The sequence below is a fragment of the Podarcis cretensis genome, assembly GCF_951804945.1.
Source record: "Podarcis cretensis genome assembly, chromosome: 7".
NCBI lineage: Eukaryota > Metazoa > Chordata > Lepidosauria > Squamata > Lacertidae > Podarcis > Podarcis cretensis.
Window position 1 is genome coordinate 14,538,930 of NC_137176.1, and position 72,089 is coordinate 14,611,018.

At 43.8% G+C, this 72,089-nt stretch overlaps 1 long non-coding RNA gene across 7 annotated transcripts; it reads right to left on the reverse strand.

Annotated features, from left to right (window-relative positions):
• Positions 1 to 10,483: 10,483 nt before the first annotated feature.
• Positions 10,484 to 57,827, reverse strand: LOC307220952. 7 transcript variants are annotated; one of them, XR_013841197.1, is made up of 4 exons: positions 57,377 to 57,827; positions 24,568 to 24,637; positions 15,336 to 15,565; positions 10,484 to 10,763 (listed from the first exon to the last, which is right to left on the reverse strand). It is a non-coding gene; the product is annotated as an uncharacterized lncRNA (long non-coding RNA). The 7 variants fall into 7 exon arrangements; XR_013841198.1 differs by having other exon boundaries at positions 24,568 to 24,655; XR_013841199.1 differs by lacking the exon at positions 24,568 to 24,637 and adding an exon at positions 46,886 to 47,049.
• Positions 57,828 to 72,089: the final 14,262 nt, after the last annotated feature.

Sequence of the window (72,089 nt, forward strand, 5' to 3'; positions counted from 1 at the left end):
CAACCCTCAGTGTTGGGGCTGTTTCCTTATCAACTTTGTATAGTTAAATTGCAGAGGTATTCAAACAGTTCTGCTGGCGGCAGATGGGGGCTCTGTTGTTTGCCATATATTATACCGCAAACTTTCCTTTTAAAAGCATCGCTCCCACATCAGCACACCACTGTGATATCGTCTAATCTGCTCTGTAGTGCTACAAGGCAAAGTTGGTTCCCATGCTACCTTTCTTTCTTTTGTTTTCAGCATTTTGTATTACTAAACCACAGAGCCTAGGACTTGCCGATCATAAGGTCGGCGGTTCGAATCCCCATGACGGGGTGAGCTCCCGTTGCTCAGTCCCAGCTCCTGCCAACCTAGCAGTTCGAAAGCACATCAAAGTGCAAGCAGATAAATAGGTACCACTCCGGCTGGAAGGTAAACGGCGTTTCTGTGCACTGCTCTGGTTCGCCACATGACCCAGAAGATGTACACTGGCTCCCTCAGCCAATAAAGCGAGATGAGCGCCGCAACCCCAGAGTCAGTCATGACTTGACCTAATGGTCAGGGGTCTCTTTACCTTTTAAGAGGAATGAAACAAGGTGAGAATGGCCACTTAGCTTGCAGCCGTTGGTGCTGGCTCCCTGGGGCACCTGAGCACCCACAAAATTTCCCACGACAGGACTGGTCGTTGAAAAATTTCAGCGCCAGGGCCATGCACGTTGCATGGCACCCATGGCCCCAGGAACCCACAGTCAGGGCCAAGCTGACACTCCTGCTTGCAGCTCTGGGCAGGTGGTGGTTGTGGCCTGGTGTGGGCTCTGGCACACATCTGGTTTTGATGCGGTGAGGACGCCACTTCCTCTTCCACTGGCCATACTGACTGCTGGCATTCCCCTGTGACTGTAGCCAGCTTGGGGACATGACCTGAGGAGCAGACCAGAGGGAAGACTTCACACACACACCCCCAGCTTTCCTCTATGTATATTATATCACGGGGCAATGCTCTGCAAAGATATGCATATTAGGCAGAATCACATTACAGTGATACCTCGGGTTAAGAACTTAATTCGTTCTGGAGGTCCGTTCTTAACCTGAAACTGTTCTTAACCTGAGGTACCACTTTAGCTAATGGGGCCTCCTGTTGCCGCTGCTCCGCTGCTGCGCGATTTCTGTTCTCATCCTGAAGCAAAGTTCTTAACCCAAAGTAATATTTCTGGTTTAGCGGAGTCTATAACCTGAAGCATCTGTAACCTGAAGCATCTGTAACCCAAGATACCACTGTACAAACATGTGTATATTAGGTTAATTTTTCACAAGGACTTTTTTCAATAAGAAAATGTGCAAAAAGTGTTGAGAACCGAATTTAAGGTTGGAAAAATGTTTAAACCAAGAGGACCCAAAATTGACAGTTTCGCCCGTCTCTGTCTTCTTTAGATTGCCCACCAAAAAGATGATGGTGCCTCAGGAAGAAAATAAAACTGAAAGTGTCCCCAGGGTAAAAATAGATGAAGTGAGACCCCAAAACTTTTACACCTCACTCTGCCTAAAGCCATTTCCGACTTGGGAGGAGAGGGGGTTGCGGGCAAAAACCCTCCTCCCACTCACGCGGGGGCGGGACGTTGCCCCCGCGTGAAGAGGGAATCCCCGGGCGTGCCTTCTGCCCCACCCGACAATCGGCGGGCTGGGGAGGCGTGGCTTAGCCCATTTAAGGCCAGGCACGCCCGGGGACCGCCCTCTTTTGCCTTCCTCGGCCGAACGGTTTTCCCATCCCGCCCACCCTTTAGGTTAGGTAGCCATGACCTTGCTGTGGACTTCGGTTGGTCGCCGCAAGGGGCCTGGTAGGAATTTTTCCAAGTTGGCGCACTTCGAGCCTTTTGGTTTTTTCGCCTACCTCGTAGCAATCGTCACACCTTCCACAGTATTGGTGGTTAGGCATTGGCAGGGGTCTATTGTTATGCAAATGAATGGGGGGAAGGAAGTACCATCACCTTCCCCAATGGAAAGGGTAGTCCGGTAGAGGACTCCGGGGGGCGTTGCCTTATCTGAAGCCTACAGGCCCCCGGCACGCCCCCGAGCGGTGACACCCGTGGGATCCTAGTTGGCGTACTTCAACAGGACTCCCACGGCTTGTGGACAACCCTTCCCGGTTTCCATGCCGGGTAGTCGTTAGGAGCCAATGCCTAAGGCCAATACCTTCAAATTCTGTAGTCAATAAAGTTGTGGCCTTTTTATGCCCATTAACCTTACATAATGTGTCCTGTGTCTTTATTTCTCTTGGAGGAGGGGAATTGCCACGCAATGGTACTTCTCCTACCTGAGCAGTTATCTGTCCACAAGGGCTGACATAGATGCCAAAATCCAACATCGCTTGAGCTCTGTGAGCGCAGCTTTCTCCCGATTGAAGTGCAGAGTGTTTGAGGACTGGGCCATTCGCAGGGAAACCAAAATGCTTGTTTACAAAGCTATTGTACTACCAACCTTACTGTATGCTTGTGAAAAATGGACCACTTATAAATGCCATCTCCAACTCCTTGAAAAATTCCAACAACAGCGTCTCCGAAATTTTTTACACATCACTTGGGAAGACAGGAGAACTGATGCCAGTGTACTAGAAGAAACAAAGATCTCCAGTGTTGAAGCAATGGTTCTTCAGCATCAACTTTGTTGGACTGGTCATGTTGTGCGGATGCCTGATTATCGTCTTCCAATGAAACTACTCTTTTCCTAGCTTAAAAATGGAAAGTGTAATGCTGGTGGTCAACAAAAGAGGCTTTCTGCCTGGAAGACATATGAAAGACAATATTAGAAATGTTGTGGATATTTTGGAAAAGTTAGAAGCAAGAAAGAGTTGTAAAGCAATGTTAATGTTTATTGATGCTGAGAAAGCCTTTGACAATGTTTCTTGGAGTTTTATGTTACATAACTTAGAGAGTATGGGGATAGGTCATGATTTTATAAACGGTATTATAGCGATCTATCAAGAACAAAAAGCTAAAATTATTGTAAATAATGTGGTTTCAGAGGAAATCAGAATCGAGAAGGGAACCAGGCAAGGGTGTTCACTGTCCCCTCTGCAGTTTATTTCGGTTCTGGAGGTCTTGCTAAGTATGATTAGAAAAGACGAACAAGTTAAAGGTATTACAGTAGGTTCGAAACAATACAAATTAAAAGCCTTTGCTGATGATTTAGTTCTGACATTACAAGATCCAGACTCCAGTGCAGTTAAAGAACTGGAGCTAATACATGAGTTTGGTCAGGTAAGGTAAAGGTAAAGGTGCCCCTGCCCGTACGGGCCAGTCTTGACAGACTCTGGGGTTGTGCGCCCATCTCACTTAAGAGGCCAAGGGCCAGCGCTGTCCGGAGACACTTCCGGGTCACGTGGCCAGCGTGACATCGCTGCTCTGGCCAGAGCCAGAGCCGCACACGGAAACGCCGTTTACCTTCCCGCTGGTAAGCGGTCCCTATTTATCTACTTGCACCCGGAGGTGCTTTCAAACTGCTAGGTTGGCAGGCGCTGGGACCGAGCAGCGGGAGCGCACCCCGCCGCAGGGATTCGAACCGCCGACCTTTCGATCGGCAAGTCCTAGGCGCTGAGGCTTTAACCCACAGCGCCACCTGCAGGTAGCAGGATTTAAATTAAACAAGAGCAAGACCAAAGTAATAGGGGAAAATCTGGATAATGAAGAAAGGAAAATATTACAAGAAAAAACGGGCCTAGATTTTGTGGAAAAAATTAAATACTTGGGGGTGAACCTGTCTGGGAAAAATTTGAATTTGTATAAGGATAACTATGAGAAAATATGGAATGAAATTAAAAGAGATTTAGAGGTGTGGTCTAACTTAAAATTGTCATTAATGGGCCGGATTGCTGTGATTAAGATGAATGTGCTGCCAAAGATGCTTTTTTTGTTTCAAGCCCTCCCAATTATAGACAATGTAAAATGTTTTAAAGAATGGCAAAAAGCTCTTTCTAGATTTATCTGGCAGGGGAGGAAACCCTAGGACTGCTGTGCTCTGCTGCCCAGGAGGACTCTCCTGCGTGGGTGTCTGAGGGCCCTGCTCCTTCCTGCCACTCACCATCTGGCCTGGGGCGGGGCCTGAAGCCTCACAGGGACTGCTGCGCTCTGCTGCCCAGGAGGACTCTCCTGTATGTGAGTGTCTGAGGGCCCTGCTCCTTCCTGCCACTCACCATCTGGCCCGGGGCGGGGCCTGAAGCCTCATAAGGACTGCTGCACTCCGCTGCCCAGGAGGACTCTCCTGTATGTGAGTGTCTGAGGGCCCTGCTCCTTCCTGCCACTCACCATCTGGCCTGGGGTGGGGCCTGAAGCCTCACATGGACTGCTGCACTCCGCTGCCCAGGAGGACTCTCCTGTGTGAGTGTCTGAGGGCCCTGCTCCTTCCTGCCACTCACCATCTGGCCTGGGGCGGGGCCTGAAGCCTCATAAGGACTGCTGGACTCTGCTGCCCAGGAGGACTCTCCTGTGTGGGTGTCTGAGGGCCCTGCTCCTTCTTGCCACTCACCATCTGGCCTGGGGCGGGGCCTGAAGCCTCATAAGGACTGCTGGACTCTGCTGCCCAGGAGGACTCTCCTGTATGTGAGTGTCTGAGGGCCCTGCTCCTTCCTGCCACTCACCATCTGGCCTGGGGCGGGGCCTGAAGCCTCACAGGGACTGCTGCGCTCTGCTGCCCAGGAGGACTCTCCTGTATGTGAGTGTCTGAGGGCCCTGCTCCTTCCTGCCACTCACCATCTGGCCTGGGGCGGGGCCTGACGGGCCTCACTAGGACACTTGCTGTTACTGCTGGAGGGGTGCAGAGTGCTTTTAAAATGTTTTTAAAAAATTTATTTTGAATTTTTTGTATGTGGGGTGGGGTGGGGTGGGGTGGATGTTTATTGGGCCTGGGAATTTGTTTGATTTTATGTTTTTGTAATTTTTATAATTTTTATTGTTTTTTGTTTGTATTGTTTTATTTGTGTTGTTGCTTTTTTGTTGTTGTTTTTTAAAGGGGTTATTTTGTTCTTAAGGGGAGGGGTCAGGGCTGCCGGGGAGTGGGCCCCAGCCCACAAAATGGCTGGGGCATGTTCCACAGGGGGGGATGCACTGGGACAACCGATCTCAGTGATCTCGGGTAGGAGGAGGAGTTACGCTAAGACCAGACCATGTCATTACAGAGGAGGCAGGTTTAGTCGTTGTCTGAGGACTATCCCTGCCTCCGGGTCTGGTCCTGACCGGATGAATACTAGAATCAGCAAGGGATACCCACATGACCTGAAAGTGTTGCTGTGCAATGCCAGGTCAATGATTCATAAGACCACTGCCATCCATGACTTGATCATGGATGGAGGACTTGACCTGGCATGTGTAACAGAGACTTGGTTGGATGAAGCAGATGGGCCTGTCCTTGCCGCTGCTTGTCCACCAGGTTTCTCTTACGCACAGCAACCCAGGTCATGTGGGCGGGGAGGGGGGGTTGCAGTGATTTTTAGGAAGTCATTAGTTTGCACCAGGCGTCCTATTGGGAAGACCCAGTTTTCTGAGTGCATGTTCTGGAAGTTGGGCAATAGGGGCAGTACAGGATTCCTTTTGGTGTACCGACCTCCCCGCTGCACCAAGGATTCCCTGCCCGAGCTGCTTCAGGTCGTGGCGGATGTTCTCCTGGAGACACCTAGCTTGGTCGTCCTAGGGGATTTTAACATCCATGCCGACACGACCTTACAAGGGGCCGCTCGGGACTTCGTGGAAAGCATGGCCTCCATGGGGCTGTCCCTGAATAAGTCTGGCCCAACCCATAGCCGCGGACATGCCTTGGACCTGGTGTTTACCTCTACGGATGTTGGTGATCTGACACTAAGTAAAAGTGAAACGAAAGAAGTGCCATGGTCAGATCACTTCCTGGTGCAACTGGACTTCTCTGCGACCCATCCCCTCTGCAGGGAGGTGGGACCGATTCGGATGGTCCGCCCCCGCCACTTAATGGATCCAAATGGTTTCCAGAGAGTGGTAGGGGATGCTTTATCCCATGTTGATGGCCTTTCAGCCGATTCCCTGGTGGCCCGCTGGAATGCGGAATTAACCAGGGCTATTGACTGTTTGGCTCCGAAGCGCCCTCTCCGATTGCATGGAGCCCGGAGAGCCCCATGGTTTTCCACGGATCTGAGGGCAATGAAACAATCGTTGAGACGGCTAGAGCGCCGGTGGCGGATAACCCATTCTGAATCTGACTGGACACAGGTTAGAGCTCAACGTCGAGCCTACCAAGTGGCGATAGCGACGGCGAAGAAGACTTTCTTCACCGCCTCTATTGCATCTGCAGAAAACAGCAGCAGGAGACTCTTTCAGGTGGTTCACAATTTAGCGGAACCACCTGTAACATCGGGGCCCAGTACGGGCCACATGTTCTCCTGCAATGATTTTGCAAAGTTTTTTGCAGATAAAATCGCTCAGATTCGGGAAGAAGTAGACTCCACCGTGGGAGCAGGGCCGGGGCGGGAGAGTGCTAGAGTCCTGTCTGGTCAAGTTGTGTGGGATCAATTCCAAGCTGTTACCTCCGAGGATGTGGACAGGCTGCTCGGACGAGTGAAGTCAACCACCTGTCTCCTGGATCCTTGCCCATCCTGGCTTATAAAAGCTAGCCGGGAAGGACTGGGCGATGGGCTTCGTGGGGTGGTGAATGCTTCCCTCCGTGAGGGAGCCTTCCCAGACCCGCTGAAAGAGGCGGTTATTAAACCGCTTCTTAAAAAACCATCTCTAGATGCGGCCACGATGGCCAATTATCGCCCAGTCTCAAACCTTCCATTCTTGGGCAAGGTGATTGAGCGAGTGGTTGCTGAACAACTCCAGGCACGCCTGGAAGAAGCGGACCATTTGGATCCCTTCCAGTCGGGATTCAGGCCTCATCATGGGACTGAAACTGCCTTGGTCGCACTGGTTGATGACCTCCGGCGGGCTAGGGACAAAGGTGAGAGCTGTTTCCTAGTTCTGCTGGATCTCTCAGCGGCGTTTGATACCATCGACCATGACATCCTTCTGGACCGTCTTGAGGGGCTGGGAGCTGGGGGCACTGTCATACAGTGGTTCCGCTCCTTCCTCCTGGGCCGTGTTCAGAAAGTGGTGGTGGGGGATGAGTGTTCAGACCCCTGGGCTCTCACTTGTGGGGTGCCTCAGGGTTCTGTCCTCTCCCCCATGCTTTTCAACATCTACATGCAGCCGCTGGGAGGGATCATCAGGAGGTTTGGGCTGGGTGTTCATCAGTATGCAGATGATACCCAGCTCTACCTCTCTTTTAAATCAGAACCAGTGAAGGCGGTGAAGGTCCTGTGTGAGTGCCTGGAGGCGGTTGGAGGATGGATGGCGGCTAACAGATTGAGGTTGAATCCTGACAAGACAGAAGTACTGTTTTTGGGGGACAGGAGGCGGGCAGGTGTGGAGGATTCCCTGGTCCTGAATGGGGTAACTGTGCCCCTGAAGGACCAGGTGCGCAGCCTGGGAGTCATTTTGGACCCACAGCTGTCCATGGAGGCACAGGTCAAATCTGTATCCAGGGCAGCTGTTTACCAGCTCCATCTGGTACGTAGGCTGAGACCCTATCTGCCTGCAGACTGTCTCGCCAGAGTGGTACATGCTCTGGTTATCTCCCGCTTGGACTACTGCAATGCGCTCTACGTGGGGCTACCTTTGAAGGTGACCCGGAAACTACAACTAATCCAGAATGCGGCAGCTAGACTGGTGACTGGGAGCAGCCGCCGAGACCATATAACACCGGTCTTGAAAGACCTACATTGGCTCCCAGTACGTTTCCGAGCACAATTCAAAGTGTTGGTGCTGACCTTTAAAGCCCTAAATGGCCTCGGTCCAGTATATCTGAAGGAGCGTCTCCTCCCCCATCGGTCTGCCCGGACACTGAGGTCCAGCTCCGAGGGCCTTCTGGCGGTTCCCTCCCTGCGAGAAGCAAAGCTACAGGGAACCAGGCAGAGGGCCTTCTCGGTGGTGGCGCCCGCCCTGTGGAATGCCCTCCCATCGGATGTCAAGGCGATGGACAACTACCTGACATTCAGAAAACATCTGAAGGCAGCCCTGTTCAGGGAAGTTTTTAATATGTGATATTTTAGTGTATTTTTCATCTCTGTTGGAAGCCGCCCAGAGTGGCTGGGGAAACCCAGCCAGATGGGCGGGGTACAAATAATAAATTATTATTATTATTATTATTATAACCCAGAATTAAATACAAATTACTTACGGATTCTACAGAAAGAGGGGGATTCTCTCTGCCAGATTTAAAAATCTATTTTGAAGCTGCTGCATTTTGTTGGATTAAAGAATGGATGAAATTAGAAGATACAGATTTACTAGATTTGGAAGGATTTGATAATGTGTTTGGTTGGCATGCATTTTTGTGGTATGATAAAGTAAAAGCCCATAAAGCATTTAAAAATCATATAATTAGGAAATCGTTGTATAATGTTTGGATAAAATACAAAGACCTTTTAGAAAGAAAGACACCCAGATGGCTTTCACCAATGGAGGCAAAGGCCCAGAAAAAATTAAATATGGATACCAAATGGTTGAGATATTATGACTTATTAATAGAAGAGGAAGGTTATAAATTAAAACCATTTGAGCAAATTAAAGATAAATTAAATTGGTTACATTACCACCAGGTTAACGAACTGTATAAACTGGATAAGAAAAATGGTTTTGCCTGGGAAAAATCCAAGTTGGAGATGGAGTTGTTAGATACTGAAGGTAAAAACTTATCTAAAATGTACAAGCTTTTGCTGGAGTGGCATACGAAAGATGAACAAGTTAAATCGGTGATGACAGATTGGGCAAGAGATTTAGGACATAATATAATGTTTGAGGACTGGGAAAGATTGTGGAAGAAAGGGGTGAAGTTCACCGCATGTACTTTGTTAAAGGAAAATATTATGAAGATGATGTATAGATGGTATTTGACTCCTGTAAAATTAGCAAAGATGTATCATAACTGTGATAATACATGTTGGAAATGCAAAGAAAAGGAAGGAACATTCTTTCATATGTGGTGGACCTGCCCCAAGGTGAAAGACTTCTGGGAAAAGATTTATAATGAATTGAAAAAAATGATGAAATATACATTTCAAAGAAACCAGAGGCCTTTCTTCTTGGAATAATAGGTTTGGATTTGCCCAAGAAAGATGTTAATCTATTTTTGTATGCCACAACTGCGGCTCATATTCTGTTAGCTAAAAAGTGGAAAACTCAAGAATTACCAACATTAGAAGAATGGCAGATGAAGATGATGGATTTTATGGAGCTAGCCGATCTAACCGGAAGAGTCTGCGACCAGAAGGAGGAGGAACACCATGAAGAATGGAAGAAATTTAATGATTATTTAGCTAAATTCGTTAAGCTAAAATAACTGGAAATAGCGTCCAGATACTCAATGGGCTTAGGATTGTACAGTGGTGCCCTGCAAGACGAACGCCTCGCAAGATGGAAAACCCGCTAGACGAAAGGGTTTTCCATTTTGGAGGCGATTCGCAAAACGAATTTCCCTATGGGCTTGCTTCGCAAGACGAAAATGTCTTGCGAGTTCCTGCAGGGTTTTTTCCCTCCCCCCCCTTTTCCTAAGCCCTAAGCCGCTTATCAGCTGATCCGCTGATAAGCCGCTTATCAGCTGATCCGCTAAAAGCCGCTAACCGCTAATAGCGCTAATCCGCTAAGCTGTCAATGGGCTTGCTTCGCAAGACGAAAAAACCGCTATACGAAGAGCCTCACGGAACGGATTAATTTCGTCTTGCGAGGCACCACTGTATCTATAAATTGGATGGTTGTTAACTGACAAAATAATATGTTTAATACAAGAAGGAAAAGATTTAAAGATGTTAACATTTAATTTAAAGGGTATTAAAATTGGGTTTTGGAAAACCGTTATAAGGATATGCAGTGAAATTCAACTAAGGGGAAACGAGGAAGACATTTTACAAAGTAAATAACTGTTATTTTCAATAAGGTTAGGATTTATGTTTGTTATGTTTTGTTTGTTTTATGTTTTTGTTTGTCGTTGATATTGTAAAAACTAATAAATTTTTTGCAAAAAAACAAAAACAAAAGAGGTTTAAAGACTCTCTGAAGGCAAATCTTAAAAAAGGTAGTATAAACACCAACAACTGGGAAACACTGGGCTGCGAGCAGTCCAATTGGAGAACAGCCTTTACCAAAGGTGTCATGGGCTTTGAAGACACTCAAACTCAGGAGAAACAGGAGAAACATGCTAAGAGGAAGGCACACTTGGTAAATCCACACCGTAATCAACTCCCGCCCAGAAACCTATGTCCCCACTGTGGAAGCCCGTGTGCATCCAGAATTGGCCTCCACAGTCACTTACGGACTCACTGTTATAACCGTGAGTATGGAAGACAATCTTACTTGGCTATGAGTGATCGCCAAAGAAGAAGACCGTCAGCCATGAATACATATTGTTGTTAAAGACAGAGACCTCAACAAAGTAGCATGCTGTCGTTAAAATGTGGGTGTTATTTCCAGTTTTATTTCCATGACAAATGGGAGTTGAGATACCTCCCACACCAAAAACATCCTTCTTCACACTAGTGTTATCATGAAAGATTCAGGAACATTCAGAAGTTTCTTTTCTCAGAGATAGCAGGATTCTTTATTCTTTTTGCACTGCAGAATAGAAAACGGTTGCGTTCTCCACAACTTTGGCGTCTCTAAACAGGAGGAGCTGCCATAGTAGTCTCCTTGCATCTTCATGGTGGACAGAAATAACCCTTGGATCTTCCAAGACATCTTGGGAACATTAAAGAGAATCCATTCATCGTAGCATAAATTATACAATATATGTGAAATTATGCAATCATCTCTTCATACATAGCCACACCGTCTCCCGAGGCCTATAAACAAGCCTGAGTTGCACACCATCCAGAATCTATTCTCATGGAACTTGGAACAGAGAGAGCTGCAAGCATTGATTTCTAAAAAGCCGTCAGGCTCTATCTATGTCTTAGCATCCTTCCTGGTTTATTTTCCCACTACGAGTAATGCAATTAGATTTGGCAGCACCCATCCAATATCTGTGCGACATTAATAATATACAGTCTCTACAGGAAAACAAAGCAATGAAATATCACTTGTGTAGCCATTCAGCATCTCTTCCCTCCCACACACAACCATATATAGTGAAAGAATTTCAGATTGCTTCATATCATCTTTAGCATCCTTATCACTCACTGCCAATACATAGATGGGAGGTACTTAGTAAGTTATAGCCATACCAAACTGTGTCTCTCAAACCAATGGTCAGAGCTTTCTGTTAAGGACCACTTCTAAGGTCTTGCCCATACATGGATTTCATTTGAGGTTTGTTCTGTGACAAAGATCACCCACCCACCCTCCTTTTAGTTCATTTCTATGTTTTTGACCTTGCTATGGACCTGTGGTTGGTCGCCTTGGTTGTCCAAGGGGCCTGGTAGGAATTTTTATCCAACTGGCAAATTGGCACTGGCCACTTGGTTTTTCACCTACCTCGTAGCAAATCGTCACAACTTTTTGGTATTGGCGGTTAGGCATTGGAATATGTTTGTGTATTGGAGGGCAGGGTGTGGCCATCGCCTAACCTCCACTTTTGGGTATTCTGTTAAAGGAATCTGGCGGTCGTGGATCCTGTCCGACGCCCTTGCTAGTGGCTAGGGCCATGGCACGACCCCCAGTGACAACAGAGGGAGCTTCCAGTTGTATTTGCATCAACGAACTCCTCTTACTGGTGGTTAACCCTTGATAGACTCACTTCCCCCTGAGGGGGTGGAGTCACGCTCTGTTATTTTATCCAGTGCCTAAGCCAATATCACTCACATGCTGTAATCAATAAAGTTGTGGCCTTTTTTAGCCCATTAACCTAATATACTGCGTCCTTGTGCCTTTCTTATCCTCAAGCGGGCGGCGGGTCCTTGACTCACAACTCAATGACCCGAATGAGTTTTATTCTGATCTCTGGGTAGAGCTAGGCAAACCCTTTCACATCTGATTTGTTAGTGTGGTAAACCTGAATAATATCCAGACTAACAAATCAGATGTCGACTGTTATTTGTTCATATATATATATTTATTAAATTTTCTGTTTTACAATTTAAAATACTCATTTTATATCCTTAAGATATCAATGACTTTCCTTCTCTTTCCATGGTTCATTTTACATATCTAACATCCCTGCATATTTTACAAAAACTATACCACTCAGTATACCATTATTGTATCCATCACAACTTATTTGCACTGTTGAATTTATCTTAATGCTGCCAACTTTTTCAGCTGTACACAATTATTTCCCTTATATTCAATAAACATTTTCCAATCTTCTCTAAACGTATGTTCTTCTTGTTCTCTTATTCTATATGGTAAGTCTGCAAATTGTGCATATTCTATCAACTTAAGTTGCCAATCTTCTTTGGTTGGGACCTCACTAGTTTTCCATTTTGGGGCTAACAAAACACGGGCTGCAGTTGTAGTGTATATAAATAGCTTTTTTTTTGACACCTGGGAATTTCAGACTTAATTATCCCCAGCAAAAAGGACTCTGTTTTGAGGGGGAAAGAACTTTCCACTGTTATTTGTAACTGGAGTGGTCCACACACTTAGGTCACATCCACACCAGATACTTTCAACCTGCATTTAAAGCGCATGGATTTCCCCCCAAAGAATTCTGGGAACTGTAGGTTCCCCCTCACCAAGGTGCAATTTGCAGCACTCTTAATGTACTACAGTTCCCAAGATTCCATGTGCTTTAAATGTGCATTGAGTGTGATTTCAATGTGTGGGTGTGACCACAGTGAATCCCAAATTTGAGCCATTATTGCTGCCACCACTCCACCCTAGCTCTAATTTGGCATGCACACATGAGGGCCTTTGCAGAACAGGAAATTTTCATCAGATGCTGGAAAGAGTTATATGCCTATCAAGATGATAAATTCTTCTTGGACTACTGCAATGCACTCTACAAGGGGCTACCTTTGAAGATGACCCCAAAACTACAATTAATCCAGAATGCGGCAGCTAGACTGGTGACTGGGAGTGGCCGTCGAGACCATATAACGCCGGTCTTGAAAGACCTACATTGGCTCCCAGTACATTTCCGAGCACAATTCAAAGTGCTGGTGCTGACCTTTAAAGCCCTAAACAGCCTCTGCCCAGTATACCTGAAGGAGCGTCTCCACCCCCATCATTCAACCCGGACACTGAGGTCCAGCTTCAGGGGCCTTCTGGCTGTTCCCTCACTAAGAGAAATGAGGTTATAGGGCCTTCTCAGGAGTGGCACCCACACTGTGGAATGCCCTCCCATCAGATGTCAAGGAAATAAACAACTATCTAGCTTTTAGAAGACATCCAAAGGCAGCTCTGTTTAGGGAAGCTTTTAATGTCTGATGTTTTATTATCACATTATTATTATTATTATTATCATCATCATTAATTCTGTTGGGAGCCGCCCAGAGTGGCTGGGGAAACCCAGCCAGATGGGTGGGGTATAAATAATATATTAATAATAATAATAATAATCTGCAATCTTTTGGCATTGAGGTTACCGGAGAGAGTAGCTACTTGACTCCCAACCATCAAGGGCAAGTTGTTTTGCTATGTATGCTGGTGGCTTCTTGGGTGTTCAGGACATCAGCCCAAGGAAATGTGATCAACTCATCTCCAGACTCTTCCATTTGCTCACTAGAATTAGCCCCCAGGAGCTGTTTCAGTATCAGCTGATCCCAGCTACAGGCAGCATGGTTAAAGCCATCCTAGCCCTTAGCCAGCTCTCATTAATAACAACTTTCGAAGCTTCATAATAGAGCCTATTGTATAAGAAATAATTTATGTCACCACAGGTCTGTAGGCCACAAACCAAATCTGATTCTGGCTCACAACTAGCCCGGCTCATTAAAAGTAATGTGGTGAAAATTACAAATGTGTTGTTTCTCAAAGAATTGAATGGGGGGGGGGGCGTATTGTTCTCTTTGCAGCATCAACCTAAGAACTTTGGCTCCTGTTCATGTTTAACAGCAGACAATATTTAATTGCAAATAACATAAAATCTCACAGGACACAGGAACATAAGATACTGCCTTAAACCAGGATAGACTATGGGCTGTATTCAGTGGAGCAATAAATTACTGGCTCCATTGGCATAAGGATTTATCCATGTGAAACAGAATGCTCTCCCTCTCTGGACCAGAAAGAAAACTTCTGAGGAAGAACACAGTGAACAAGAAGTCTGGTCTGGATTGTTGTTTTCAAGAGGACACCTTAAGAGGGAAATAAGATGTTCATTGTGGAATAATAATTATAATAATTTATTATTTATACCTTGCCCATCTGGCTGAGTTTCCCCAGCCACTCTGGGCAGCTCCCAATCAAGTATTAAAAACAATGCAGCGTTAAATGTTGAAAACTTCCCCGAACAGGGCTGCCTTCAGATGTCTTTTAAAGATAGGATAGTTACTTATTTCCTTCACATCTGCTGGGAGGGCATTCCACAGGGCGGGCGCAACTACCGAGAAGGCCCTCTGTCTGGCTCCCTGTAACCTCACTACCTCGCAATGAGGGAACCAACAGAAGGCCCTCGGCGCTGGATCTCAGTGTCCGGGCTGAACGATGGGGGCGGAGAGGCTCCTTCAAGTATACAGGACCGAGGCCGTTTAGGGCTTTAAAGGTCAGCACCAACACTTTGAATTGTGCTCGGAAACGTATTGGGAGCCAATGCAGATATTTCAGAACCAGTGTTATGTGGTCCCGACGGCCACTCCCAGTCACCAGTCTAGCTCCCGCATTCTGGATTAATTGCAGTTTCTGGGTCACCTTCAAAGGTAGCCCCATGTAGAGCGCATTGCAGTAGTCCAAGCGGGAGATAACTAGAGCATGCACCACTCTGGTGAGGCAGTCTGCGGGGAGGTAGGGTCTTAGCCTACGTACCAGGTGGAGCTGGTAAACAGCTGCCCTGGACACAGAATTAACCTGCGCCTCCATGGACAGCTGTGAGTCCTAAATGACTTCCAGTCTGCACACCTGGTCCTTCAAGGGGCACAGTTACCCCATTCAGGACCATGGAATCCCCCACACCCGGCCGCCCCCTGTCCCCCCAAAACAGTACTTCTGTCTTGTCAGGATTCAACCTCAATCTGTTAGCCGCCATCCATCCTCCAATAAATTAATACTGTATTATAAAAGGGATGAATGGTTAGCAAAAGATCACTATCTGCAGCAAGGCATGGGCAATTTATGGACAGCTCTTGGAAAGGCAGCTTGTTCCAACAGCCCCCCCAGATCAGAACTGAACCCTATATATATTGCGCGAGGCCTGGAGACTGCCTCAAACCTCACCTCATTAGTGAAGAACAGATTTCTTAAAGTGGTTGACCTTTGGCTTGAGGTCTAGCGCTCTATATTCTCTCGAGGGCTTCAACTGACCAATTGGATGGTGTAGCCTACTGGTTCAGAAATCCCTGCTGGTTGCTGGAGCTTCTGTATTGCAGTATTTTGTTTGCTCATCTGCAGATGGGCTTTCTGGCCCTCATATGTTTTCTAGGTCCGTGTCTGTGCCACGATAGCACCTAGCAGGAATAAGTGAAATTACCAAATCCTCAGGATGAAATAAAAGTGTGAGTCACACCCAAAGAAAGAACGACAACTTTGGTTCAATGTAATATTAGCTATTAAAGGGACGCGGGTGGCGCTGTGGGTAAAACCTCAGTGCCTAGGACTTGCTGATCGTATGGTCGGCAGTTCGAATCCCTGCGGCGGGGTGAGCTCCCGTCGTTCGGTCCCAGCTCCTGCCCACCTAGCAGTTCGAAAGCACTCTTAAGTGCAAGTAGATAAATAGGTACTGCTTTATAGCGGGAAGGTAAATGGCGTTTCCGTGCGCTGTGCTGGTGCTGGTTTGCCAGAGCAGCTTCGTCACGCTGGCCACGTGACCCGGAAGTGTCCTTGGACAGCGCTGGCTCCTGGCCTCTTAAGCGAGATGAGCACGCAATCCCAGAGTTGGACACGACTGGCCAGTACGGGCAGGGGTACCTTTACCTTTACCTTTTAATATTAGCTATTAGCATTGTATTAAAATCTGCAAGCTGCCTGGATATATTGCTATACTTGGCCTGCTGATGTCCAGAATGTACAAACCTGAATGATAAATCTTGAGGTTTGGGTTTTTTTTTCCCCAGCAGAAACACACATACCTAAAAACGTATTAATCTAATTACCGCTTTGCATTAGAGAGACTTTAATGTGCTTGGAATAAACTTGAGGAGGTTTGAGGTTAATGGGGCAGATTTTATGAGTTTTTAATATTCTGTTCATGCTGATTTCATTCATTCATTCTTGTTAGTTTCAACAGAATTGCTGTGCAATGTCTTAAGGGCTCCACAGATTCAGTGTTCAGTCCATGTATCCTTAGATACTGGGAAATGAATAAGCCGTCTCCCTTTAGTCAGAGGAATGTGCTTCTGCTGCCTCTATTTTGGCTTGTCCTGCCTAGCAGAAGTTTCAGATCTCTCAAACTAGTCTTTGAGATGCCCCTCAGACAGAACTCAGCATATACTTGTGAATAAACAATTCTCTTCCATCATCATCCCCAATAATATCAAAGCCCGGATCATTCCTGGAGTTATGATTGAAGGCAGGCTCTTGCTTTTCCTAAGAAAGTTACCGGTACATAGACTCCTGGTTTTACATACATCAGTCTATGTAACTTTCGTAGGAAAAGCAAGTTTCTGCCTTCAATCGTAACTCATACAAATGTGGTGGTGTATTAGCAGGGGTGCAAATTACAAATGGTTTCATTTTCGGCCACCTCTGGTTTTACTGAGGCCAAAAAAAACCGATCACCATGAGAAATGCTTCTAGTATCAATCACAGCTCCCACTTGCAAGGATGTGGGTGGCGCTGTGGTCTAAACCACTGAGCCTCTTGGGCTTGCTGATCAGAAGGTCAGCGGTTCGAATCCCTGCAACGGGGTAAGCTCCTGTTGCTCTGTCCCAGCTCCTGCCAACCTAGCAGTTTGAAAGCATGCCAGTGTAGGTAGATAAATAGGTACCACTGCAGCAGGAAGGTAAACAGTATTTCTGTGTGCTCTGGCTTCTGGCATGGTTTCCCGTTGTGGCAGAAGCAGTTTAGTCATGTTAGCCACATGACCTGGAAAACTGTCTGTGGACAAACACTGGCTTCCTCTGCCTGAAAATGAGATGAGCGCCACTACCCCATAGTTGCCTTTGACTGGACTTAACCATCCGGGGTCCTTTACCTTTACGTTACAGCTCCCTCTTACCAAACAAGTAATTGTGTTTTCCAAAAGGTAAAACTGTCCAGATCTGTAATTTGGATAAAATACCTCTTTATGATTTATCCATCCGCAATATTTATATCCTGCCTTGCTGCCTGACAGTAGGCCTTAAAGGCAGCTGGCAATAAGTGAAAATTGATATATAATAATATTATTTTAAAAGGCAGTGGTGACTGATCAAGTCTCTGGTGGGATCATGATGGACTGTGTCCTTAGGCCTTAGCTATTGCTGCTGCTGGTGGCATGTGTGTTTTTCAACTGATGCTCTTCAATGTTTCCATGGAGACCGTGTGGGACAAAAGGGATATGGGTGATGCTGTACTCTAAACCACTGAGCCTCTTGGGCTTGCTGATTAGGAAGGTCGGTGTTTTGCACCCCCGCGATGGGGTGAGATCCCGTTGCTCTGTCCCAGCTCCTGCCAACCTAGCAGTTCAAAAGCACACCAGTGCAAGTGGATAAATAGGTACCCCTGCGGTGGGAAAGTAAACAGTGTTTCTGTGCACTCTGGTTTCCATCACAGTGTCCTGCTGTGCCAGAAGTGGTTTAGTCATGCTGGCCATATGACTCAAAAAGCTCTCTGTGGTCAAATGCCGGCTCCCTTGGCTTGAAAGCGAGATGAGCGCCACAACCTCATAGTCCCCTTTGACTGGACTTAACCATCCAGGGGTCCTTTACCTTGACCTTGACCTATATGGGACAATAGATTCTTCCCCATTTGTGCTACCTAGCAACCCAAGGTCCTTTCCCATGCCTTAGGTGTTAGAACTTCTGCAATTGGCTGAGCCTTTCATGGAAAGCAGAAGTTTCCACATCTGCTCCATGTTGTATGAAACAAGAGACGGAGCCTCAAGCTGGGAGCAAAATCCCATGGTGGCAGAAAACTCACTTGTTCTTCACTTGCTGTTCCGCGCGTAAATGTGCTTAAACAGCACCCTGCCAATCCACAGGCATCTGCACCATCTGGAAGGTGTCAGTTGCACAGTGACATCTTGGATATTTGCCTTCAGTTTGCAGAAAGGAATCACAGGAGCCAGCTGTGTTTTGATCAGCATCCAGCAATTTTTCAAACGAATTTCTGCAAACCACCTCCGAGCTCGCTGCAGCCCCATGGGAAGTGCAGGAGTTATTTGTGCCTCTGGTTTTTTTAATATGTATAAAGAGAAGGAAAGGCAGTTTTGTGGCCATTGATTGAGATGTTCTTGGGTGATGACCTTGTCTGTTATAGTAATAAGAAAATTCCCGTCGTTATTAAAGAGTGGCGTATGTGTAAATGGAGGGTTTGTGTAACCCCAAAAGGATGCAGTGTGTTTCTCTGTAAGTTCTTTGTCAGGGAGCACCAGGCTACTCAGTATCAAGGCAGGATTTGTCCTTAACTAAACAAAGTCTCACAGTGCAGTGTTTTTCAGCCTTGAATGTCCAGTTCCTATAATCCCTGGCCATTGGCTGATTTCGATGGGGTTGATGGGAGCTGTACTCTTTTGGGGAAGAAATTTGAAGGACATCGCCCTAGTGCAAGCCTTTACCTTTCTGCATAGAGATGAATGGCAACAATTCACCCATATGAGAGATAATGGGGATTGCCTCTCCCCATATAATGTAAAGGTAAAGGTAAAGGGACCCCTGACCATTAGGTCCAGTCGTGACCGACTCTGGAGTTGCGACGCTCATCTCGCTTTATTGTCCAAGGGAGCTGGCGTACAGCTTCCGGGTCATGTGGCCAGCATGACTAAGCCGCTTCTGGCGAACCAGAGCAGTGCACAGAAACGCCGTTTACGTTCCCGCCAGAGTGGTACCTATTTATCTACTTGCACTTTGATGTGCTTTCGAACTGCTAGGTTGGCAGGAGCAGGGACCAAGCAACAGGAGATCACCCTGTCAAGGGGATTCGAACCACCGACCTTCTGATCAGCAAGTCCTAGGCTCTGTAGTTTAACCCACAGCGCCACCCGCGTCCCCATATAAACCTCCCCATATAAACTCTGTCCCCATATAAACTCTCTCCCCATATAAACATCCCCAAACTCTACATTCATCATCTGAGGCCATTCTTTGTATATCACTTCCATATGAGGTCTGGAGGGTGGAAACACGAGAACGGGCCTTGTCTGTAGTGGCTTCCTGTTTGTGGCATGCTCTCCCCGGGGATTTTCGCCTGGCACCTTCATTATATATTTTTAGGCACCAGGCCAAAATGTTCCTCTTCAACCAGGCCTTTGGCTGATTAATATCCAACAGCCTTTTAAATATGTCTGTGGGAAGGAGAAGGGGGTATTGTTTTGTAGTCTTGGTTTCATTATTTACTTATGTTTTGTCTTGTATTTTATTCTGGGAACTGTCCTGGGGTCCTTTGATGAAGGGAGGTGTATAAATTTAATAAATATTAATATTAATATCTGAGGTAAAATGCCAGCCGGGATCAGCATCATGTGAGACTACAAATAATGGCAAGGTATGTGCACACATTGACAGAGAATATTGTTTGGCGGTGGGGGACGTGAATCAACTCAAAAGCAAAAGTTCATGAGGCAGTAAAGTTTCAGCAGGAAGAAAACAATAAGAAGACCCATGGGTAAAGATACAAAATGCAGAAAATACCAAATTTGTGGCCACTTGGGCATATGGTATACGATATACGATATACGATATACGATATACGATATACGATATACGATATACGATATACGATATCTTTATTGTCATTGTCCCATGCAGAACAATGAAATTGAAAAACTACATAAAACTACTATAAAACTGCATAAAATGTTCAAAACCCCTAAAAACTCTGAAACCCCATTTTAAAATACACTATACTATAGAGACCCCTTATGCTGCGTTTAGAACCAGAATTGCATTAGCGTAGAAACTGTTTCTCAGGCGGCTAGTCCTGGCCTTTATAACCCTATACCTTCTTCCAAAAGGCAGAAGCTGAAACAGATCATTTCCGGGGTATGTACTATCCTGCGCTATCTCTGCCACTTTCTTATGGCACCTGGCAGCATAGATTTGATCTAAGGTGGGAAGAGTGCACCCAATTATTCTCTCTGCAGTCTTTACAACCCTGGATATACGATGTATATGATGGTTGCTTTTGTGAGGCTGTCGTGGCCATTCATGGCCATCAAGATACTTGACAACATGCTGCCAATCACTTACTGCTCCTTATGCATGATGAAGGATCTGATGCTAAACAACCATCATTGAATCTTGAAGATTCCAACCTACGCTATAGGGATCCTGTGTTGCACTGACACACAAACTCATATCCAAGGTAAAATACTTGGGGTCAGGTTTAAAGCAGAATCTACAGAAGTCATAGACATGCATGCATAATTACTGACCAGAGAAGAGTGGCAGACCAAGCTTATGGAATACCGTGGTACCTCGGGTTACATATGCTTCAGGTTACATACGCTTCAGGTTACAGACTCCACTAACCCAGAAATAGTACCTCGGATTAAGAACTTTGCTTCAGGATGAGAACAGAAATCGTGTTCTGGCGGCACGGCGGCAGCAGGAGGCCCCATTAGCTAAAGTGGCGCTTCAGGTTGAGAACAGTTTCAGGTTAAGAACGGACCTCCGGAATGAATTAAGTACTTAACCCGAGGTACCACTGTATGCAGAAATGGCAAGACTGATGGGAAAGATCAGAAACCAGGAAGACCAAGTATTTTTAAAAAGACTGGAATAACTTTCCAACATACTTGAGAGATCACTGTAAGCAGTTGAAATCACTGGCAGGAATACAATGACACTTGAAATGTAAGATGGATTTTGGATACTATGATTATATAACAGATAAATTACAGTAAAAGATGCAGGAATAAAATTTAGAATTGGAACCCATGGAGGGAAGGAAGAAGGTCTCAAGGTTTGAAAGAACCCTTTTTAAAAAATACGTGTGAAAATGTTTATGGTGTATAACTTTTATGTAAAAGTAATAAATAATAATAATAATAATAAAGACATGCATGCATAATGCTATTGGGGAGAAGTGAGTTTGATTACTATGTGACCACTTGTGTTGTTGTTTTTATTTTTTTATATGTAATTTATTGCATTGTCTGCAGTGGCGTAGCGTGGGGGGTGCAGGGGGGGCCAGCCGCACCGGGCGCAACATGGGGGGGGCGCGCTCGCACTAGCAGCTCTCTGCCCCTACTAAAATCCACGGGTTAGGGGGCGCAAATTATTTGCCTTGCCCCGGGTGCTGACAACCCACGCTACGCCACTGATTGTCTGTCATTGTTAAATCACCTTGAAACTTTGGTATAATATGATGAATAAGTCCCATAAATAATAAAATAAGGCAGGCCTTGCCATATCAATTTCCTCACGTACTGTTTGCACTCTTTCATCCTGTATTTGCCATCCACAATGTAAACCTGTTTAAAACTTCCTTAAGAAAGCAGTGATCTCATTCTAAATGTATCATTAATGTGGAGTTTACAATAAAAAATGAGTTTCCCTCATTAGTAATTCATAAAAGTGAATTGATCCATTTTAATAGGCACAACTCTTTTTCAAATGTCAGTCCTGATTAAAACAGCAAGCTACCTAAATTTGTCAATGCAGAATAATGACAGCTCGGCATACTCCTCTCTCAACAAAGAAACCTGAAACGGTTTATGCTCTGGAAAACTATCCAAAGGAAGTTTCCACTCACTTGACAGTTCTTTTGTCACTGTGCTGAAATAAAATAAATATAGCCTACTGAAGAAAACAGGATTGCTGATGTAGTTTGTCATTTTGAGAAGCGTTGCCTAAATTTTTTAAAGTGGAAAGACATGAAGCTTTATAAAATCTAACACTAACTAGAAGTGAAACGATACGCTCAGGTATCACAGTTCATTCTGTCATTTATGTTGGTGCTATTATTACAGGGTGTCTCTAACAAGGAGGACATTTCTGCCCCAAATTAAATTCATCTTGGTAACGTTGCACAAAAAGCCCAAAGAAGCTTATCATAATGCTAGGGTACTATTTCAAATTCATCACTGATTTTCCATGTACACAGGTAGTTTCAAATGGGCTAGACAGCCCATTAGTACTGCGTAGAATATACCAATTTCTGAAAATCAGTTCACACCATTGCATTTCCACAATTTTCTGCAAGGGAGTGTTCTAGTTGTGTCTGAACGCCGCTCAAATGGGAGCTCAAGTGAGAGTTCAGCTTTTCTTCTGTGAACTGGAAAAATCAAGCATAATTTTCTAGAGTGGCTGGGGAAACCCAGCCAGATGGGTGGGATATAAATAATAAAATGATGATGATGATGATGATGATGCACCAAGGAAAAGTTACAGTCGGAGGTGAGGTGAGTTTATAGGTCTAAGGTAAAGGTAAGGGGACTCCTGACCATTAGGTCCAGTCGTGGCCGACTCTGGGGTTGTGGTGCTCATCTCACTTTATTAGCCGAGGGAGCCGGCGTACAGCTTCCGGGTCATGTGGCCGGCATGACTAAACTGCTTCCGGGTCATGTGGCGAACCAGAGCAGCGCACGGAAATGCCGTTTACCTTCCCGCAGGAGCGGTACCTATTTATCTGCTTGCACTTTGACGTGCTTTTGAACTGCTAGGTTGGCAGGAGCAGGGAACGAGCAACAGGAGCTCACCCCGTCGCGGGGATTTGAACCGCCAACCTTCTGATCAGCAAGTCAAAGGCTCTGCAGTTTAACCCACAGCACCATCAGCATCCCCTAGGTCTAAGGTTACACTGTGCCTATTTTTGGATCATTCACAAGAGCCACTTTAATAAGCAAGTGTCAGGAATGAGCCAGCTCCGAGCGAAGGTTTGCAGCCAACTGCAAAAAGCAGCCAAGAACAGGGAGGCTGCTTTGATGTTAGTCAGACAGGGGAGAGCCAGCAGCTGCAACCTTTGGCTCTTCCTCACCTTGACCGGCCAGCTGAGGAGGCAGTGGCTGGAACACAACCTAAGCTCTCCAGATGCTCAAATAGGCATGAACAGACACACAGAGAGTTTATTGGAAACAGAAGGGGTTGGAGATGATCCAATCAGTCCTAGGGGTCGGCGAATAGGAGGGCTTCTAGACAGGAAGCAAAACAAAAGATGTAAGGTGCGGAAGTTCCATATATTCTGTTGACACAGGAAGCAGTCTTCAGAAGTGTCATCTTGAGTAATAATGCTAGCGGCTGCATTAGAGCTGTCCAGAGCTGTCTGTTTGTTTTTGCAATAAATCATCCTTTTTAATTACCTACGCTTACTGCGTTATCAAGCTGGGGGCCTGGACTCCCGACAGCAAGTGAGCCAGAGGTTGTCCATGAGATCACAAAACTCCCAGCACCATCATAAAAACAAGGAGTTGTATCTGACACTGTTGTTCAGTGTCAGATCACTGTCCCCCCAACTCCCACCCTCCCTCAGCCCCATCCAAGTTCATCCTCAAAATCTGCTCCGGAGCATTGGGGGAACCTCTTGAGCTGTATCATTTGCAAGGTTTCAAATGACCCACAGAGACTAGATTAGAAGGAACGAGCTTTGCTTAACAGTGTGCTTATACAAAGCTATACAAAACCGAAACAACTCAGGTACCCCTTAGCTTCCTTTCCTCGCTGGCGACACCCAAAAGTGATTCCGCTCCTCCCATACAGCCATTTCTAATTTACCTTAGTTACTACTTGAGCAGATTTTGGGAAGAGATAAGTATAGGGCAAGAAGGGAAGTCCCACTGTATGAAGGGAACTAAGCACACTAAACACAGGAGACGTAACCGGCTGTGTTCTTAGATAAATAAGGTATGCTATTCATTGTATCAAATTTCAACAGAAGTAACTCATAAAGTTCAACAAACGAACAAAGCAGAAGACCCAGTGGATCAGATCATTCTCTAGTCACTACATCCATAAGGTCCGCCTGTGTAATGGTGTCTATTCCACCTGTCTGTCCATCCAATGGCTTTTAAAGAAGTTCTTGAAAATTTCAGCACAGTTCTATCATTAACTTTGCATGCTTCAATTGCAAATCAATCTATAAGTGCAAGAAAAAAGAGTTATTCGTTCCGTTTAATTTAGAAATAATTGCAATGCCTGCTAGATAATCTTGAACAGGTATTATTTTAGTCTTTCATGAATTCTTCAAAAAAAAGCAATGTTTTGCTACATTGTATAGCATCTTTTAAAAAGCAAGCTTCTGGGTGTAATCCTTGGCAGTTTCTATTACATTTTCCTAAAATGTATCATTAGTTCCATTTCTGGATTGCTTGCCATGGTTCACAGACTGCCATCATGGGAAATCATCGCACTTCATCAACACTTAAATTACTGACCTGCTACAACTGGTTATCCAAAGCATTTTCTTAGTTGAATTAGCGGTGATAGCGGTGTCTCAGGGTGGATCTAAATGCAGGAATAGTGCTATAATTAAGTCAGAAATTAGATCATGTTAACGAAAGAAAAAAATCTCTACGGAAAATTGTGTTTTAAAATTCCCTGCTCTCTGCCGCCATCTGGTGTTGCGTGTTTATAGTGCATTCAAATCGCTGTTTCTTTACTAATGTAGCTGAGCCCTCTTTGTGTGTAGTAGGAGGACCACCAGTGAGGGGAAGGCAGAAGCTCCTGCAGAATAGCTAACAACAATCAGTGGACGAGAGCCAATTACCTTATCAGCCCAAGATGGGCATGCTAGCTTCCTTACAGGAGCAGTGCATGCACCGTGAATCCTTGACTCTTATCTCTGACCTGGTTCTTGTCTGGGGCTGCTTGCTGTTGTTGTTTAGTTGTTTAGTCGTGTCTGACTCTTCGTGACCCCATGGACCAGAGCACGCCAGGCACTCCTGTCTTCCACTGCCTCCCGCAGTTTGGTCAAACTCCTGCTGGTAGCTTCGAGAACACTGTCCAACCATCTCGTCCTCTGTCGTCCCCTTCTCCTTGTGCCCTCCATCTTTCCCAACATCAGGGTCTTTTCCAGGGAGTCTTCTCTTCTCATGAGGTGGCCAAAGTATTGGAGCCTCAGCAACACGATCTGTCCTTCCAGTGAGCACTCAGGGCTGATTTCCTTCAGAATGGAGAGGTTTGATCTTCTGGCAGTCCATGGGACTCTCAAGAGTCTCCTCCAGCACCATAATTCAAAAGCATCAATTCTTCGGCGATCAGCCTTCTTTATGGTCCAGCTCTCACTTCCATACATCACAACTGGGAAAACCATAGCTTTTACTATACAGGCCTTTGTTGGCAAGGTGATGTCTCTGCTTTTTAAGATGCTGTCTAGGTTTGTCATTGCTTTTCTCCCAAGAACCAGGGGTATTTTAATTTCGTGGCTGCTGTCACCATCTGCAGTGATCATGGAGCCCAAGAAAGTAAAATCTTGGGCTGCTGGGTGGTGCTATCTCATCATGGCAAGAACCACCTCACTTCTTGGTTGCCATACAAGAGCTCTCAGTTCGTACTTTCTCTTCTCCAACATACAACACACATAAGATGGCCTAGCTGCAAAATAGATCTTTCCCCATAGTTAGTTGCATTTCATGTATTGTCTTAGTTGCTTACATTTTAATCATCTATTGTAATTGATTGGGGGGGGTTCCTTCTATTGTCATTTGCTGATATTTTGTTTTTCTCTGGTAAATATGGTATGTGGACAGATTCTTGAATTGCCTTAATTGTTTATTTTTAGATCCATTTTGAATTGTTCTAGGATGACTGGTTTTCATTTACTTTGCAATTCATGCAGGCCGTAAATTGCCTTGAGTGCAGGAAGGTGGAAAGATGGCATACAAATTAAAAATGATGTGAAATATATTTCAACACTGTGTGCTAATTAAAAGATAAAGCCAAACCCCCACTCTACCCAAACACTTTTTCAAGCATCGAACAGCACTTCAGACAAGTTTGCATTCCCAGAGGATGCAGTTAATCATGAAGATTGTATATTTTTTACAGCGACTGTCAGAGCAGAGATATTAAAGTCTTAAAGCAAAATATTTTGGCTTCTGCCTCCTTCAGATGCTCTGCTGTGAACCAAAGGGTTGTTGTTGTTTAGTCATTTAGTCGTGTCCGACTCTTCATGACCCCATGGACCAGAGCACGCCAGGCACTCCTGTCTTCCATTGCCTCCTGCAGTTTGGTCAAACTCATGCTGGTAGCTTCGAGAACACTGTCCAACCATCTCATCCTCTGTCGTCCCCTTCTCCTTGTGCCCTCCATCTTTCCCAACATCAGGGTCTTTTCCAGGGAGTCTTCTCTTCTCATGAGTTGGCCAAAGTATTGGAGCCTCAGCTTCAGGATCTGTCCTTCCAGTGAGCACTCAGGGCTGATATCCTTCAGAATGGAGAGGTTTGATCTTCTTGCATTCCATGGGACTCTCAAGAGTCTCCTCCAGCACCATAATTCAAAAGCATCAATTCTTCGGCAATCAGCCTTCTTTATGGTCCAGTTCTCACTTCCGTACATCACTACTGGGAAAACCATAGCTTTTACTATACGGACCTTTATTGGCAAGGTGATGTCTCTACTCTAAGAACCAAAGGGTACTTGTAGCCAATGTATCAGTTATAGTATACAGAAGATGAAATACTCAGAAACATTGCACTTGAAGTACCGAGTGATGCCTGGTATTGCCAAGGCCTTGTGGGGTTAAGGTATCACATCTATAAGGAGATTAGCTGTTATCCCTTCTACAATAATTCATAATACAGAGATGCTGAGATTATCTGAACTGAAATGCTTTGAAACTAGTTCCATTTCGCCCCACTCCATCAAGATTGCAGTTTCCTGGTTCCTCAGACATGTGCTTAGGCAAGTTGTTGTTTTCCGCAAGTACTAAATATGGCATCCTGTGGCAATTTGCGCTCACTGATGTGAATTACATTGCCAGACCTGCGGGTGATGCTTCGTTTGATACAGTAAGTTCTACCAACCATAGTGCACTTTTTTATCTATACAGTTTTGAAGATAACCATCTCCCTGAGATAAACAAAGATGATACAGGGGACTCAGCTACACAGCTGAAAATAAAACGTGTTAAATGTGTTGTCAAGGGCGATACACAAATGTGACACTAGATGGCGATAGCGAGTTGTGCAAAATCCAATGTGTTTTTCAAAACTTTTTTTGAAAGCATTTTCACAGTGTTTTTAATATGTGTGTAGATTCCACCAGGCTTTGGTTTCAGTAAGTTGTGATTCGGGATTGCTTACCTGTGGTTTAAGCGCAACCCTCACTAACAATCTGCATGGATCTGGTGGCCTGGCAGTATGCTATCATAGGACACTTTAGCATCACAGCTCTCCAGTAAAGCCACTTGCTAGCTAAGGTTCTAAGCTCTCTGCGATTCCAGCTACTTCCACCGCTAATTTTGGAGGCATTTAATCAGAAGCTTGGCAAATAGAGTTGCCTGTTCTTGTGATCACACGTTCTGAGCCTGGGGTGGAACTAACAGTTTTGTCTGGCTTTGGAGGTGAATGAGGAAAGGTCTAGGAAGGGAGCCCAACGTAAGTCCTGTCTATTTACCAAAGGTGTGCAGCTTTAAAAACATTTTAAAACGGCCTTGGTCCAGTATACCTGAAAGGCCGTCTCCACCCCAACCATTCTGCCTGGACACTGAGGTCCAGCTCCACGGGCCTTCTGGCAGTTCCCTTGCTGCGAGAAGTGAAGTTACAGGGAACCAGGCAGAGGGCCTTCTCAGTGGTGGCACCTGCCCTGTGGAATGCCCTCCCACCAGATGTCAATGAGGAAAACAACTACCAGACTTTTAGAAGACATCTGAAGCCTATTTAGGGAAGCTTTTAATGTTTAATAGATTGTTGTATTTTAATATTCAGTTGGAGGCTGCCCAGAGTGGCTGGGGAGGCCCAGCCAGATGGGTGGGGTATAAATATATTATTATTATTATTATTATTATTATTATTATTATTATTATTTGCCCTTTGCTCATCTTGCAGCTAGCTCAAAATGAAAAACCAGAAACCTAGGAGCCCAGTTTTCTGGCCCCTTTGCAGAACAGTTCAGAATAGCACCCAATTGCTGCCCTCAGTGCCGTTATCGGGTACCGTTGAATAGCAACCGTGCTTACAGGAAAGAGCAATGCTCTTTGCCCTGGACAAGCTATAGAGCAAGAGAAGAATGGAAATTACTCAGCACCATCAAGATGACAATATCGGATTTGAAAGGAAACTGGTGATGTCTAGTTGACTAGATGACAGCTCCCAGATCTGTCAAACCTCAAATGCCCTATAATGGAATTTTAATGGACAGCACAGCGAAGCGGAAAATTATTGACAGAAACGGCTTGCTGACAAAAGTCGTCAAGAGAGACATAATGAGCCATGCATATGCGGAGTCTAAATAGCATATTTTAACCACTTGAGGAGTTCTTCACCTTTATAAAGGTGGTGAAGGAACCAAGCCTGTAGGGAAACATAAGGTTGTTTCCAGTCTATTTGTCATATGCTTGGACACAGTAAGAAAGGGGGGGAGGGGAGATACAAGATTAGATGAAACCGAAAAGACAAAAGGCCTGCAAAAACATAAGAGGCACATTACGCAGCTATGTCTGGCACAGTAGCTGTTGAATGTGCTAGCTGTATGCATTACGGTGACAGAAGTGGCATGTCGTACTTTTCAATTCCTTGCAGCGGCATGCAGATAGCTGCTGTACATAGAGTTGGGTGCAGAAAAATTCTCTGCAGAGTTGTACAATTAGGCACACCCCTTTGGTGTGTGGCAGGGAGTGGAGGAGAAATTCAGTTCACCTTTCAATGTGAACCTCCCCAATTTGCAGTTCCTGAAACATTTTTTGCCAGCATTTTTGTGTAATGTAATGCACGCTTGCATGCATATATTCATGAAAATAGCATGCAAAAAAAAAACATGTATTGCATTACACAAAAATGCTGGCCAAAAATGTGTATATTAGCAGAAATGCACACTACAATGCCAATGATTTTTCACAAGGGATTTCTTTTCAAATTGATGCAGAAATGTGGTGAACTGATGACTGGAAATATGAGAAATGGAAGTTGACATATTCATCCATCTCTAATGTGGCATTACTAAAAGGGAGAGACACAGAAACAAGAAATAAAGCAAAGAGGAGAAACTGGTTCTCAAAATGCCAACTATTAAGGTTTATTATGGCTCATATCATTTCAGAACTGAGGTTCCTTCTTCAAGAGTAATCCCAGACTTAAAAAATTCTACAGAATATCTGAAGCAGCTTGCACAAATGCTGCTGATCATCTGGCACAATGAAGTTGAAGCTTGCTCCTGAAGTAGGAACCTCAGTTCCAAAACATATTGAGCTATTAAGAAAACTATAATAGTTGCACCTTGAACAACTAGTTTCTCTCCTATTGCATTATTTCAGTGTGTGGCATCAGCAGCTATGTGCAGTCAGTGCCTGGAGTAAGAGCAAATATAAGGATTGTTTTGTAGGCAGTGGAGAGGTAAAGGTAAAGGGACCCCTGACCATTAGGACCAGTCATGACCGACTCTGGGGTTGCGGCACTCATTTCGCTTTATTGGCCGAGGGAGCTGGCGTACAGCTTCCGGGTCATGTGGCCAACATGACTAAGCCGCTTCTGGAGAACCAGAGCAGTGCACGGAAACGCCGTTTACCTTCCCGCCAGAGTGGTAACTATTTATCTACTTGCACTTTGACATGCTTTCAAACTGCTAGGTTAGCAGGAGCAGGGACCGAGCAACGGGAGCTCACCCCGTTGTGGGGATTCGAACCACCGACCTTCTGATCGGCAAGTCCTAGGCTTTAACCCACAGCAAGTGGAAAAGTAAGGAGGGGCAAAAGGGGAGGAAAAGAAATGGAATGGCCAGGACAGACTCAACTATGCACAGCTAAAAGAAATCAGGACAGGTACAGCCTAGTAAGAAGCCCCAAGAATAACGAATTGGGAAATTAAATTTTGAGAAATGATGGGCAGAGGAATTCCGAAAGCCCTATGCTGGGCTGGCGGGGGTAGAGTGGGCCAAGATGTCTCTCCACCCAACTCTGATGGTTGATATGGACTTCCACCAGTGCAGAACTTCTTCCCACTTGATGGAGAGGCAGGTGAGCCATTAACTGGATCTCCAGCAGCTAGCAAAACACTCTCCCAAATGGGGTGTTTTGGAGGTGAGAAGGTAAGCACATCACAACATGAATGCTTTAAGTATCCCAAAACAAGGTACTGGAGAACTGACCAATTTTGCTCAAACTTTCAGTGGCTAATGTAATAGTTTTATCATCCAGTTTATAGATTTCCACCATATATGGGCAATCTATCCAGAAGATAAATTGTATTTTGAGGAGTTAGTGATCTGACTCAGTTGCCCTCTTCCTGACGCAGTCCCCCCCCCCCTTTTCTATTAAGTTCTTTGATGGCACGAGAACAGCCTATAATGTCCTAATCAGTTAGGAGGAAGAGATAGTGATGAGGACCTTTTTTGATGGTGGACATTGTTTGGAGAAATTGAAGCATTGGGAGGGGGTGGCTAATGACTGATCTGCACGTAGCCAGGCCACACAAGCTAGTTATCTAGCTACAGTGGTGCCCCACAAGACGAACGCCTCGCAAGACGGAAAACCCGCTAGACGAAAGGGTTTTCCGTTTTGGAGGCGCTTCACAAAACGAATTTCCCTATGGGCTTGCTTCGCAAGACGAAAATGTCTTGCGAGTTCCTGCGGGTTTTTCCCCCTTTCCCCCCCCCCTTTTCCTAAGCCCTAAGCCGCTTATCAGCTGATCCGCTAAAAGCCGCTAAACCGCTAATAGCGCTAATCCGCTAAACTGTTAATGGGCTTGCTTCGCAAGACGAAAAAACCGCTATACGAAGAGCCTCACGGAACGGATTAATTTCGTCTTGCGAGGCACCACTGTATCTATAAATTGGATGGTTTTCGGCAGAGTTCTGGGTAAGCTCGTGCATAGACTTATCTGACCGCACGGCCGTGCAACCTCAGGCTACCTGGGGGAGTCACTTCACTGCTTCTTGAGAGCTTCCTGTCGGACTTGCGTTCGACCGAGCAACTCTTCCGGGCGAGTCCTCCGACGTGATTAATGACCTGAGCCTTTGATGAGGCTCCAAGCACGTTCCCCAATTACACAGAGTATCCAGCACGCAGGGAAGGAGCCGAGAAAATCTGAGCTACATTGCAAAGAGATTTATTCCTAACTATGCAGACAGAAAAGAAATAAACATGCTCTCTCTGTGAAAGCAGAGAGCAACTGGAAAACAAAGGAACAGGAAACCAGTAACAGATAGGTAGCCGTGTTGGTCTGCCATAGTCAAAACAAAATAAAAAAAATCCTTCCAGTAGCACCTTAAAGACCAACTAAGTTAGTTCTTGGTATGAGCTTTCGTGTGCATGCACACTTCTTCAGATACACTGAAACAGAAGTCACCAGACCCTTCTATAGAGTGAGAAGGTGGGGAGGGGTATTACTCAGAAGGGTGGTGGGATTGGGTGATTGGCAGATAGCTGTGATGAGCCTGTTGACGACTCTTAACAACTGCAATAGGTCTTACAGGAAAAAGCAAGGGGTGAGAAGATGAAAAATGGCTTTGTCATGTATAATGAGATAAGAATCCAATGTCTTTGTTCAGACCAGGTCTCTCCATGGTTTTAAGTTTGGTAATAAAGGAAACCAGTAAACATCACATCCGTCTCCCGTCTTCCGTGAGACTTCCAACAGCCTGGAATGTCTCTGGAATGTAAACAGAGTCTTGTGACTCAAAGCACTGCACAGTGGCACAAACAGAAACTAACACTTCCAAGTGGCAGATTGAAGTGCATGCTTGGTACAGTGGTACCTCGAGTTACAGACGCCTCGGGTTACAGACGCTTCAGGTTACAGACGCCGCTAACCCAGAAATAGTACCTCAGGTTAAGAACTTTGCTTCAGGATGAGAACAGAAATTGTGTGGTGGCATTGGGAGGCCCCATTAGCTAAAGTGGTACCTCAGGTTAAGAACAGTTTCAGGTTAAGAACGGACCTCCAGAACAAATTAAGTTCTTAACCCGAGGTACCACTGTATGTATATATTGCTTGCTATTTAGAATAAAATATTTAATCTTCTCACTCAGTTGTGCTTTCTATTGCTTCTGAATCCCCTTTTTAAAGAACCACCTTGCATCTGGCAAGACACACCCTAAGTTGTTTAAGTTGTAGTTTGGTGTAAGAAGCTTGATGTCTCACAAACATTCTGACTAGGTTGAGCAAGCACGCTGGCAGGCACAGAGAAAGCAGAATTCCACAGACGGACTTTTGTAATTTTGACTTATCACTTAGCATGGAAGCGAAAACGCTGTAGAAATACTCTACATCCTAGGCTAGACCTCTATGAATAAAGATTCCAGTTATTGGCGAAACACAGTACAATATATATAGACAAGCCTCAAGTTTGCTTGCCTTAAAAGACACACACACACACACACACACACACACACACACACACAACAAACTTGGCAGCAAAGCCTTTCTTTTTATTTTTATTTTACATCAGAAGTTAATGGGGTCTTGGAATGCCTCATGACATTCGAACAAAATGAGCAAAGTACAGAAACGTAAGAAGAAGAGGAGGAGGAGGAGGAGGAGGAGGAGGAGGAGGAGGAGTTTGGATTTGATATCCCGCTTTATCACTACCCTAAGGAGTCTCAAAGTGGTTAACATTCTCCTTTCCCTTCCTCCCCCACAACAAACACTCTGTGAGGTGAGTGGGGCTGAGAGACTTCAGAGAAGTGTGACTGGCCCAAGGTCACCCAGCAGCTGCAGGTGGAGGAGCAGGGGATCGAACTCGGTTCACCAGATTACGAGTCTACCGCTCTTAACCACTACACCACACTGGTAAGCAAAGTAGTCCAAAAGGGATCAGAAGATACGAGGCAATCATTCCCATCCCAGAATGACTTTATGGACTGTACCATCATTTCACCTTGAAGATCTGTGTTTTATAGGTAATAAACAAGGAGAGACAAGCCCCTCAAATGATGAGTTATTCCTACAATATAAAATGCCCAAGCCACTGATCAGTTTCTGAGAAACTCAAGGGTCCCTATAACAAAATTTGACAAACACTGAACTAGGCTGTGAAAATGGGAGTTTGGATCCTCTCCATCAAAAATATTGTAGGCTACCTAGTGACTGCCTAAAAACATTTGCCTTGACAGTGTTTCTTCCTTTCCCTTCACAGTGTTTAAAATGCTACCAACCTGATGTAGAAGTAAAATACAAGCTAGACCACATCTTTGGCCCGTTGCATTTTTTCGTTTTAGTTGTTACTGTTCTTTGCCTCTGGCTTGACAGGAATAGTATGATCTTCTTGATTAATTTTTTTACCTGCTAGTTTTAGGGCACGCTTTAAAGTACTGGAGTTTACAGTTTATGAGTGTAGCTTTGCTCTTGCAAATCATCCAGACACTTTCGCTATTATGAAAGGCAACCTTTACCTTTTGGAGTTATACTGCAGAAAACCAAAGTCATAGAAGAAAATATGTGATGAAACATTTTTTTTCTGGGTAATACTTTTGAAACTGAGAGGTGGGACTTCTTCTGAAGAAGCACAGGCCGCCTCCACCTTCCTGGTTTTCTATAGTTAGAGTTGTTTAGTGGAATCCCTGATCTGGACCTTGTGCAGAAATTAATCAGCTTTCCACTATAATAATGAGTTTTTAAACTTTACAGTGGTACCTTGGTTCTCAAATGCCTTGGTACTCAGACAACTTGGAACCCAAACACTGCAAACCCAGAAGTAAGTGCTCTGGTTTGCGACCATTTTTCGGAAGCCGGACATGCTCCGTTTTGAGTGTTACGCTTCCAATTTGAGTGCCACACTTCCATTTTGAGTGTTACGCTGAGGTCTGTCTGTTTTTGCTATTTAGTTTGCATTTTTAAAAAAAATATATTTATTTAGTTTTACAAAAAAGCAAAAGAATTTCAAAACCACAAAGCCAATCACAAACATACATAAAAATACAAAAAAACAAATTAAAAATAAAAACTCCAATTTTTTAAATTCATGTTTACATAGCAATCTTCCTTGACTTCCTCCCGCCTCCCTTTTCTGTGTTCCTCTTTGTCCAATCAGATACAGCAAATCCTTACCCTCTTTCAAAACTCAATTCTAATTATTAAAATCATTTCTATTATGTCTCCAATCTTTCCTCCTTATGTTTGAACACCTTTAACATATTGTTTACTCTTGACATAATATAACTTTAATCTTTCACCCTTTTCCTATTACATTTTTGCCTACTTTTTAACACTGTATCATCAATGCCATATTATTTTTATATCCAACATCATTTTAACATTCATAAACCTTGCAGTATTTCTGCAAATAAGGCTTAAACTTCTTCCAGTCCTCTTCCACCACTTCCTCTCCCAGGTCTCGGATTCTGCCAGTCATTTCTGCCAATTCCATATAGTCCATTACTTGCATCTGCCATTCTCCCAGAGTGGGCAAATCTTGTGTCTTCCAGTACTTTGCGATGAGTATTCTTGCTGCTGTTGTCGCATACATAAAAAACGTTCTATCTTTCTTTAGCACCAATTGGCCGACTATGCCCAAGAGAAAGGCCTTTGGTTTCTTAGGAAAGGTATATTTAAATACCATTTTTAGTTCATTATATATCATCTCCCAGAAAGCCTTAATCTTCGGGCACGTCCACCAAAGGTGAAAGAATGTACCTTCAGTTTCTTTACATTTCCAACATTTGTTATCAGGCAGATGGTAAATTTTAGCAAGCTTGACTGGGGTCATGTACCACCTATAGATCATTTTCATAATATTCTCTCTTAAGGCATTACATGCCGTAAATTTCATACCGGTGGTCCACAACTTTTCCCAGTCAGCAAACATAATATTATGACCTATGTCCTGTGCCCATTTAATCATAGCTGATTTAACTGTTTCATCCTGAGTATTCCATTTCAACAGCAAGTTATACATTCTTGAAAGAATCTTAGTTTTAGGTTCTAACAGTTCTGTTTCCAATTTCGATTTCTCTACCTGGAAGTCCAGTTTTTTATCCAAATTATAGGCCTCTCTTATTTGATATTAATGAAGCCAATCTCGCACTTTATCTTTTAATTTCTTGAAACTCTGTAATTTCAATGTATCTCCTTCTTGTTCTAGTATCTCCCAATATTTCGGCCACTTGGCCTCCATATTGAGTCTTTTCAGAGCCTTAGCTTCCAAAGGTGACAACCACCTTGGGGTCTTGCTTTCCAATAAGTCTTTGTATATTGTCCAGACATTGAACACCGCTTTCCTGACAATATGATTTTTGAATGCTCTATGAGCTTTAACCTTGTCGTACCATAGATATGCATGCCACCCAAAAGCATTATTAAAACCTTCCAAATCCAAAATGTCAGTGTTCTCAAGAAGTAGCCATTCTTTCAACCAGCAGAATGCTGCTGATTCATAGTAAAGCTTAATGTCTGGCAGGGCAAACCCTCCTCTTTCCTTTACATCAGTTAGTATTTTAAATTTTATTCTGGGCTTTTTGCCCTGCCAGACAAATTTAGAAATATCTCTCTGCCACCTCTTGAAACAATCCATCTTGTCCACAATCTGCAAAGTTTAAAACAAAAATAACATTTTTGGCAATACATTTATCTTTATAGCTGCAATTCGACCCAACAAGGAAAGCTTCAAATTAGACCAAATTTCTAAATCTTTTTTAACTTCTGACCAACATTTCTCATAATTATCCTTAAATAAATTCAATTTTTTTGCAGTCATGTTAATCCCTAGGTATTTCACTTTCTTAGCCACAGTTAAACCTGTCTCATTCTGAAACCCTTCTTTTTCCTTTGATGTTAAATTTTTCTCTAAAACCTTAGTTTTTAGCTTGTTTAATTTAAATCCTGCCACATGACCAAATTCTTGAATCAGTTCTAAAACCCTTTTCGTACTAGATTCTGGCTCCTGTAATGTCAAAACCAGGTCATCTGCAAAAGCCTTCAATTTATATTGGAAACACATGTGATTAGGCTCCACAGGAAAGTGTTAATTAACAAAAGATTAGGCCAGGAATTTATTTCATCAGATAAAGAAGAGAGGAGTTGTCATTTATGTAAAAGAAAGCCTATCACCAAAATTTCTTTTTAAAGATGAGCAAGGAAGAATTTTAGCAGTTGAAATTCAAACCCAAGGAGAAAAATTTTTGATCTTAGGAATCTACGCACCAAATGAGGGGAAATCGGAATTTTACAAGAAGTTGCATGAGACAATGTTGGATTACATGGACTACAATAACATCATTATGATGGGAGATATGAATGGAGTGGTATCTACGAATATGGATAAAGCACAAAAACAGTGTGTAACAAAAGAGGGCAGACTGCCGAAAACTTTTTTTGAACTGACTGACAATATGGATTTGATTGACATTTGGAGAACCAAAAATCCCCTAGGTAGAGAAGGGACTTTTTTTCTGAAGCCAAAATGACTTGGACTAGAATTGACCAAATATGGATAACTAGAGGACTGGCGCCTAAGATAAAAAAGGTGGAAATCTGCCCAAAAACCTGCTCCGACCATAATGCTGTAAAGATGGAAATGAAACTAACACCTATCGGTTCCTTCAGATGGAAGATGAATGACACCTTATTAAGAGATCAAGAGATTGTTAAAAAGGCCCAAAAGACCTTGAGAGACTATTTTCAAATAAATTTGAAAACCACGGTTGAAAAAAGAGTAATCTGGGATGCAAGCAAGGCGGTCATGAGAGGGTTCTTAATACAACAGAATGCAATAAAAAAGAGATCCCAAAATGAGAAAAAAGACAAAATTTTGGAGAAAATAAAAGAGGGAGAGAAGAAATTAAGATCGAAACCAAAGTCACAAGAGATTCTGAGAGAAATTAAGTTATATCAAGTACAATATATGAAACTGATAAATCAGGAAGTAGAGTGGAAAATTAAACAAATGAGACAAAAGACTTTTGAATCAGCTAATAAATGTGGAAAATTATTAGCGTGGCAGTTGAAAAAAAGACAGAAGTTAAATACGATTACAAATCTTGAGATGGAAGGGAAAAATATTCAGAATCCGGTGGAGATCAGAAAGTGCTTCCAGAGATATTTTAAACAACTTTATACTCAAGGGCCTCAGAAAGAGACTGATATAGACCAATTTTTAAGAACTAATGGATTACAAAAAATATCTCAAGAAAACAAGATAATGATGAACTATAAAATTACAGAACAGGAGATTGAAGGTGCCATTCAGAATATGCAATTGGGCAAATCTCCATGGCCGGATGGGCTAACCTCCAAATACTACAGGACTTTGAAAGACTACTTAATTCAACCATTAAAGGAGATCTGCAATGAAATTATGGAGGGGAAGAAGGCGCCGGAGTCGTGGAAAGAAGCTTTCATCACACTAATACCAGAAACAGAATCTGAAAAGACACAACTTAAGAACTACCGTCCCATCTCCCTTTTAAATGTGGATTACAAAATTTTTGCAGATATTTTGGCTAATAGATTAAAAAGAGTATTAATTGAAGTGATACATAAGGACCAGGCAGGCTTTCTACCAGGCAGACATCTGTCTGATAATACAAGGAACATAATTGATATTTTGGAGTTGCTGCAAACGAATATTAACACAAAAGCAGTATTAATTTTTGTTGATGCGGAGAAGGCCTTTGACAATATTTCTTGGAATTTTATGAAGAATAATCTTAAGGGAATGGGAGTGGGACAGGGGTTTGAAAATGGTATAAATGCAATCTATTCAGAACAAAAAGCAAAATTGATAGTTAACAATGTGGTGACAGAAGAATTTAAGATAGAAAAAGGAACACGTCAGGACTGCCCTATCTCTCCATTATTATTCATTTCGGTCCTGGAGGTGCTGTTGAACATGATCAGAAGGGACCGGTTGATCAAAGGAATTCAGGTCAGAGCTAAACAATATTTAGTTTGCATTTTTGTGGCTTTTTTGTTTTGTTTTTGTGGCTATGTGGAACCCAGCTCAGCTACCGAGTGATTGATTGATTGTGTGACTGCAGTACATTGTTTACTGCTTTCATTTTATGGATCAGTGGTCTTGTTTGATAGTAAAATTCATGTTAAATTGCTGTTTTAGGGGTTGTTTTTAAAACGGATTAATCATTTTGCATTACTTTCTGGGGAAAATGTGCCTTGGTTTTGGAACGCTTTGGTTTTGGAATGGACTTCTGGAACGGATTATGTTTGAGAACCAAGGTGCCACTGTACTGCAATACAATCTTAAAACTAGTCACATATAAATGTTACTGAGTGTAAATACAAAACAACACACTGCATTCAACTACCATGCTATGCAGTTCAGTCCTTTAAGTCCTTTGACACTGTCTAGGAACTTCTCTCATTGATCCAGAGGTGGAACCTCTTGCTAAATGCAAACTTCTCTGCTTTTCAAACACAAACCTTTACACAAGTTTCAACTTCAATGCAAACAAACATTTTATGCACATTAAACTTTTGACTTTAACACCAAATACTTGGTACACATAAGCAGACCAGCATTATGCAACAAGATGTAGCTGTGAAAAGGCATTATGGGGAGGGAATCTTTTAATCCGCCTTTAATCAGTTGAAGGAATCAATTCTCTAGCTGGATAACAGATCTGCAAAGACTGGATTGATATATGTAAATATGGGTTCACTCAAAGTATCCTTTTAAAAAAGTGAAGTTATGCTTCTCAACATTTCCAGTTTCAGCAGTAAATTGCTCATAAGATATGTATTGGCAACTGCATAAACAAGAAGTAACAAAAAAAACACACAAAAACAGAGAGCTTCAATGATACCGACTCTGGCACAAATCTGTTTGCAAGGCTAATAATGAAGCTTCGTCTTCTTGAATATCAACACTGGATCGTTAAATAGCTGCTGGTTTTTTAATACTTGGCAGAATCTGAACAGGCAACCAGGAAAAAATGCCTTAGAACTGGCAATATTATCAATCAAAATTAGGGGGAAAGCAATCTGCCATGACTAATTAAGAAAGGAGAACATCATTTCACAGAATATTTCACAAAAATAAAGCATGACCCAAAGAGATTCAGGGCAATGGTTTTCAAACTGTGTTCCAAGGAAGTCTGATGCTCTTTGGGGGCTCTGCAATGCTCATAACTATAGGCAGAGCCACCAAGAGTTGAGTACAGGGGGTAGAAATGGGTCTCACAGCCAACAGAAGCCCTAGACTGTCAACTTTCATTTTTAAGTCTGTAGCTATGAACGGCCCGGTGACATCAATTGACATGGTGAAGTTTGTTGTTATTGTTGTTGTTTAGTCGTTTAGTCGTGTCCGACTCTTCGTGACCCCATGGACCAGAGCACGCCAGGCACTCCTGTCTTCCGCTGCCTCCTGCAGTTTGCTCAAACTCATGCTGATAGCTTCGAGAACACCATCCAACCATCTCGTCCTCTGTTGTCCCCTTCTCCTTGTGCCCTCCATCTTTCCCAACATCAGGGTCTTTTCCAGGGAGTCTTCTCTTCTCATGAGGTGGCCAAAGTATTGGAGCCTCAGCTTCAGGATCTGTATTTCCAGTGAGCACTCAGGCCTGATTTCCTTCAGAATGGATAGGTTTGATCTTCGTGCAGTCCATGGGACTCTCAAGAGTCTCCTCCAGCACCATAATTCAAAAGCATCAATTCTTCGGTGATCAGCCTTCTTTATGGTCCAGCTCTCACTTCCATACATCACTACTGGGAAAAGCATAGCTTTAACTATACGGACCTTTGTTGGCAAGGTGATGTCTCTGCTTTTTAAGATGCTGTCTAGGTTTGTCATTGCTTTTCTCCCAATAAACAGGCATCTTTTGATTTCGTGGCTGCTGTCACCATCTGCAGTGATCATGGAGCCCAAGAAGGTAAAATCTCTCACTGCCTCCATTTCTTCCCCTTCTATTTGCCAGGAGGTGGTGGGACCAGTGGCCATGATCTTCGTTTTTTTGATGTTGAGCTTCAGACCATATTTTGCCCTCTCCTCTTTCACCCTCATTGAAAGGTTCTTTAAGTCCTCCTCACTTTCTGCCATCAAGGTTGTGTCATCTGCATATCTGAGGTTGTTGATATTTCTTCCGGCAATCTTAATTCCGGCTAGGGATTCATCCAGCCCAGCCTTTTGTATGATGAATTCTGCATATAAGTTAAATAAGCAGGGAGACAATAATGGTGGTTAGGTCCATTAATTTCATTGGGTTTCCTCTGGGTAAAAAGTGCAGTAGTTGACTAGCAGCCCAAGTTTGAAAAGTGGTCATTCGGCTTAAGAGTTTATGCAGAAAGAGCAATGATTGATAGCTGAAGACGAAGGTGAACTGGTATAACCCTCTTCTTAGGACGGATGATATTGCTCAAAACACACGAAGGATCTTCAGTCATGGTCTGTCTGGAATGCTGATTCTTTCAAGTGTCCAAATGATTCCTTGTCAAGTCACTCTGCATCGAGGCAGCTACAATCTAATTGCCATAGCTTTCAGAAGTCTAAGGTACAATGGATTGTGTTTCAGAAGACGGGCAATGCAATCTCATAGACAGACTGAAACGAAATCCCTTGACCCAGCAACCTTCTACAGCTTCTCTTTCCTGCATCCAATTTTATTTTTTTTTAATAGAGAGGTTTCCGCTCTACTGTATGGACAAGTTTATATCCTGATTTTATAGGTGAATTCTGCTCTGATCTCCACCAGCATAAACCTGCAATAACGATATCGATATGATTTATACAGCTACAATTGCATTTCAGCGATTCTTCAAGTTCATTTGGAGTTAGAAAAGGAAGCATTATGATGGCACAAACTACAGCAAGCCTCAAACCCGCCCTGGCATGTCATATTCCTTCAGATGTTGAGTGCCTGATCATACTCACCTTGCATGACTGGCTTGTGCAATACCTTTTAAGATGTCCATATAGACCTTACATAAGGCTTAAGGCATGCAAGAGTTTCGAATGCATCCAAGAGTTTTCGCTTTTTTATATATACATTTTTATTGATTTTTTAACATATCATTTCCAACAATCATTTAACATAAATTCTTATACAATATTTTAGACTTCCATCAACAGCCTCTGAAGATTTTCCGTTCTTTATCAGTTATTCTGCATTTCTTAATTTCTCTATTACTTGTAATTATCATTAACTAATAGTTCTTTTCATAGCCTTCCTTGCAATAGTTCACATAATCCTCCTTACAGAACTTCTTGCAGTCCTAATCTGTTCATTACAATTGCTTTTTAAATAATTCAAATATTTACTCCAATCTTCTAAGAATCTCTGGTCCCGCAGGTTTCGAATCCTTCCTGTTAATTTGTCTAATTCTGCATGGCCCATGAGTTTTCGCATTTTTGGTAAGATGCCGTTCACCTGTGCACAGCGTTAGACAACTTCCATCATTTCTACTTTGCAAGTAGAACCACCGGGTTGTTTTTGTTGGCCAGTTTTGGACAGCCAGAGTCCAGCTGGTTTGGTTAGGTTTCTGTGCACACTGGAAATGGTGTCTTTCAGACACCCCTAAAACTCTTTCCACAAGAACAGGAAGGACAGCAGTGGGGCAGTGTGAGATAGCTGCTTCAGAAAGCAGATGATGGAGACTGTGGCAACAGCCCCCTGCTTGTTCCTCCACATCTTTTTAAAAAATATTTTTATTAAGGAATTTCAACCAGCGGCGTAGCGTGGGTTGTCAGCACCCGGGGCAAGGCAAGTAATTTGCGCCGCCTAACCCGGGGCAAGGCAAGTAATTTGCGCCCCTAACCCCTAACCTGCTGCCGCTGCCAGCTTCTTCTTGCTGTTGCCTGGGCTGGGGTATTTACGGTAAGGTAGCCACGGTGGCGGCGGTGGGTCCGTGTCAGGTGATCTGAGGCGAGTTGCCGCTGGCGCTGCCACCCAAACGACGCTGCTTGCCCGGAGGAGGAGGAGGGCAGAGAGGCAAGGAAAATGCAACATGGCCCAGCAGCTGCAGCAGCAGGGGCGGCGGCGGGGCTGTGAGGAGGGGCTGCCTGGCGTGCCCTCCACGGCCCTGGCGCGCGGGGACCGCGGCGAGCACTGAAAGCCGCTGCCTGCCGGACGCCTTCAGCCTGGACGCGTGCACAGCTCGTCGGTTCCGCGAGACATGGGGCTTTGCTACAGCCTGCGCTCGAGGCTCTTCGGCAACTCTGGAGGCAGCGAGCGCGCCCCCCCAGATGTTGCACCCGGTGCGGCCGGCCCCCCCTGCACCCCCCACGCTACGCCACTGATTTCAACATAACAAATTATCAAATCACATACATTACTTCCCCCCTTTTTTCCCTCCCTCCCTTCCATCCCTCCCTCCCCCCCCCACCAGGGACTTCCCTCAGCTCCTCTCTCTGATTTCTCTGCTCATATTATTCTCTCTGTGTTATAAAATTATACATATCCTTGCATTGTCTATCTACCATGTTATCAACCAATAAATTTGTGCACGTTTATTCAAAACCTGCCAAGGAGTCCAGTTCATTTTGTTGTCTTTTTAGATAATTTGTAAAAAGTTCCCATTCTTCCTTGAAGTCACAGTTGTCCTTGTCCCACAGTTTGTATGTCAATTTAGCCAGTTCTGCATAGCTCATCAATTTTTCTTGCCACTGTTCTTTCATTGGGATTTCCTCATTCTTTCTTCCTTGTGCTATCAAGACTCTTGCCACTGTTGTAGCATACATAAGTAGATTCTTTGTTTTTCTTGGCAGGTCTTGTCCTACAATCCCTAACAAAAATGCTTCTGGTTGTTGTTGTTTTCAATTCATTGTATATCATTTCCCCAAAAAGTTTAATTTCTCTACATTCCCACCACATATGATAAAACTTGTTCCTCCACATTTGATACCGTAGTAGCAGCTATTTCTGCACCTTGTTGGCCTGGACTGTTTTGCAGCTTGTTGGGCACCTCCCAACACATCACATTGCACAAGGCCCCTGATGGAAGGAGCAGTCAGAGAGGCAGCCAGCTTAGGCCATAAGTTTCAGCACGCATTTTCTGAGCACATGTGCTGCTCTGTTCATGTGACAATCTCTGGTGCTGCTGCAAGGTACCAAAAAAAAAAAAAAAAAGGACCGTGTCTCTTGCCCTTTGCCCCCTAAGCTAGCCTGCTGCCTCATGCATTGTGAAGGATCCCATCCCATCTCCAGTGTCGAACTAAGAAGTATAATGCCAGCCTTGTCAGCATCTGTTTGTAGAATAGGATCAGGGTGCTTGGATGCCATCTTGTCCTTTGGCTCAAGCAGCTAAATGTGTTAGGCTGGCCATGCTGTCATGTGACAAAGACACATGAGAGCAGAAGCAGCAAAGCAGGCTGGGAAGTGCTGGGACTGCACAATCATTTAGGCCTAATAAAGTTATTCAGGCCTAACTGCTAACTGTTGAGTCCCTCTAGCATGGGACTTGGCAGCCAGTTTCACTTGGTGTTCTCTGTAAGATGTCAGTTAGAGTCAGTCTGTTTCAGTTGTGAACAGAGTCAGTATGTAATCTCAATCGAACTGTTTGGAACCATGTTGTTTATGAAGAAGTTTATTTTAACTAAGTAAAGCTTTTATTCTTTAAAAACTCTACATTATTAATTTACGCTGCTCGTCACATGGTGACTGAAGCAGAGCTCAAATGGCACGCGCACACACAATTAGGTCCAACGCATGTACAGTGGTACCTCGGGTTAAGTACTTAATTCGTTCTGGAGGTCCGTACTTAATCTGAAACTGTTCTTAACCTGAAGCACCACTTTAGCTAATGGGGCCTCCTGCTGCTGCCGCACCACCGGAGCATGATTTCTGTTCTCATCCTGAAGCAAAGTTCTTAACCCGAGGCAATATTTCTGGGTTAGCGGTGTCTGTAGCCTGAAGCATATGTAACCTGAAGCATGTGTAACCCGAGGTACCACTGTACAGAAACCTAAAATTCCCATGCATGTGCAGGGCATCCAAGGTTTTGCAACATCGGTGTGAATCCGGAGGCTGCAACCTGTACAATATAGCAACCACCACCACATTTTAAAAACAACAACAGCAACAACAACCCAGTAGATTATATTGCTGTGACTTGATGATCATCTGGATAGTTAATGGACTCTGCCATTGTCAGGACCTTAAATGAAAGCAATAGCAAGCCAGATCTCAGAATGAAAAGACTTCTAGTTCCTGGTTCATTGCTGCGGTACCAAGATGTTTTATACCCCGTAGCCTGCTGTGTAATTCATTGTGCGATTCCTAGCATAATTTAATGAAAGCTATAATTATTGCCTTGCTGTGTTGAGGACCGACAGTTTAGCAGGATAAATATATTGTGTACGTATACGGAGTTAACAAATCTTATGCTTTATGATCAGCTGAGGCATGTTATGTAACTTACTCCAAGGTTTGGTGGCATTCCAAGATGAACTTTTGCCATTTATTTGGAAACAGTCTCGGAATAAATTGCCGCCACGTCTATAAAATGTACATAGGGGTTCTGTCAGGAAATAAACCATCCAAATTAAACTTCAGAAGGAACACTAGCTAGTCATTTTACGTACATCTGTATTTCATGGTTGTTGTTTTTTAAATAAATAAATAAATTTGAAGAAAGTGATGGCAAGTTGTAGAAGTGGTCATGCTGAGAGCCAGGACAAGCAGAGAAAAACAGGGAGATTGTCTTTAAGGGTAAGCTAGAGAGCCCATTTTAAGTCCGTCTGATCTTCAGTTCATGGCGTTATCGATCCTACCCCAGATATTCATTCTAGGCCAGATAGTAAGATGGAAACAAGTTGATGATTATCACTGCTAAAGCTTTCTACTTCCATCATCAACATTTTGGAATATTTCTTCCTGCTGGTGAACATGAAATCTTGCTGCAATCTCACACCCTACCATCACGATCCCATGATTATGAAACGGTGAGTGAAACCAGGTTCTTCAGGTCTGCTTTCTTTCCGAAGCTGCAGAGTAGGAGGATTGAATGGAAGGTAGCTGCACTTCAAGCCAATCTCTGTTATTTGGGCTAGTGAGGATGTAAAAAGGTAAAGGACCCCTGGATGGTTAAGTCCAGTCAAAGGCTACTATGGGGTTGCGGCGCTCATCTCGCTTTCAGGCTGAGGGAGTTGGTATTTGTCCACAGACAGCTTTCCGGGTCATGCGGCCAGCAGGACTAAACTGCTTCTGGCACAACAGGACACCGTGACAGAAACCAGAGCACACAGAAACGCCGTTTACCTTCCTGCCACAGTGGTACTTATTTATCTACTTGCACTGGTGTGCTTTCAAACTGCTAGGTTGGCAGGAGCTGGGACAGAGCAACGGGAGCTCACCCCGTCACAGGGATTTGAACCGCAGGCCTTCCTAATCGGCAAGCCCAAGAGGCTCAGTGGTTTAGACTGCAGCGCCACCCACAACCAATGAAGCAAATGTTACCAGTAACAGCTACCAGTAACTGCATGTGCAAAACAACAGTGGAAGGCAAGCAGATGGGATCACCTGACAACCTGAGGGCAACTGAAATGGAGTACACACCACACATTTAAAGCATATTTCACTACTACCCCAAGAATCCTGAAAACAGTAGTTTAGCTATCATACACCCCCACCCAATCCAGTGACTCTTTTTCTCGCCCACCCTGACTGAACTTGCTTTTTCTCCTACCCACCAATCCATGGACTCTTTTCATGTGTGTGTGTGTGTGTGTAAAATTTTTATTACATTTTCTGTTTTACAATTTAGAATATTCATTTATACAACCTTAAAATATCAATGACTTTCCTTCTTCTCTTTCCATGATTCATTTTACAGAGCATAAATTCCTACATATTTTGTATAAACTAAACCATTCAGTATTCCATTATTACTTCCGTCAAAACTTATTTATACTGTTAAATTTATCTGAATGCTGCCAATGTTTTCAAGTGTACACAATTTCCCCCCATATATTCAATAAACATTTTCCAATCTTTAAATGAATGTTCTTCTTGTCCTCTTCTTCTATATGTTAGATCTGCAAGCTGTGCATATACTGTAAGCTTAAGTTGCCATTCTTCTTTGGTTGGGACCTTGCTCGTTTTCCAGTTTGGGTCTGACAAAACACGGGCCACCGTAGTTGCATACATAAATAACCTTTTTTGACCCCTGGATATTTCCATCTGAATTATCCCCAATGAAAAGGACTCTGGGTTGTTGTTTTTGGGAAAGTGCTGTTATGTACTGAGTTGAATGGGATCCAAAATGCAACAGTCTGATTGGTCCTAGAATAATAGGATCCAAAATGCAGCAGTCGGATTGGTCTTAGAATAATAGGATTCAGAATGCAGCATCTGATTGGTCCTAGAACAATGCACCAGTATGATTGGTCCGCAGGAGCCACCCAATCCACCTCCAGGTGGAAGTGAATCCGCAACCTGATTGGCCTACGGGAGAATCCCAGAATTAGCCAATCACATGCAGCCCATTATGTAAAGAATGTATATAAAGCAGATATTTTGGGAGAACTCACATTCCTCGCTACTATGAGCTGAATAAAGAGCATGAAAGCCACACTCAACTCCGAGTATAATTCAAGTGCTTTTAAACATTTTTTCATTTCATTATACATTATTTCCCAATTCTCTTTTACCCTTTTACAGGTCCACTACATATGAAAGAACATACCCTCGACCTCGTTGCATCTCCGTGGCCTTACCTTTGCTCGCTCTCTGCAGCTAGTCCTGGGGCTTCTAGCAGCCTACTCTTCCTTCTCACGGCCTGTTCTTATGGCTTACTCAGCCTTGCTACAGCTGCTGGAAGTGGTACATCTGTATCTAGACGTGTGCAGTAGAGCCTATGGCAGAAGCCACCCTGGCTGTCCTAGAGAAGGCAGAGGTGAGGTGGTGCAAGCAGGACATCAGAGACATCAAATAGAAGCCGGGGCAGCTTTTGCGTGTCGAGGTCCCCAGGTCCACCCCAATAACTCACACATCACACAGAAATTTTTGTTTAAGATTTTTGGCATAATTTTGGCCACAACTTTATTAAAATAAAAATTTGTGAGTGGTTGCGTAGGCATTGGTTGCGACTATCTGCCCCCACCATGGGGGACAGACTGACATTCCGCACAATGCGAAAGTCAGAATGGGGGAATACACTTGGGGGTTACGTGGAGCAGGGAACCTGCCCTCACCCCAAATGCAACCAGGAGCTCATTGCTATGGCCCGAGCTCCCTTGTCAGAGTGGACAAGCAATAGTTAGCTCCCAATTCCTTTAACGGAATCCCTTGCAGCAGCAGCATTAGAGGGGCAGGCACAGCCAATCCATGCCCCTCAACCAACCAAACCATAAACCAATGCCTAACCGCGAACCTTACAAGTTGTGACGATTTGCTACGCAGTAGGCAAAAACCAAATGCCCCCAGCCAATCAGCCAGATGGACAAAATTCCTACCAGGCCCCCGCTCCAAAGCAGACGACCCCCTGACAGGCATAGCAAGGTCAAAGCAAACAACCCTATTCTAGGGATGGAGGGACGGGCAATCCAATGCACAGGCGAAAAGAGGAAGCCCTAGCCTCGTGCAAGGAGTTTTACTATTTCTGGCTGTCAATCAATAAATGGCAACATTAACTTCTTCCCAACAACAAGGGAAGCCCCAATCACATCAGTGGCCAACGATCAATTAGCCCGCCCCCCAACTTTGGAGTGTCCTGGCAGCCCCCACCGCAACACGTGCTCTCCATGAAGGAGAACACGCTTTGTGAATACTTGATGTCCTGCTTAATTCGGGAAAGCTGAGTGGTGTGGGTTCGTAAAACCTAATCATGGTATGGATTCGTATTTTAATGATTCAGCATTTTGTGCTACAAGGAATGGCCATAGTGCTCGACACTTTCAAACTATACTTTCCAGTTATTGGGAGGGAAAATGCATTTTAAAAAATTCTTTTAAGAAATGTCTGTGTGTCTGAGCTCGACAGTGTGCAGAGGATGTTGCAGATTGCTTTTATAGCCCTGTCTATTACATAAATCCCCAAGAGAAAACTTATTTCCATTATCCTGTCCAGAATTATGCCTAGGGATTAATTTGGAAAAAAATATGTCAAGTGTTAGCTAGCAAAGACAAACAAATATTACATAAGGCAATGTTACATGCACTTGCTGCTCTGACAAAATAGATTTTTAAAAAGTTAAATACATTCTCTTTCTGCAAGAACCACATGGCTATTTATAAAATTGCTATTTATAAAGCAAGTTTAAATCATGTAAGGAAATATGACAGCCATGATTGCAGACCGTTTGCCCCATGTGAATTTAGATTTGAGCTCTTGTTTTTCCTTTTTGACTGTATCAGGTTGGGATTCTTTCTATTATTTTATCTCTCTTTACTGGGATTGTGTTTTATGTTGCAACGACTCATGATTTTAAGCAAGTGACTTTTTTAATGGAGCAGAGTGAACAATAGTTAAATAATACTCTGGTATTCTCTAGTTCATTGTTTAATTACAGCTTGATGGACTTACAATACCGGCTATATTTTGAAACAAGATCAGCCGCAATACTATAGCATTAATCCACAGAAAAAGCCTTCAGTATGTTCCATCTAATTATTCATCTCCTGACATTTACATTTTCAAATGTCTTCCTAAGAACACTCCGTGCTTTGGCCTGCAGATGAAATTATTGCGCACTTCTTACTTCAAACACACATGCTGCTCTTCAAGTTGATGGCTTCTGATAAAGATCATACAAAAGTCAAAAGTGGGGGTGGTCTTATAGATTCTGTCTGACTCAAGTCCCCTTCTGTCCAGAGTGGTGCTTCTGTTTTGGTATCCTAGGGTCTCCTAAAAATGCCACCATATGGGAGTCATTGTGTAGAATGCTTGAGCGTTTTCAAGAGAGGATGCGAGGAGGGTGGAAGCCCATGTCAAGGAATAAAGGAACTAAGTGTGACGTTAACATATGAGAGTGCTGGAGGTGAAATAGTTAAACAGGTTACCCAATCAGGACCCAGGGGGTGGAGTCAGAGGGACTATAAAACTAGCTCTGGGAGGAGTTCATTGGGAGTTGGGTGGTTGGTTGGAGTGGGAGTGAATTGGGCTAGAGTTTGTGGGTAGGTTGAGTTAGTGTAGCGAAATAAGCTGAGTCAGGAATAGTTAGGGCTAGGTAGACAGGTAAATATCTGAGAGGTGGTTTAGTGAATGAGAGCAGGTAGCGGCAGTTATAGGTCTGGATAGGCACCCCATGAATGTAATTGACCGATACCGTTTATGAAACCACATGCTTGTTAAACTGCAATAAATAAACAAAAGTTTTTGTTCCAATTTAACCCTGACTGGACTCAGTATTGTACCAAGTAGGGCCTGGGCGGTGGCAGCGGGAAATAAAGTGGTGGCACAGGGATCAATAGATGGTGAAACATCCAGGACCCTGTGTGCTCGCCACACTAAGGAATCAGAAACTTTATGCTGTAAGAAACGGAACAGGTAAAAGCTGTCCATGGAGGCGCAGGTCAATTCTGTATCCAGGGCAGCTGTCTACCAGCTCCATCTGGTACACAGGCTGAGACCCTACCTGCCCGCAGACTCTTTTGCCAGGGTGGTGCATGCTCTAGTTATCTCCCACTTGGACTACTGCAATGCGCTCTATGTGGGGCTACCTTTGAAGGTGACTCAGAAACTACAACTAATCCAGAATGCGGCAGTTAGACTGGTGACTGGGAGCGGACACCGGGACCACATAACACCGGTCTTGAAAGACCTACATTGTCTCCCAGTACGTTTCCGAGCACAATTCAAAGTGTTGGCACTGACCTTTAAAGCACTAAATGGCCTCGGCCCAGTATACCTGAAGGAGCATCTCCACCCCCATCGTTCTGCCTGGACACTGAGGTCCAGCTCCGAGAGCCTTCTGACAGTTTCCTCCCTGCGAGACATGAGGTTACAGGGAACCAGGCAGAGGGCCTTCTCGGTGGTGGCGCCCGCCCTGTGGAACGCCCTCCCATCAGATGTCAAAGAGACAAACAACTACCTGACATTTAGAAGACATCCGAAGGCATCCCTGTTTAGGGAAGTTTTTAATGTGTGACATTTTAATGTATTTTCAATATTTTTTGGAAGCCACCCGGAGTGGGCACCATTACCCCATTCAGGACCAGGGAAAGCATTCCAGACCCTCCATGTCCCAGCATCCGGAGAGCCTTAAAAGTAGGAGAGCAAAGAGTTCAAAGATTCCTTCTTTGTGGAACAGGAATTCAATAATATGAAGCTCCCATCATTCCTATGCTGGACCACAAAGCCATCTTCCTAGCCCCCTCACTTGTAAAGCTTAGATCCTCACCATACTCATCCAAATCTTATTCCTGGTTCCTTATCTTCTCCTTCGTTATTTTTTCAAATACAGAGAAAAAGCTGCTATAGAGTGGAAAAGGAAATGTGATTGTATGAATCAGTCCCAAAGTGACACATATAGCTGCTTATTTGATGGGTACAGTGCTGTGAGTGTATATCTATTGGCCTCAACTTGATGGGGTACAAGCTGGCAAAACAATCTAAAACTTTTTCCCAATAGTAAAAGTTAATACATCCCCCAAATAAAACTATTCATCACCTATTATGGAGATCCATCTTGACAGGGCTGAGATGCAGTCTGACTGTTAGCTGTTTTTGGCTTTACCAAGACTTAAAGCAGATCCTCTTTGTGACATCACACATGACATCAGAATGGCATGTTTGCATTCAACCTCCTAGACTATCTCCATGCCAACAGCAATGGCCAGTAAACTTCTGCAGCCAAGTAACCATCATCCGGACTACCCAGTTGTTTCTATCTAGACTATTGGATGTTTATTTTTTGCTCTCATAATCATAGCCTGAAGAAGAGCTGCGTATAATCTGAAAACCTGCTTCCACTGTTAAAGAAAACTAATTGTCAGGAACTGGATAGAGGAGGAATGGTGGAGACCTCCTTCCCATCCTGACCCTTCCAGGGAGGAGGAAGAGGAAGATAATATAGATTTACAACAGGGATTTGAGGGAGGACACAGCTCAGAGGCAGATGAGGGGGGGGGAGTTGGGGAATAATGGAAGAGGAGGAGCAGAGCCAGAGCAGCAGCTGGCTGACACGTTGTCATTAGAAAGCATTCCAGACCCTCCATCCCCCAGAACCTGGCGATCCTTAAAAGTAGGAGAGCAAAGAGCTCAAAGACAGAGGGTGGCACCCGTAGAGGAGATGATGAGAATGACGAATGAAGAAGTGGGAGAGACAGATGGTGGAGATTCACTCGGGACAACACCATTATCCAAGAGGCTGGGTTCTATAGCCTCTCTCTGTAAAGTCTGAAATAATAAAGGCACTGGCAGAGGAAGGGGGTGCGGGGGTGCAGTGCACAGCAGGTGTCAGCCATGAGGGCAGGTGACATCGCCACCCCACACCCCACCCACTTGCTGCATGGGCGGTGCTCCTGGACACTCGCTGCACGGGTGGTGGGCCGCTAGGGATGATGCTGCCACGGGCAGTTAACAGTGCCCCCCGACGCTTGCCATGCAGGCAGCAAACAGGTAGGGAAGCTCTCCGCGAGGGCGGCAAACAGCACCCCTCCCCATGCTCACCACGCAGGTGGTGGGCAGCTAAGGACGCTCACCATGCAGGCAGCTAGCCCCATCCCTGCGGGCCGGCTAGCCCTGCCCTCACACCGCTCCAGGTGCCGGGGCAGGTAGCTCCACCCCTGAATAAAGGACTATAAGAAAATTTGCCTTTATACTTTCCTGGGCATCCAGCCAGGAGCTGTTGACAGCATCCTGACACCTACTGAGTTAATGGCAGAGGTGAATTTTGTTCAAACTGGCCTAAAACATAAGGTCTGTTTGCATGAAATGGCTTACCCATTGTAAGAAGGGGACCCTGTATCAGACATATTTCAAGAATACGCAAACTCTTCAGCTGTTCTGGTTAAATAGGCTGCTGTTTGCTTCAGCAAACAGCAAATGGCACGCAAATTCATGAAATCTCAAAAGCAAAGAAATTGTGTGCAAAAAACCCCCGTCACTAAATTAGTGGGTGAGTGGTTTGTAAGTACTAGACTTACAAGCACTCTTCTCATAATTAACCCTCTTAGAGGCGACACAGAGAACTCTAATGGCACCATGAGGTTTTCTCTTGTTATTGTTTTGATGCTAAATACACAGCAGATAATTCTGTGTACCTATTGCATCGTAAGTACCAACTTATTCCTGTTTGCATCATTTCTGCCTTCAAATACAAACACACCTCTCATAAACCTAGGTGTGGCCTGCACATGTGACAGAATTAGGTGAGAATGGTATGGTAGAAGAATGGGTGGGAAGGTGCAGTTTTGAAAGTTCCTCTGTGTTAGAGTAAGCTTTTTAAAATTGGGCAGCAAAATGTGGCCTCATCTAAAACCTTTCTCTGTGAATTACTGGGGTGGGGGGTTACCTGCAAGGAGGCTTTTCCCGTGCAGGAACATTAAAGCATAGCACCACTGTCTCTGCAACCTGAAATGGCACAGTCTACGCTGCCACGTCATGCTGCTGCATGTGAAGACTAGGTCATGAGTTTGTCATAACTGCAATCAAAATCTATGTCAGATCAGAAAAAAACCAACTGTGTCCCCACAACATATTCTGAAGGAGAGCTTCCACCCCCATCGCTCAGCCCAGACACTGTGGTCCAGCTCTGAGGGTCTTCTGGTGGTTCCCTCACTGCGAGAAGTGAGGTGACAGAGAACCAGGCAGAGGGCCTTCTCGGTGGTGGTGCCTGCCCTATGGAACGCCCTCCCATCAGATGCCAAGGAAATAAACAACTATCTGAAGGCAGCCCTGTTTAGGGAAGTTATTAATATTTGATGTTTTATCGTGCTTTTAATATTCTGTTGGGAGCCACCCATAGTGGCTGGGGAAACCCAGCCAGATGGGAGGGGTATAAATAAATTATTATTATTATTATTATTATTATTATTATTATTATTATTATACTCTCTTCACCAAAGTTGGGGGTTGTTTTTTTACTGAAGATATAGATGATGTGATGCAAACTCTGTCTTGCAAATCACAACCTACAAACAACAGGTTTTGAAAGAAAAGTTTGAAACGCTGAAGCAAAATTCTGCCTTATAATTATTATTATTAAACGTTTTATTTAGGCGTACTTACAAGCAAACAAAACAATAAGATACACACACTTAACCACAAAATAAACCAAAAAAGGAAGAAGAAAAAGTAAGGACAAAAGGAACATAAAATACCACACCCATGTGACTTCCCTCCACCAGCTCTCGTCATCTTTAAATCATTTAAATTCTTATTTACATTGCATATCATTTATCACTGTAATTACTCCTTTTATGGTATTATTATTATATAACATCAGGTCATCCTTACAAGCTTAGTCTAAACATATCAGCATGTTATCTTTAGAGCAGTGTTTGTTCATGTAATCTTCAAACCATAACCATTGTGCCCTTAATTTCTAGTGTGGTTGGTAATTCTGCCTTTTAATTTACCTTGACCGAAAAATATATGTATATATATTTTTTCATCAAAAACCCACCTGGTCCATAGGATTCCAGCTGCTTCTCTTTATGCTACTATATCCTTCTTTGAACAGTATTTAGACCTCTGATGTTTCTGCACAAGGGATCTCTGATCACAGATTTGCCACATTTTTCAAAATCTGCAAGGTGCTACAGACCCATAACGCAATGTAGCTGTGACAGGACAATGAGTCTGCAAGCTGAGCAGCACTGAAATCTTTCTATGTGCTCTTTCCTGCCCCTAAATAGAGAAGAGAAAATATTTTTGAAAGGTTAATGGAATGGAAAAGCATAGTGTAGTTAGTTGGAGAAGGAGCGGCAGCAAAGTGACATTTAAATGAGGTTTTAATCTGTGCACCATGGAAGAATTAAAACTTGTATTGTTATGCTTTGCTTTAGATTTCTTTTTGTGCATTTAGTTACTATTTCAGGCAAGCCTCCTACTTCCTTATTGGCCACCAAGCTATAGAGGAATTACAATGAAAAAAACACCATATCCGTGGTAGTTTGACTCTCATTTATCTGCAGTTTGCTTTTTATAACATGTCCTTCTTCCAAATGATTGTTTCTTATGCCTGCTGGCCATGAGGTTTATAAGGAAAGTGAACTTTATATTCATTTTGATTCTCCTAGTTTTCACCTTCCCTGTGGACAAAAAAAAATCAACCTTAAAATGCCTTGGGGGAAAGAACAATTTCAAATTGTGTTGATACGTTATCATCCAACGTTGACTTTCGCCTCAGATAAGGAATGCTCAGTGTTGCCATCTCTGTGACATTTCCCAAATCCATTCACAATTATGGAGCATGCATGCCCCCCCCCCCCACTGTTTCCATATCTAAAACCAGGGTCTCTCCTTCCATTTAATGATTGATAAGCCAATTTTATATGTACTTAGCAAACCAGATTGTAAATCAGACCGTTCAAAAATTCCAAGAGTTCCCCAGAAAGAGGGTTTGAGGGAAAGGATTTGCTGAATTAACTAACTGAACTGGAATACAAAAAAAGGGAGGTGTGAGGAGGTCAGGGAAACAAGCAAATGAAAGACAAGACATGAAAAGATTGATTTGTTTTTAACTGTTTTTATTTTTCTGTACTCTGTACTCTGTATTTTTTATTTTTTTATTTTTCTTATTCTGTAATCTTTTTTTTGAAACTTTAATAAATATCTTTAAAAAAGAGAGAGAGAGAGAGAGTACAACAACTACCAGACATCTGAAGGCAGCCCTGTTTAGGGAAGCTTTTAATGTTTAATGCATTACTGTATTTTAATATTGTGTTGGAAGCCGCCCAGGGTGGCTGGGGAAACCCAGCCAGATGGGCAGGGTATTATTATTATTATTAATAATAATAATAATAATAATAATAATAATAATAATAATAATAATAATAATTACATGCAGCTCTTCTTCAGGCTTTGATTATGAGAGCAAAAAATAAACATCCAATAGTCTAGGTAGAAACAACTGGGTAGTCCGGATGATGGTTACTTGGCTGCAGAAGTTTACTGGCCATTGCTGCTGGCCTGGAGATAGTCTAGGAGGTTGAATGCAAACATAACATTCTGATGTCATGTGTGATGTCGCAAAGGGGATCTGCTTTAAGTCTTGGTAAAGCCAGAAACAGTTAACAGTCAGACTGCATCTCAGCCCTGTCAAGATGGATCTCCATAATAGGTGATGAATAGTTTTATTTGGGGGATATATTAACTTTTACTATAGGGGAAAGTTTTAGATTGGTTTGCCAGCTTGTGCCCCCATCAAGTTGAGGCCAATAGATAAACATTCACAGCCCATCAAATAAACAACTATATGTGTGACTTTGGGACTGATTCATACAACCACATTTCCTTTATCCACTCTATAGCAGCTTTTTCTCTGTATTTGAAAAAATAACAAAGGAGAAGATAAGGAACCAGGAATAAGATTTGGATGAGTATGGTGAGGATCTAAGCTTTACAAGTGAGGGGGCTCGGAAGATGGCTTTGTGGTCCAGCATAGGAATGATGGGTCCTTCATATTATTGAATTCCTGTTCCACAAAGAAGAAGTCTTTGAACTCTTTGCTCTCCTACTTTTAAGGCTCACTGGATTCTGGGACATGGAGGGTCTGGAATGCTTTCCCTGGCCCTGAATGGGGTTACTGTGCCCCTGAAGGAACAAGTGTGCAGCCTGGGAGTCATTTTGGACTCACAGCTGTCCATGGAGGTGCAGGTCAATTCTGTATCCAGGGCAGCTGTCTACCAGCTGCATCTGGTATACAGGCTGAGACCCTACCTGCCCGCGGACTGTCTTGCCAGAGTGATTCATGCTTTAGTTATCTCTTGCTTGGACTACTGCAATTCGCTCTATGTGGGGCTACCTTTGAAGGTGACCCGGAAACTACAACTAATCCAGAATGCGGCAGCTAGACTGATGACTGGGGGCGGCTGCCGAGACCACATAACTCCCAGTATGTTTCTGAGCACAATTCAAAGTGTTGGTGCTGACCTTTAAGGCCCTAAACAGCCTCAGTCCAGTATATCTGAGGTAGCGTCTCCACCCCCATCATTCTGCCTGGACACTGAGGTCCAGCACTGAGGGCCTTCTCCCTGTGAGAAGCCAAGTTACAGGGAACCAGGCAGAGGGCCTTCTCGGTAGTGGCGCCCACCCTGTGGAACACCCTCCCACCAGATGTCAAAGAGATAAACAACTACCAAACTAATAATAATAATAATAATAATAATAATAATAATAATAATTTATTTATACCCTGCCCTTCCTCGTTCAAAGGGCTCAGGGCGGCTAAAAACAAATTTAAAACACTTAATTATAAAAGCAGCATAAAATACAGGATAAAAACATGAATAACAATAAAATTCAAAAACCAATTTAGGGGATATAAGCATTAGATAATCCCCAGGGCTAGCTGGCTGAATTGGTCCTACTTGGGCCACTGAGGAGGCCAGGGGAGAATTAGCTGTGGGGTCTCAGAGCGGGTGATCTTCATAAAAGGGGAGGAGGAGGGAAGAGAAGGGAAGGGAAATAAAAGACCAAGCTGAATTCAAAGTAAAGGCCAGGCGGAATAGCTCTGTCTTACAGGCCCAACGGAAGGCAGTTAAATCCTGCAGGGCCCTAGTCTCATAGGACAGAGCATTCCACCAGGTCGGAGCCATCACTGAAAAAGCCCTGGCCCCGGTGGAGGATAGTCTGACATCCTTAGGGCCCGGGACCTCTAAACTATGGTTATTCATGGACCTTAAGGTCCTCTGCGGGGCATACCAGGAGAGGCGGTCCTGTAGATACGAGGGCCCTAAGCTACAAAGGGCTTTTAGAAAACATCTGAAGGCAGCCCTGTTTAGGGAAGTTTTTAATGTTTAATAGACTATTGTATTTTAATATTCTGTTGGGAGCAGCCCAGAGTGGCTGGGGAAAGTCACCTGGATGGGCGGGGTATAAATAAATAATAAATTATTATTACTACTACTACTACTACTACTACTCGTAACAAAAAACAGTCCCCGGGAGACTCTTTGGAGAAAGCCATGACTGTCTAAAGTGGTATCATAGTGCATTAAATGCATAGTGCAGATGGATTCCTAGTTTCAATGAACAGAATTTGTGTCCTGCAGTTACTGCTCCCAACCAAAGCACTTAGTGGCTGTAGAAGTTTACCATACCTTATGGTTTCTCTGCTTCTGTTCCTTACATATGTATTTTCACGACTGCCAAAGCGAGAGACCCGGAGACTCAGTGTAAACATCGACCAATGGAGGGTGGGTTACCTTAGCAACAGAAAGTTCTCAGAATGTCTCGTTCGTTTGGGCTGTAATTGAGTTTATGAGCCTTTGCATCTGCTTGTAAAGTGAATGAGGCACCTGGGAATACGTTTGCAGAGTGAGGAGGAAGAAATTAGAAAATAGCAGACATTACGTTGTTAATTTCCTGCATGCTGTGATGCGAATGAACATTCAGATGTTTGCAGTGATTGGCCACACCAAAAAAAGCCTGACTCAAAACTGAATCCCATGTATCCCGTCTGCACTAGAATACAGTGGTACCTCAGGTTACATATGCTTCAGGTTACAGACTCCACTAACCCAGAAATAGTACCTCGCTGTGGCATTTGCCTTCCTAGGTGGGTCATAAGGAAAGGGATAAATGAGTGTGAAGTGATTGGCCAGTGGGAACCCAAGGGGAGGAGTTAGAGTTGGAGTTGTTGAAAAGTCAGTTGGGAGTTGGAGAAGGAAGAGGGAGGATAAGTCAGTGGGTTGGTCTAGTTTTGATGTGAGGGAGTGAGTGACACTGTTAGGAGGAGTCAGATAGACAGTTGGGATAACCAGTTAGCAGTTATTAGGAAGATATAGGCTGGTATAGAAACTAAGGATAAGAAACTGACAAGAAAAATTATCTGAAACCATAAACTTGTTCATGCTTATAAAATAAACTTGATTATTTGTTTTAATGTTAACAACTGTCTGGACTCAGTGTGTACCCAAGAGAAACGGGTTGGTGGCAGCGGGGAAGTGATCATAGTGGTGGCACAGGGATCAACAGACCGTCAAACGTCCGGGGACCCTGTGTGATCGCCACACGCAGGTTAAGAACTTTGCTTCAGGATGAGAACAGAAATCGGCAGCGTGGCAGCAGCAGGAGGCCCCATTAGCTAAAGTGGTGCTTCAGGTTAAGAACAGTTTCAGGTTAAGAATGGACCTCCAGAACGAATTAAGTACGTAACCAGAGGTACCACTGTAGTTGCCTTTGTTAAATAGTTAACATGGTGTTGTGTTTTTGCTAATGGGGAGGACATATATAACCATAGGCGCCAGCGTCTCCAGAGGATCTAGAGGCCGACGCAACATTGTGTGATGTCTTGACGTCACACGTGCAATGTCGTGCAACATCCTCTGAACCTTGAGAGGGTCCAGCCCCCGCAAAGAAAATATTTTGGGTGGCAAAACTGCCTTGGCCCCTAGGAGTTGGCACCTATGTATATAACTGTTGTTCCTAGTTTTTATATCTGATATATGGCCCTGGTAAACTCTTGTCCACGCTGGACTTTTTCAAGTCATTTGGGGCTGCCATTATTATTATTATTATTTCCCCAGCCACTCTGGGTGGCTCCCAACAGAATAATAATAATAATAATAATAATAATAATAATAATAATGTGATAAAACATCAAACATTAAAAACTTCCCTAAACAGGGCCGCCTTCAGTTGTCTTGTAAAGGTCAGATAGTTGTTTATTTCCTTGACATCTGATGGGAGGGAGTTCCACAGGCTGGGCGCCACTACCAAAAAGGCCCTCTGCCTGGTTCCCTGTAACCTCGCTTCTTGCATGGAGGGAATCGCCAGAAGACCCTTGAAGCTGGACCTCAGTGTCCGGGCTGAACGATGGGGGTGGAGACACTCCTTCAAGTATACTGGGCCAAAGCCGCTTAGGGCTTTAAAGGTCAGCATCAACACTTTGAATTGTGCTCGGAAACGTACTGGGAGCCAATGTAGGTCTTTCAGGACCAGTGTTATATGGTCTTAGCGGCCTCCCCCAGTCACCAGTCTGGCTGTCACATTCTGGATTAGTTGTAGTTTCCAGGTCACCTTCAAAGGTAGCTCCACATAGTGTGCATTGCCGTAGTCCAAGTGGGAGATAACCAGAGTATGCACCACTCTGGCAATACAGTGTGTTGTCAACGTGCACTAGAGCTGCAATTCTTGAAATTTCAGCCCCTTCACTGATCTCTCTAGTTGCTAAATTTCTAAGTGAGGGGTGGTTGCATCTCATTTCTAAAGCAGGGGTGAATCCCAGGGGTGAAGGCAGGTGAAATATGAAATATGAAAAGAGACATCATTGTGGGTTCTTCACCCATGGTGTGAATCTAGCTTCACAATTTGTATGACAAATGTGCAAATCAGCGAACCGAATCCTTGCTCAGTGGGTAGCAATTCTCTTCCCACAACCATTCTTCAGGGTGCTGCTGACATTTTCAAAAAATATGTTTGAAGTTCTGTATATATGTTTTCCAGTTTATCCATTCATCTTTTATCTGAAAAATAAAAGCAGCAGACACACACCATAAACATGTTTTTTTAAGTTTTGAAAAACTGTTCCAGCAAGAACATGGGTTTTTGACATCACACCACCCGCTTGCACAAGTGAATATTCCCCAATAACCTTGTTAGATTGGCTTGCTTCACAGCAATCATAACAAGGTATGCTCTAGCAATGATTCTGAGAACAGAGGGTGTTACATAGAGGGATGCCACATAATTCTGACATAAAGGGAAGTGTAAATTGCTGCAGTTCATGTGTTCTTTTATGGTCAGGAACAGAAACCAGTCACGCTAGTATGATCGCTGGTTGTTCATATTGTTGTTAAAGTTGCTGTTGTTATGTCTGCAAACGTTATATAATTAACTACTTTTTATATTGTACAGATATTTCCTTTACACTGAAAGGAATATATGCATTCGGCAGAAACTGAACAGCAGCAAAATAGAAACAGTGCTGATTGTGATGAATGCAAGTTGGAATGAAAATTTCTGTCTTCTTATATCCCTAGTTAAAAATAAATTGTATGGGTGCAATTTAAATCGGTGAAATGTTAGTAGTAGGAATAAGAATTATCTCCTGTAGTTAATATGAAACGAGGCCATTCTCTGTTTGAGGAATGTATGAACATGTATGAACTCAGGAAAAAGACTAAAGCTAAACTAATCAGAAATAAGTAAAACAATATTAAATACAGGCCAAAATGCATATTTTGCATGATTTATGTCTGACGGCTTTGGCTGTGTTTTGTTGTTGTTGTTGACTTGTTGGTTTGAACTCACTTAACAAAGACAAGGCAAGCATTTCCTAGTTTTATGGTATGCAACAGAAGGAGCTGCAGCAATTGCTTCAGCCAGACTTCAGCAGAGCTTTATAAACAGAAACCAGGAAATTCAGACCATGAGACTCAACTAAAGAACTTGGGCACTCCTGATATGGCAGGTCAAAAAATTCAAATGATTAAACAAATCATACTTGCCAGCACCCTATGAACCTGCTTCAATACTCTAGTTTAAAAGCCACACTGAGCCAAACCAGAGGAAATGTTAACTGTATGGATTCGATCAACATGCATTTTTTAAAAAGGTAAATAAAAGCTGCAGAGGGAACCTGGGGCATGGGGGAGAGTTTATTCCTTTTCTGCTATGCTGTGGTCACTGAAAAGTAACATACATACACAGTCCTTTTCTGTTCAAATGAAGGCTTCCCTCCCAATGTGAATAGTGCTGTTTTTGTTGTTTAGTCGTGTCCGACTCTTCATGGCCCCATGGACCAGAGCACACCAGGCACTCTTGTCTTCCACTGCCTCCCGCAGTTTGGTCAAACTCATGCTGGTAGCTTCGAGAACACTGTCCGACCATCTCGTCCTCTGTCGTCCCCTTCTCCTTGTGCCCTTCATCTTTCCCAGCATCAGGGTCTTTTCCAGGGAGTCTTCTCTTCTCCTGAGGTGGCCAAAGTATTGGAGCCTCAGCTTCAGGATCTGTCCTTCTAGTGAGCAGTCAGGGCTGATTTCCTTCAGAATGGATAGGTTTGATTTTCTTGCAGTCCATGGGACTCTCAAGAGTCTCCTCCAGCACCATAATTCAAAAGCATCAATTCTTCAGTGATCAGCCTTCTTTATGGTCCAGCTCTCACTTCCATACATCACTACTGGGAAAACCATAGCTTTAACTATACGGACCTTTGTTGGCAAGGTGATATTTCTGCTTTTTAAGATGCTATCTAGGTTTGTCATTGCTTTTCTCCCAAGAAGCAGGCATCTTTTAATTTTGTGACTGCTGTCACCATCTGCAGTGATCATGGAGCCCAAGAAAGTAAAATCTCTCACTGCCACCATTTCTTCCCCTTCTATTTGCCAGGAGGTGATGGGACCAGTGGCCATGATCTTCGTTTTTTTGATGTTGAGCTTCAGACCATATTTTGTGCTCTCCTCTTTCACCCTCATTAAAAGGTTCTTTAATTCCTCCTCACTTTCTGCCATCAAGGTTGTGTCATCTGCATATCTGAGGTTGTTGATATTTCTTCCGGCAATCTTAATTCCGGCTTGGGATTCATTCAGTCCAGCCTTTCGTGTGATGAGTTCTGCATATAAGTTAAATAAGCAGGGAGACAATATATAGCCTTGTCGTACTCCTTTCCCAATTTTGAACCAATCAGTTGTTCCATATCCACTTCTAACTGTAGCTTCTTGTCCCGCATAGAGATTTCTCAGGAGACAGCTGTTTTTGTACAGCTGAACAATGCCACCTATACTATTCAAACAGGCCTCTTTCTTTTTTGTGCTTCCAGTTATGAATCCTGCTTTTTGCTTTTCTTATGTGTTGACTATTCTGGGCTTCCAGACCACACATCCTTTGCTATTATGCATATCCTTGGCTGATCTCACTGAACCACACTTTGGGTGTGTGCCTGCACTTTTGTTTGCAGTGTGCTTAAGTCTGCGCTGTAGAAAACGCTGCCCAAATGATGTTGGTGGCTGCTTTACTGCTTTATTTGCTAGCTAGTGACCTTAGGATGTTGCTTACAACCCATGCTGCTCTACCTGCCATAGCTAAATAGGATTGTTTTCAACCTGTAGGGCATCTTAAGCAGAAAGGAGATTGTGATATGCTAATGCTACCTTTGAATTTTAAGGCTATTTTCCATAGGGCTAGCTTCCCTATCTTCTTTCACAGAGAAGCGGCTAGTCGGATAAGATGACACAGGCCTTTTCCTTTGGAATGCAAAACAGTAACCCCATAGTCATTGAGCACATTTTTATACTTCATCACAATGGAGACAAGTTTGGCAACTGTAGATCGACATCTGTCGTGAATCCCTTCCGATTCCACTCATCCTTTTCTCCCCCCTCAAAAGAGTGCAATTCAATATGTGGAATTGTATCGTTCTCATTTGAGAGAACATGAGTACCTGAGGGAGTTTAAGGGAAGAACAATTTCCATCCTCTCATAAAGACAAAACCACATTCTTCCCAGGGGCCATGTTCAAAGAATGTGTAGATTCAGTGCTACACTTTTTCTCATTTTCATTTTATTTTGTGAGAAAGAACAGATAACATACCAGAGTGTTTATCGGCATTTATTCAGGACCACTGAATAAAAGTCCTTTCCCATGATTTATTCATCTAAACTGTACTTCTCAACTTCCTACACCCCATCTGCCAATGATTACACAAAATAGCCCAATGACCCTGGGTCAAGGTATTTTAGTGGTCTGACCAATATAGCCATGCACTGCCAGGAGCCCACAGTGAGGACGGAAAAGCAATTCAGGCTTCCTTCCAGCCTCAACAGGTTCTGCCATAGCTCTGCCTCTCTTCTGCTCCAGGTTGGTTCGGGAACAAGTTTAGGCCCAAGCAGAAAGGTTGAGATGATCAGGACCTTGGACAGCTCTAATTTAAGCTCATGGGAAGTCAGGTCTGTTGCTCACACATAAGTAGGGCTTATATACTGCTTCAGTTCGCTAAGGCATTAGATAGGCTGCGGCTGAGTCTCAATCAAAAATATAGAAGGCTTTTCCCTATTTTACAAGTGTTGGCTCCAGCAATGTTTTAGGTGTGGTAGCTCAATGGCCATTTCTGGAGTGGAGTCCTCATAATCTGAGCTTGATGGTAAGGCCACAGACATTGTGGTAGGATAAGCTCCAGGGTGCTGCTCATACTCACAAGCAGGAGTAGTAGAAAACATGAGGGTACTGAGAGTACGTTCTATCATATGTGGTGGACTTGTAAAAGGGTAAAAGAGCATTGGGAAATAGTTCATAATGAATTGAAAAAAATATTTAAAAGTGCTTTTCCAAGGAAATCAGAGTCCTTTTCGCTGGGGATAATGGAGATGGAAAATCCCAGGTGTAAAAAAGGTTATTTATGTATGGCACCACTGCAGCCCATGTTTTGTTAGCCCAAAAATGGAACTGGTGAGGTCCCAACTCAAGAAGAATGGCAACTTAAATTGATGGAATATACGCAGCTTGAGGACTTAACATACAGAATAAGAGAACAAGAAGAGCATAAGTTTAAAGAAGATTGGAAAATGTTTATTGAATATACGGGGGGAAATTGCGTACACTTGAAAACTTTGGCAGCATCCAGATAAATTCAACAGTGTCAATAAGTTTTGATGGATGCAATAATAGAATACTGAATGGTTTAGTTTATATAAAATATACAGGGATTTATGCTATGTAAAAATGAACCATGGAAAGAGAAGCTAGGAAGTCGTTGATATTTTAAGGTTGTTTAAATGAATATCTCGAAGCTACAAACATGAGTCTGACCAAACTGCGGGAGGCAGTGGAAGACAGGAGTGCCTGGCGTGCTCTGGTCCATGGGGTCACGAAGAGTCAGACATGACTAAATGACTAAACAACAAAAATGAATATTCTAAAATGTAAAACAGAAAATTTAGTAAAAATTATAGAAAAGAAAAAAGAAAACATGCTGTCCTCTAGTTGTTGTTGGACTCCCATTAGCCCCAGCCTATATGACCTGAACAGGGAAGATGGGAGTTGAAGTCCAACAACATCTAGAGGGCCATAGGCTGCCCTACCTTGTTCTAGGCCCTCGTGGGAATGGGGTATCCAGGTCCTGTACTGAAGGTGGATCCTCCCTAGCCCCACCCTTATTATGGCCCCGCCCCCACCCATGTCTCTATCACACAGTGAGTTGAGTTTAACAATAAAGAGGGCTGAGGTAAAATGCTAGAAAAGAAAGAAAAAGCTTAAAACTAGAATCACGACATACTTGTTGAGTCCTATGTTATCCCCCCCCCCCAACCTCTGTCTGCAACAAAGCAGAAGTAACGGTTAATAAACTTTGGTTTGCAATGGCCTTGAGCTTTGACTAAGTAGGCTAGCCTTAGAAATAAGAAGCCATTTAAAAAATAAAAAATAAAGATGCTCCTTCATAAACAGCTTTGGTTCTATAAAACATTGATGCCGGATCGCAGATGGCAGAAGTGGCAATTGTTTGTTTCTTTATTACCCGTATTAACTATTCAGCCAAATGGTAGCTGTCACAGCTATTAATCACCACAGGAAATGTTGTGCGCTGCAATTACTTCGAGGGTCAGCACAGGTGAGAGTTTGGCTTTATTATTTTTTATTCTGCATTCTGCAGGTAGCAGGAGCTTATCGCTCATCAAATGGCAGGAAAACAAGCGCCCGCGAAGTCTGGGAAATCAGTTGTAAAGAAAGATAAGCAGCTTCGATTTATACGCAGCCTCCCTGCTGTATATGAAAAATACACTCATCTTCAAAAATTGCCCATCCTAAAACACATCAAGAGCTTGCAGGTCTGTGTGCTGGCATAAAAGGCTGCATTTTGTTGTCCATTTGCAGTGTCATGATGACACAACTTCAAACTAAAATCACCATGGGAAAGTAACAAAGGCATTAATAGCAGTGCCAAGAGCTCTCTCCAGATAAGGTTGGAGGTGGTAGTCAGAATAAGCTATTGAACCTCCTACTCTTTCTGTAGTGAAAGCATTCTGGGTTAGTTAAAATGCAAATGAGCCACACTGCACTTTATTTTAAAGTGGGGAAAAGATTGGTAGCCCCTATACTACAAAGTGATGGCACTGACAGGTGGCATATCAGGGTTTTCTTGAGCCACCTCCTTAATTAGTATATATTTGTGTGTGTTTCAGTTCAGATGACTAATATACAGGGGCAGAAGAAGGGGGCAATGGGGGTGGTCTGCCTTGGGCGCCACCACAGAGGAGGGTGCCAAAATGCCAGGTGTCACTCATCGCGGGGCCTGCAGTGAGCCCAAGCCACGCATCTCTCCTATGAGTGACACGGTGGCTTGGGCACCGGCAGACTCCGCGCTGCCCCAAACGGTCCACCTGCCGCCTCCCCTTCAGTTGTAGGGCAGCTGAATGGGAGGAGGCAGGCAGACTCCTCGTGTGCTGGTCCCGTGGGTTTCCGTGAGGCATGGTCCGAGTCCAGTCCGAGGTTGTGGGTGCAGTATTGAGGTCGTCCGTCAAAGTTGAAGCTGGGTCCAAAGCAGGGAGTCGGGCAAGGTCAGTAGATCCGGCAAACAGAGTGCAGGCAGGAACTAGCTACCAACAATGTTGCTCCCGCAACTTGGGACTGGGGCTGGCTGGCTTTTATCTGCCCCCAGGCATAGGGCGGCCCCAGTCCACAGGTGACTCACCTCTCCTGGCCTGGAGGGGAGCACTCCTCCTGCAGGAACTTAGTTCCCTCCGCCTCTCCGCCCTGAGCCTCTGCAGCTCAGGAGAGGCTGGAGGGTTACCAAACTCAGAGGCAACCTCAGCCTCCCCTGACGGGGCTGGGAGTGGAGCACCTGCAGGCAATGGGTCCTCCATCACCTCAGGAGCCAGAGCAAACTCAGCTGGTGCCTGCACCTGAGGATCCAGCACAGGTGAGGATCCTTCAGGCTCAAGCCCCAGCCCTGGCTCAGCTGGTTCTGGAGGCGGGGACTCCTGCGCAGGCTGGGATTCCTCAGGTTCAGCCTCTGAGTCTGAATCCCAGGCTATCACACCTCAGAGGCTCCGCGGAGTGTCCTGCCCGAGCTTGCCCTGCCCCATGGATGGCTAGCCCTGCCCCCACAGGTGGCTGGTCCTGCCCCTGGGTGCAGGGAACATGCGCCCAATCGGCTTGCTCCACCACTGCTGTTATATGGATATTTTATTATCTTAGAGCTGTTTTGTTCTATCATCTTTTAGCATTGCTAAATACTGTTCATCCCAACAAAACCCCATTTTCATCAAGTCGGTGTGGCAATTCCCATCACTTTTTGTCATATCTAACTGTGGTCTTCTACCAAGCTGTGTCTCTCTTACTCCCTCCCTGCACTTCCAGGCTGCTGGCCTGTTCACAGAGAGCTGGGTGCAGCACCTGTGCCTCAGGTGAGCTGCTGAATCAGGGCAGCGGGATGTTGCATTGCCAGGGGCATTGTGGAGAGAAATTTGGTGACCATTGTTAGGATATTCCGTTCCACCTTAAGAACAGACGTGTGGAATTGTTGTATGTCACATGCCTGTTTACACTCCAGCACAGCTTGCTGGGAACTTCCATTTGTGTATAGCTTTTGATTATGCTGCGTGCTTTTGGACACGAAATCAAACATCAAATGGTGGAGTATATTCGGGGGGCTCCTTCCATATCTGCTATAGTAGCTTTGCTTCACAGGCCTCATAACAACAGATGGAGTAACAGTTTTCCTACTTGGGTTGAATTTCCCACAGCCCAGTCAGTTACGTGTGTATTTTTATTAGAAAAATGTGAGAGGCACCTCTTTGCCATAGCTATACTTTTGGATTGGGATTGGCCGAATGGTGCAGAGAGCTGATTCGCCAGAAAACAGGAGAGTGAAGGAAACACCTCTGTAAATTGAAGGGTGCATAAATTGTGTGTGAGATAAGAAAGGGTGTGGGGCTTTGAGATTTTGAGGGTAAATTTTTTTGGGGGGGTGGGAATGCTTGGCATTTTCACTGGGAGGGTTCCACTGCACCTTTCACAACCCGCTGCCCAAAGTTTGAACCTGAGACCTTCTTTATGGATGAATGTGCTCTACCATCAACCTATGGTTGATTATCTTATAATCCAAATCCCTCTGCCCCTCAAATAAAAAGTGATTCATTGTGTCTCATGGCCATTATGGCAGACATTCTTAGGTTGCAGTCCTCCATTTCAGAGGCAGTATGCATCTGAGCACCAGTTGCTTGCAAACAACAACTACTGCTTCCATGTCCTTTTTGTGAACTTCCCAGACATGTCTGGCTGGCCACTGTAGAAAACAAGACGCTGGACCAGATAGTCCTGGTGCAACAGGGGTTCTTCTTATAATCCTATACTCATGTGCCAAGACTCCATGACATGCAGTTCCCTAATAGATCAGTAAACACACAAACAGAATGGTCAGGCCGCAAAGCCATCCACCAAAAAGGTGAGCGGACTTACCTGGCAGGTAACCCCATTGAACTTAATGGGACTTCCTTCTGAGTAGGCACATGTGAGATTACACAGGTGTCCTGCTAGCCACAATTTCAATATTGGTAAATCAAATGGTTTTCTTCGTGGGAGACTTGTAAAATATATCTATATTCCAAAACACGTTGCAGGTGACATTGCCAACAGTTGCGCAAAATATCCCCATAATTTCATTTCGCCAAGATGCCTTTTTGACAGTGTTAAGTGAAAATTTTCCAGACATCGTTACCAAACCATCTGGTCTCCTCTTCCATATGAATGCATTTTGCATCTCGCTGTCATGCTGCGCCACATTAACAAACAAATTTGTATGATACCAAATCATGTAAACACCCAGAGGTGCTTTATAACAGAAATGATTACCATCACTAGAAGAAGAGACCAATGCAACCTAATGTGGCATTAACAATGGAAAGCAATGAGTTACACAACCGCTATTGAAATCGATTGCTCTAAAATCAGCATTATTAAAACATGAAAGATTGCAGACTGCAACCACAGCAGCAGCAAGCTTTGCATTTCCTTCTAGGCAGAAGCAGAACCACAAAATCCACCAAAAGAAGAAGAAAAAACCTTAACATTGCACTGACCTGGAAGTAAATATAGTGAGAAACTATACTCCTCCTTCCCAAAAAAATAGAGTCCTTTTTGCTGGGAATAACCCAGACTGAAATCCCAAGATACCAAGAATAGTTATTCACGTACACAACAACTGCAGCCCATGTTTGGTTAGCCCAAAAATGGAAAGTAAACAAGGTCCCAACTAAAGAGGATTGGCAATTCAAGTTGACAGAATATGCACAACTTGCAGGTTTAACATACAGAATGAGAGCAAGAAGAACATACGTTTAAAGAAGACTGGAAAACTCTCAAGGGACTCTCAAGAGTCTCCTCCAGCACCATAATTCAAAATTGGAAAAAGTAGTTCTATGCTTAAATGGCACATTTTCAAGCACTGAAGTTCTGTTATCTCAGCCTTGCATATCTAAAGGCTTAGCTGAATGGACTACATAGAATCAGGATAGGCTTTTGAATTATGGTGCTGGAGGAGACTCTTGAGAGTCCCATGGACTGCAAGAAGATCAAACCTCTCCATTCTTAAGGAAATCAGCCCTGAGTGCTCAGTAGAAGGACAGATCCTGAAGCTGAGGCTCCAATACTTTGGCCACCTCATGAGAAGAGAAGACTCCCTGGAAAAGACCCTGATGCTGGGAAAGATGAAGGGCACAAGGAGAAGGGGACGACAGAGGACGAGATGGTCGGACAGTGTTCTCGAAGCTACCAGCATGAGTTTGACCAAACTGCGGGAGGCAGTGGAAGACAGGAGTCCTGGCGTGCTCTGGTCCATGTGGTCATGAAGAGTCGGACACGACTAAACGACTAAACAACAACAACAACTTTTGCAAGCATGAAGCAAACCTTTTACTTCCTCTGTGTGACAATGCAGTGGCATCTGATGTCCACTAGACTTGGTAGGGCTGCTAGATTGTCAGGGGTGTGTGGTCAATGACAATTCACAGGTGCATGCCCAGATTCTGGTTTTCTCAGCATATTCCTCCCTTAAGTGTTACTGTTTTACAAAAAGCGCCCAATGAAACTGAAAAATGTCTTACTTTGGATTCAGAAGGGGTTCCTACTATAACTGTTGCTTCTGGGCTGAGAGAACAGTTTTGTGGCTTCCATCTATTCTGGTTCTCTACATATCCTCCTCCTTTGCAAAGAAACAGTGGACATTTAACACAGTGCAGTTTTAATAATACTTGGCATTTAAGGGTCTTACCTAGGTAAAGAAGGGGTCTCTGCTGTCGCAATTTCTAGTGTGGAAATTGTGCGTTTCTCAGAGACAAGCCCCACAGAATTCCATAGGATTGCTCCCTGATATGTACAGGATTGTGGCCTGAACTGGTTAGTCTTAAAGGTGTAACACAGGACTCCATAGATTTCCATATCTATCAGAAACCATTATCCAGCAATCCACTCCCGTGATATTCATTCCCCCCCCCCCCCAGAATGTGCAATAACAGACAAGGATATCAAGTGAACCAGGACCAGAAAGATCAGGATGAAAATCACCACTTGGCCATGAAATTCACTTTGTCTCCTGGAGTCAGCTGCTGTCTCCCAGTCTGTGGAATTCAAATTGCAGTGCAATAAAATGCAACGCAAGAAATAAAAGCAATAAATATATAATTAAAAAATCACACTACGTCTGGTACAATTACCACAGCAGGCATAAAAATCATTACGTGGTCTCAGCAAAGACCCTCAGCAATTTTCAGGTGGTCCCTGGAAGTTTGGGAACTACTGATTACGAAGGGACACAGTTTTTTCAGTTTTCATTGAATGTGGGTGAGAATTGCAATTGCTGCCATAAGTTTTTGCACCATGCCGGAGGTTGCAGGCAACAGCTGGTAAAGACGCACAGACACTGAACATCTTGAATCATTTAACACAATGAGACTTAAATCTGAATCTACATGTACGTGATTGCATTCCACTTAAATATATTTCAGTGTTTTGGGGGCCACAACTTGATAAAATACTTTTAAAATTTAAAAGAAAATGTTAAAAATGAGCATCTGTGCCCCCCCCCCCCCCCGTAGGTAAAATTGAATCAGTCTCACTGTAGCCTCAAGTCACAAGATGCTAGCATTAAAAAGTCAGGTTGACTGTAGCTCTTACTGGTTTGCCCTAACATGCAACAAGCTTGAGATAAGCTTGAGGAGTGAGGATCTAATTAAACTTTTCTCTTGACACTAAGTGGATATTGGGACAACTTTTGTTCCCATTTCCAAGGTGAAGAGCATTTCAAGATATGAGGGAAAGAATCATGATTTACCCCTCTCTTCTACCTACTCATTCCCTCCCCCCCTCCCATATTCTTTTATTCTTTTCTTTTTTTGACAAAGTAATAAGAATAAATAAGAATAAAAATGTGCACCCCACCACCGAGTCCATTCCATTGCAACTATCCAACCTCCAAAATTTCAACACTTCTTGCGATGGTTTGACCCCTTTCTGTTTTAACAGTACAAATTCTACAAACACACCTTCCATATCTCCTCAAAATCATTTCTCCTGCGTATTCCCCGTCTTACCTTAACGGCACATGTTAATTTATCATTAATAGCTATATCCCACACCTCTTTATACCATTCTTCCATTTTATATTCTGCTTGCCCCTTCCACTTCCTAGGTATCATAAGTTGTGCAAATGTCAATAAATTTGTGAGCAAGTCCTTCATAGCCTGCGAACCTTTCACCCCATTGTAAATTGATAATAATGCTACCCCCACTCAGATATCCTGTGTTCTTGTCCTCTTTCCTGTATTAGTGTGGGTTCACTGGCTGCAGAGTTGAAATTTCATCACAAGAATATGATCTAGCATGTTAATCAAAGTCAGCTCCGGCCCTCGAGCTGATACGGCTCATCTTGGCTTGAGCCCAGCAGAGTATAATCCAGAGTCCACAATGAAAGGATGAGGCAGGTATGGCTACATTGCTAAGCTTTATTTCTAAGCTATACCGAGAACATACAAATATACATCTTGTCTCTGTGGAAGCAGAGAGCAACTCCAACAAAGAAACGACAGTACAAAGGAAACAGGAAAACAGTAAACGTCACATCCCGTCTCTCCCTTTCCTGTGGGAATCCAACAGTATCTGGACTGTGGAATGAAAACATAGTCTTGTGACTACCAGCAGCTGCTCAGTGAGGGAAACAGAAACTAACAGTAAGCAAGACATAAGCCCTACTCGTGTTTATGGCGTGCTGCTTGGAAGACCTGTGTAAGCCAGCAAACAACTCTGTCTGCTGACCATTCTCCCTCTTAGCCACTAGCCCTGGGCAATGGAGAAAAACCAGGTTTGTGAATTTCTACTTGCACTGCATATTCTCAAGATAGCTGGATCACAGGTGTCATGGGTCAATTTTGAAAAGCACTGAAAGCAAATGAACAGACCTTTTCCCAACCACTTAGTTGGAGCTTAGCAATTTATATATAACTCGGTGGCTTCACGAGAAAGGTTTTCTGAATTATGAAGAGCGTTAAAGCCAGCGAGGGATTTTTTTCCTCCAGCATCTACACTTTAGCCTTACAAGCCTGCTTCATATTAATACAAAGTCCATCTCTAGTAAGGGGAGAGCCTTTGGCAAAAGCTGTGCATCTGCGGAAGACAGCAATTTTTGTAAGCGGTCTTGACAGGACATTTCAAACAGCTTGTGGGAGGAAAAGCTCATTTGGTTGCGGTGTGTATATATTAGATGGAATCTGACCTTGCTAGAGAAAATGTAGACACCTGTTGATAATTTACATACTGCAACTCCTGAGTCCAGTATCTTAGGGGGAAAGAAGCATTCTTCATGTAAGAGATATTTAAACATTATT